The sequence below is a fragment of the Balaenoptera musculus genome, chromosome 4, assembly GCF_009873245.2.
Source record: "Balaenoptera musculus isolate JJ_BM4_2016_0621 chromosome 4, mBalMus1.pri.v3, whole genome shotgun sequence".
In the NCBI taxonomy this organism is placed as follows: Eukaryota; Metazoa; Chordata; class Mammalia; order Artiodactyla; family Balaenopteridae; genus Balaenoptera; species Balaenoptera musculus.
This window is the reverse complement of record NC_045788.1, coordinates 44386270-44458358: the sequence shown is the minus strand read 5'-3', so window position 1 is coordinate 44458358 and position 72089 is coordinate 44386270.

Genomic DNA, 72089 nt, shown 5'->3' with positions numbered 1-72089 from the left:
TGTGTACCACATCTTCTTTATCTATTCATCTGTCAATGGGCATTTAGGTTGCTTCCATTGTAAATGGCTATTTACAAAAGTAAATAGTACTGGAATGAACATTGGGGTGCATGTGTCTTTTTGAATTATGGTTTTCTCTGGGTATATGCCCAGTAGTGGGATTGTTGAATCATATGGTAATTCCGTTTATAGTTGTTTAAAAAACTTCCACACTGTTCTCCATAATGGCTGTATCAATTTACATTCCCACCAACAGTGCAAGAGGGTTCCCTTTTCTCCACGTCCTCTCCAGCATTTGTTTTTTGTAGATTTTCTGATGATGCCCATTCTTACTGGTGTGAGGTGATACCTCACTGTACTTTTGATTTGCATTTCTCTAATAATTAGTGATGTTGAGCATCTTTTCATGTGCTTCTTGGCCATCTGTATGTCTTCTTTGGAGAAATGTCTATTTAGGTCTTCTGCCTATTTTTGGATTGGTTGTTTGTTTTTTTAATATTGAGCTGCATGAGTTGTTTATATATTTTGGAGATTAATCCTTGGTCTGTTGATTCATTTGCAAATATTTTCTCCCATTCTGAGGGTTGTCTTCTTGTCTTGTTTATGGTTTCCTTTGCTGTGCAAAAGCTTTGAAGTTTCATTAGGTCCCATTTGTTTATTTTTGTTTTTATTTCCATTACTCTAGGAGGTGGATCAAAAAGATCTTGCTGTGATTTATGTCAAAGAGTGTTCTTCCTATGTTTTCCTCTAAGAGTTTTATAGTGTCCAGTCTTACATTTAGGTCTCTAATCCATTTTGAATTTATTTTTGTGTATGGTGTTAGGGAGTGTTCTAATTTCATTCTTTTACATGTAGCTGTCCAGTTTTCCCAGAACCACTTATTGAAGAGGCTGTCTTTTCTCCATTGTATATCCTTGCCTCCTTTGTCATAGACTAGTTGACCATAGGTGCGTGGGTTTATCTCTGGGCTTTCTATCTTGTTCCATTGATCTATGTTTCTGTGTTTGTGCCAGTACCATATTGTCTTGATTACTGTAGCATTGTAGTATAGTCTGAAGTCAGGAAGTCTGTTTCCTCCAGCTCCATTTTTTTCCCTCAAGACTGCTTTGGCTATTCAGGGTCTTTTGTGTCTCCATACAAATTTTAAGATTTTTTGTTCTACTTCTGTAAAAAATGCCCTTGGTAATTTGATAGGGATTGCATTGAATCTGTAGATTGCTTTGGGTAGTATAGTCATTATCACAATATTGATTCTTCCAATCCAAGAACATGGTATATCTCTCCATCTGTTGGTATCATCTTTAATTTCTTTCACCAGTGTCTTATAGTTTTCTGCATACAGGTCTTTTGTCTCCCTAGGTAGATTTATTCCTAGGTATTTTATTCTTTTTGTTGCAATGGTAAATGGGAGTGTTTCCTTAATTTCTCTTTCAGATTTTTCATCATTAGTGTATAGGAATGCAAGAGATTTCTGTGCATTAATTTTGTATCCTGCAACTTTACCAAATTCATTGATTAGCTCTAGTAGTTTTCTGGTGGCATCTTTAGGATTCTCTATGTATAGTATCATGTCATCTGCAAACACTGACAGTTTTACTCCTTCTTTTCCAATTTGTATTCCTTTTCTTTCTTTTTCTTCTCTGATTGCCATGGCTAGGACTTCCAAAACTATGTTGAATAATAGTGGTGAGAGTGGACATCCTTGTCTTGTTCCTGATCTTAGAGGAAATGCTTTCAGTTTTTCACTATTGAGAATGAGGTTTGCTATAAGTTTGGCATATATGGCCTTTATTATGTTGGGGTAGTTTCCCTCTATGTCCACTTTCTGGAGAGTTTTTATCATAAATCGGTGTTGAATGTTGTCAAAAGCTTTTTCTGCATCTATTGAGATAATCATATGGTTTTTATTCTTCAGTTTGTTAATATGGTGTATCACATTGATTGATTTGCGTATATTGAAGAATCCTTGCATCCCTGGGATAAATCCCACTTGATCATGGTGTGTGAAACTTTTAATGTGTTGTTGGATTCTGTTTGCTAGTATCTTGCTGACGATTTTTGCATCTATATTCATCAGTGATATTGGTCTGTAATTTTCTTTTTTTTTAGTATCTTTGTCTGGTTTTGGTATCAGGGTAATGGTGGCCTCATAGAATGCGTTTGGGAGTGTTCCTCCCTCCGCAATTTACTGGAAGAGTTTGAGAAGGATGGGTGTTAGTTCTTCTCTAAATGTTTGATAGAATTCACCTGTGAAGCCATCTGGTCCTGGACTTTTGTTTGTTGGAAGCTCTTTAATCGCAGTTTCAATTTCATTATTTGTTATTGGTCTGTTCATATTTTCTATTTCTTCCTGGTTCAGTCTTGGAAGGTTTACCTTTCTAAGAATTTGTCCATTTCTCCCAGGTTGTCCATTTTATTGGCATAGACTTTCTTTCAGTAGTCTCTTAGGATGCTTTTTTATTTCTGCAGTGTCTGTTGTGACTTTTCCTTTTTCATTTCTAATTTTATTGATTTGAGTCCTCTCTCTCTTTCTCTTGATGAGTTTGTCTAAAGGTTTATCAATTTTGTTTATATTCTCAAAGAACCAGCTTTTAGTTTTATTGATCTTTGCTATTGTTTTCTCTGTTTCTATTTCATTTATTCCTGCTCTGATCTTTATGATTTCTTTCCTTCTGCTAACTTTGGGTTTTGTTTTTTCTTTTTTTCTAGTTCCTTTAGGTGTAAGGTTAGATTGTTTATTAGAGATTTTTCTTGTTTCTTGAGGTAAGCTTGTATAGCTCTAAACTTCCCTCTTAGAACTGCTTTTGCTGCATCCCATAGGTTGTGGATCATCGTGTTTTCATTGTCAGTTGTCTCTAGATATTTTTTGATTTCCTCTTTGATTTCTTCAGGGATCTCTTGGTTATTTAGTAATGTATTGTTTAGCCTCCATGTGTTTGTGTTTTTTACCTTTTTTTTGCCTGTAATTCATTTCTAATCTCGTAGTGTTGTGGTTAGAAAAGATGCTTGATATGATTTCAATTTTCTTAAATTTACTGAGGCTTGACTTGTGAGCCAAAATGTGATCTATCCTGGAGAATGTTCCATGCGCACTTGAGAAGAAAGTGTATTCTAATGTTTTGGGATGGAATGTCCTATAAATATCAATTAAATCTATCTGGTCTATTGTATCTTTTAAAGCTTCTGTTTCCTTATTTTATTTCATTTTGGATGATCTGTCCATTGGTGTAAGTGAGGTGCTAAAGCCCCCCACTATTATTGTGTTGTGTTACTGTCGATTTCCTCTTTTATAGCTGTTAGCAGTTGCCTTATGTATTGAGGTGCTCCTATGTTGGATGCATATATATTTATAATTGTTATATCTTCTTGGATTGATCCCTTAATCATTATGTAATGTCCTTCCTTGTCTCTTGTAATACTCTTTATTTTAAAGTTTATTTTATCTGATACGGTATTGCTACACCAGCTCTCTTTTGATTTCCATTTGCATGGAATATCTTTTTCCATCCCCTCACTTTCAGTCTGTATGTGTCCCTAGGACTGAAGTGGGTCTCTTATAGACACCCTATATATGGATCTTGTTTTTGTATCCATTCAGCAAGCCTGTGTCTTTTGGTTGGAGCATTTAATCCATTCACGTTTAAGGTCATTATCATTATGTATGTTCCTATTACCATTTTCTTAATTGTTTTGGGTTTGTTTTTGTAGGTCCTTTTCTTCTCTTTTGTTTCCCACTTAGAGAAGTTCCTTTAGCATTTGTTGTATAGCTGGTTTGGTGGTGCTGAATTCTCTTAGCTTTTGCTTGTCTGTAAAGCTTTTGATTTCTCCATCGAATCTGAATGAGATCCTTGCTGGGTAGAGTAATCTTGGTTGTAGGTTCTTCCCTTTCATCACTTTAAGTATATCTTGCTGCTCCCTTCTGGCTTGTAGAGTTTCTGCTGAGAAATTAGCTGTTAACCTTATGGGAGTTCCCTTGTATGTTATTTGTCGTTTTTCCCTTGCTGCTTTCAATAATTTTTCTTTGTCTTTAATTTTTGCCAATTTGATTACTATGTGTCTCAACATGTTTCTCCTTGGGATTATCCTGTATGAGACTCTCTGCGCTTCCTGGAGTTAGGTGGCTATTTCCTTTCCCATGTTAGGGAATTTTTCGACTATAATCTCTTCAAATATTTTCTCGGGTACTTTCTTTCTCTCTTCGCCTTCTGGAACCCCTATAATGTGAATGTTGTTGCGTTTAATGTTGTCCCAGAGGTCTCTTAGGCTGTCTTCATTTCGTTTCATTCTTTTCTCTTTATTCTGTTTTGCAGCAGTGAATCCCACCATTCTGTCTTCCAGGTCACTTATCCATTCTTCTGCCTCAGTTATTCTGCTATTGATTCCTTCTAGTGTAGTTTTCGTTTCAGTTATTGTGTTGTTCATCTCTGTTTGTTTGTTCTTTAATTCTTCTAGGTCTTTGTTAAACATTTCTTGCATCTTCTCAATCTTTGCCTCCATTCTTTTTCTGAGGTCCTGGATCATCTTCACTATCATTTTTCTGAATTCTTTTTCTGGAAAGTTGCCTATCTCCACTTCATTTAGTTGTTATTCTGGGGTTTTATCTTGGTCCTTCATCTGGTTCATAGCCCTTTGCCTTTTCATCTTGTCTGTCTTTCTGTCAATGTGGTTTTTGTTCCACAGGCTGCAGGATTGTAATTCTTCTTGCTTCTGCTGTCTGCCCTCTGGTGGATGAGGCTATCTAAGAGGTTTGAGCAAGTTTCCTGATGGGAGGGCACTTTGTTTTCTTAAGCACTTTAAAGATGTCATTTCATTGCCTTTTGCCCTCCATTACTTCTTCTGAGAAATTAGCTGTCCTGTTTATTGTTCTCTACTTTATGCATTGCTTGCTCTCTCTCTCTTTCTCTCCCTTTTTTCTTTTTTTCTCTCTTTTTTTAACTGGTTGCTTTCAAGATGTTCTCTTTACATCTCAATTTTAGCAGTTTGACCAAACTGAGACCTGGTGTGGTTTTTACTATATTTGTCCAGCTTGGAAATTCCTTTCTTCTTGGATCTGTGGATTGATGTTTTTAAAATCTACTAAAATTTTTAGTGAGTGTTAATATTTTTTCTTTCCCATTTTTGCTCCTCCTCCTGGGACAACAATTACATGTATTTTAGACTGTTTTTATCATCCCCTTTGTGGCTCTGTTTATTTTTTCAATTTTTTTTTTTTCTATCTATGCTTCAGATTAGATTGAATAGTTTCTATTTACTGGTCTTCAAGTACAATGATTCTTTTCTCTGTATTATTATTATTCCCATCTAATAATTTTATTTCAAATATTGTATCTTTTTAGTTCTCAGATTTCTTTTTGGTACTTTTTAAAGAGATTTCATTCTGTCCTAAAATTCCTTATATCTTTACCATTCTATTCATCTTTTACTGTAAATTATCTAACATATTTCTAATAGTAATTTTGAAGTCTTTGGCTGCTAATTCCAACAAATGTGCCATCTGAGTATCTTTTTCTATTCACTTGCTTTCTCCTCTTATTATGGATTCAATTTTCCTGCCTCTTCACATGTCTAAAATTTTAACTATATATAAAACATTATAGATGATGTATTGCAGAAAATCTTAATTTTGTTATCCTTATCAGAAGAATGTTGAATTTTTTCTACCTGGCAGTTAAATTATTGGTGGATCTCCTTATCTTGTGAAGGCTTTTATTTTAGGCTTTGTTAGAGTGAATCTATATTTATTCATTTTTTCCTACAACATCAATGTCACTCTATATTTTGAGAAAGACCTTTACTCCTAAAACATTAGCCCATCTGTTTTTCACTGGCATTCTTGAAATGTTTGATATATGAGCTGTTCAGACACCTTTAAAATTGTGACATACTGTCATCATTTTTTTAGCATTTTTTACTTGCCAGTGTAACAAGAATTTCCAGCCGCATCTCTTACTTTCCTTGTCTCATATCTGTAATCAGTCAATGGGAAATTGGAAGTCAGCCATAAGGGGTTTTGTTTCATCTCAGTGATTAATAGTATTTTAAAACAAGGATCTGGATGCTGGGTATCCTTGTGTTCATGATGTATTATTATTTCTGGGCCTTTTCAGTGAAAGAAATAGAAAAAAATTTTTTTAATGATTTCAAGCATATTTCCACTTCTGCCCATAAAGCACTGCTCTAAGAATGGCTCTGCTGCTTTAAACAACTATAAAAACATATATATATCTACAGGTTTCAGACATTAGAAAACAGCCAGAACAGGACTGTGATCCTTGAGAGAAAGAAAACAAATAAGCCAGCCTTATGCTTGACATGGATTATTTTCTGAAGTCAGTTTCCAGGCTGTGGTGCAGGGAAAGAAACTAAACAAAACCAAGTAATCTCAACAAGCTGAAGAGCCAGAAGTTGGGGTGGAAGGAGGTAGAGGAGGCTCAATGTGTCTGAGAGAATATGGGAGAGTAGTTGACAGCACAGAGATAGAGCTTCAGAGGACTACAGAGAGGTTTTCTTGCATATTTACCTTATTACTGGTCTGAACATGAATAAGGTAATATTCCATGATGTGGCTGGGATAATAACAATCTAACAAATCCTAGAGCTCAAAAATACAAAAGCAGAAATGCATTTTACTTTATGGGGCATAAGAGATAGTTCACACATGGGTATCACTTTAGAAGTTGGGCCAAATCAGCTGTAAAGACTTCTCTGCACTCACCCTCACAAGGCTTAATGGCTGTCCCAAAAGGATCAAAAAAGTAGCTTACCTACATGCCAGAGAAAAATCCAAAATTTGTTAAAGAAATAAAACAAAATCCATCACCCCACAATGTAAAAATCATAATTTCTAAGATCTAATACAATAATACTAGGTATGCAAATAGTCAGGAAGAAAATATGGTTGCTAATCAGCAGAAAAATGAATCAAAAGAAAGAGATGCAGAAATGACAGAGATGAAGGAATTAGTGGACAATTTATTAAAATACCTAATATATATGTCCCAAATGCTCAGAATATAAACAAAACTATGAATATGATGAGGAGGGAACTAAGATAGCAAAAAAGACCAAAGCTTCTAAAAAATAAGTCCGTAAATCTTTTAGAGGTACAAAACAATATTTGAAATAAATAGTACACTGGTTCATGTTAACAGCAGATTAGATGCCACAGAAGAAAAGATCAATGTGCTTGAAGACAGTAATAGAATGAAGCACAAAGGGAATAAGGCCTGAAGGTGGAAGAAAAAATATTTTAAGAAATTATGGCCAAGGAATATCCTAATTTGATGAAAACTATGAACCTAAGGATAAAAGAAGTTCAATAAATCCAGTCAGCATAAATATAAAGAAAAGCACATTATAGTCAGAGTTTGAAAATCATTGAAAAAGAAAAAAAATCTTTAATTTAAAAATTCAGTACTAATAAAGATATAGTGAAAACTTTTAAGTGTAGATTAATTATGTTGAATCTTTTCTAGGTCAGTTTCCTTGCCAGAAAATAACACAAGGGTCCAGGGTGTAAAAAGGAATTACCAGATCAAAGGATAAGAAGTGAAGGGCTAAAATAAAGAGATGATAACATAGACAACTAATAAAGAGTTATTGACCAATAAATGTCCTGCCTAAGGCAATATCTGTTTTGCTCACTCTATTATTTATATTAATGAGTTTTTAATGCCTTTATATTTTCTTTGTGAGCTTAGACTTGTGAGTAGCTAGACCTTAGAAAATTCTATATACATCTATGATTTAATGACACACTATTTTTAGCATCTCCTGGAGATGCTGCAAAATTAATAATGCCACATATATAATATAAAGATTCTTGTCCTTTGAATTTACTGCTTGAGCAACTTTGCTTTAAAAAAGTATATAAATTATATGGTGACATTTAATGAGATGAGACATTTCCAATGATATTAACCCTCTAAAATCATTTATGCAGAAAAAGGGGTTTTCTAAATACGTTTTAAAGCTTCCTTAGAGCACAGTATTTTTCTAAAAAAATCTAGGTGCATATACCTTTGACTATCTATCCATCTATCCATACATTGATCCATTTACTTTTTTGAGAAGGCTACATCGATTATAAGCCTAATTACTATGCAATTATGGAAGCTAATCTGCATTAACTAAGAAAACATAAACATGAATATTTCACTTAGCAGTAGTCTAATAATAATCATAAGTCACATTTGCATTATGTTTTATGTTTTACAAAGTGTATTTATACATTTTATTTCATTAGACTTTCACAACCCCATGAGAGGGGAGAGAGCTGACGTGACCCCCACTTTAAATATGAGAAATATTACTTACAGAGAAAATGAGATTTTCGTAGGCTCAAGTGGCCAGTATTGCACTTGAAATCAGCTATTTGGTTGCTCTTCCAGTGCTTTTTCTAATATAACACAAAATCTCTTTGGAAACAGATGCAAATCTGTATACTGCCCACACATTGATTATGTTTTCACTGAAAGTAAAAATGGTGTCATATTTATAATTCATTAAATTAAACATACAATTAAATTTAATTACATGTGTGGTTTTTCTATGTGATTAAATCTCTTAACGTTGAAGTGTTGTCACGGGAACTAAAAACACAATAGCAATGAACATCGATTTAGATAGTAAATTAGATTTCTATTGCTACATAACCAGTTGCAAACATAGAAGCTTGTAACTACACTCATTTATCATCTCACAGTTTTGTTAGGTCAAAAGTCTGGCATGACATAGGTGAACTCTCAGTTCAGTGTGTTACAAGGCCAAGAGCAAAGTGTCAGCAGGGCTGCAATTCAATCTAGGGCTTGGGGTCTTTTTTCAAGATTAGTAATTATTGGCAGAATTTATTTCCTTCTCATGTTTACCACGTGGTTCCCTCCATCTTCAAGCCAACAATAAGAGGCGGAGTCTTTCTCATGCTTCACATCTCTCTGATTTACCCTTTATCCACATCTCTCTGACTTGCTTTTCTGCTTTTAAGGGCTCGTGTGATTGCATTGTGCCTACCTGGATAATCCCAAATAATCTTTCTATCTTAAACTCAACTGATTAGTAACCTTAATTACAGCTCCAGTGTCTTTTTTGCCATGTCATGTAATGTATTCTTTGATGTAACACTAGGGACAAATGTCATGCGGACAAAATTCTGCCTAATGTAGAGATATTTCCTGATAAGAAGGAGCTATTAAATAAAGTTTTGTCTGTGAATACAGCTCTATCTATTCAAACTTAAGCTTTAAATGATAAAAAGCAAAGTGAGATTAAAATTCATTCAAAAAGTATTTATTTGGTGCTTAATAACATAGTCAAGAAATGTATATTTAACACTTGCTATAGTACAGTACTACTAGAACCAAGACAAAACCATATAATATCTTTTTGTCCCTGGTCTGCAGCATAGTATTTGACAAAGAAATATGTTAGACATATATCTCATAAATAACCGTAGCATAAAAAGTTATTATCTCTGATCCCAAACAACTCACAATATATAAAGAGTAATTGACATGCAAATTCCTATGAAAGCAAAAAATTTGCTGTAGCAAGAGACCATGATATATAAAGATAAAAAGGCAAAAGATAAGCCTGGAAATGTAAGCAAGAACCAGACCTTTAAAAGAAAGGTTTGAAAAACTGACTCAAAAAAAGGACCTTGAGCGACTTCCCTGGCAGCCCAGTGGTTAAGAATCTGCACGTCCACTGTAGGGGGCATGAGTTCAATCCCTGGTCGACCTTGATAAAGCAATCTAAAGGCTTTTTATAGTCTTTTTCTCTTTAGTATAAATTGAAAACAAGTATTACCTCTTCTAAAGCCATATCGGGGTATTGGGGTGGGGAGATTGGAAGAATAAGATGATATTTTCATATGTGTGCCGTGTTGAATACATTATAGGTATCAGTAAATAAATGAAGTAATGTAATACTTTAGGTAAGTAGTTTCTATTTGTCTATGAAATTATATAATATAGGTTATCACCTGTTCTGTTTATATGTAACTTAACTCTCATTGCCCATTATCAGATTCATTATCATGAGCAAGTATGCATTTTCTCTGTGACCCATGATTAGACACCAAGAGGATTCTTCAAGATTGCAAAATTGGTGAAATTATTATTATTGAACATACTTCATAATTAAACACATCTGATCAGTTCTTTCCACTCTTTAAAACACTCTCATGCCATCCTATTGTAGTTAATGACAACTTTCTCAACAAGCCCAGAAGATTTTACATTTTCTACTCTCTGCCTATTTCTCCAGGCTTTTCTCACATCAGTTATCCATCCTTCCTGTCTTTGCTACATTAACACTGTCATTTTTTTTAAGTACACAATAACACATGCTTCCTTCACCTCAGAGCCTTTTAATGTTTTATTCCTACACACACACTTCAGCCCAACTGACTCATGATACTTGTGCCTATTGAAAATCAATGTTTTCCTTTTTAAAAAAAAAATCATTATTAGGTATAGTGTGGGTTTTTTTCATTAAAAAATTTATTTTTAAATTTCCCTTTCTATTTTGCATTGTGGAACATTTTAAATAGCATGGCCATGTTCTTACCTTAAAAGTTTGATAAAACTCCTTTTTTTTTGGTTCTGAGGATTTGGGGAGAGTAGCTGCAGAATTCTTGTATTATTTATTGAATGATGACTTCTGTTTTTTTATGTTCCTGCCTTCTGGAAATCTTAGTAGATTGATATTGGATATCAGACATCCTGGGTCAATGCTTTAATTTTTCTAACATCCTACTTTCCATCTCTTTTATTGTTGTTGTTCTACTTTACAGAAAGTCTGTTAAAATTATTTTCTCAGTCTATTAAATTTTATATTTCTGCCATGATATTGTAAATCCTGAGATCTTTCTTGTTCTCTAAATGCTTTTATTTATTTATTTTTTATTATTTATTTATTTACTGTGATTTATTGTGATATCACACTCCTTGTTTCTGTATGCAATATTTGCTCTTTTTGAGAATATAAACTATAATTTTTGAAAAATTGCCTACTTTCTCAATGCCTCTCTCTGTTTCTTTCTCTCTCTCCCCTCCTTTCTCCCTCTCTCTTTCTCATTGTCTGTATCTTTCAGTTGGAGCATTTCCGTCATGTATATTTTGAGGTTTTAGGAGTGAGTGACAGTGAATGCAAAATTAAAATTTCCAGGTTTAATGAGCATACCTAGTAAAACCAAAACTAAATGCAAAATATTTTAATCCTCTAAAGCAGCTAATACCTCTTAATTTTATAGTTATATTTTTGTCAGTTTACTTTCTAGAGTACCTTCTAAATACTGGAGAGAAATGGTATTTATAACACAATTTTCTAAATTGTATGTCTGATCCTTATACTTTATGTAATGGAAATATGTTCCACAGGTGAGCAGTTTTATTATCTTGATTAGCAAAATAGCTAAAAAGTAGACATTATATCAAGGCTCATGGATCCTCATGTTAAAATTTTGGCTCTATTGAAGTATAATGAATGAATGGCCCCAAATCTTCACCCTTGCCATGGCCACATAGTGAGTATAGTATCCTTCTCTTCTTCCCTGACTTTAGGACATGACTTATGTACATCTGATTGTTCTGGCTAATAGAATACAGATGAAAGTATCAATGAGCTAAGGCTTAAGAAAATTCTTGTTTTCTTCTGAAGAGATTCCCTGGTTATATTATTCAGGGCTCTCCAGAGAAACAGAATCAATAAGATACATGTATATTATTTATATGTATAAAGACAACATAATATTATATTTAATATATATTGTATATAACATCATTACATCTAACATATTATCATTCCTTACTATATAATATATAATGTTTATTACAAGGAATAGGCTCATATGATTATGAAGACTGAGAAATCCCAAGACCTGCAATCTGCAAGTCAACAGTTTTAAGACTCAAGAAGAATCTACGTTTCAGCTGGAGTCCAAACGCAGGAAAAGACCCATGTCCTGGCTCACGGTAGTCAGGGAGAGGCGTTCCTTCTTACCTGCAAGTGTGCCTTTCTGTTCTTGTCAGATCTCCAGCTGATTGGGTGAAGGCCACTCACATTAGGGAAGGCAATCTACTTTAGCCAGTGTATTGATTCAAATGTTAGTATCATCTGAAAACACTGTTACAGACACACTCAGAATAGTATTGACCAAATATCTGGGTACCCTAAGCCCAGTCCAGTTGACACCTAGAATTAGCCAACATATCTCAGTAGCTACCACCTCTACAGCCTGGACCCCAGATGAACATGCTTAAAGCAGAGCTGTCAGTTAAGCCTAATCAGACCAACAGCTTGAAGCAAAGCATAGTCTATATCATCAAACTCTAGAAATCCATAGGGGCATGAGAATAAGTATTTTTTGTGTTAAGCCATTGAGTTTGGGGTGGTTGGATATGCAGCAATAATTAATGTATACATCTAGCACTTCCCTATTATATAACTGGATAGCCAAACATATTTCTGAAAAGACCAAGCACGAAGTCACACTAATGTATTTAAGTTGAACATCACTACTGATATCCATATGTGCTTCTTTATTTTGAGCCATTACCACATTTGCTATATTGGAAACTACAAGTTCATGGTTTTAGGTGGGAAACTAGTACAGGTATAAATGTCGGTGTATATCCCACAGGTGACTGAAACTAGTGTCTTAAAATGATAACAAAAATAAGTTATTGAAGCAATACTGAAGCAATTTTATTTTTCATTTTGAATGTGACTTATCTTTGTAAGCATTTATTCTCCATACTTGATTTTCTGATATAGTTTCTCCCATAATTTATGTTAAGCCAACCAATTTTCTATTCCTATACTTGTCATCACTTAATGACTTTTTGATAAGTGTGTTATGACAACCACTTTCTAGGCTTCAGGAATCTGATCTGTCACAAGTGCACTTCTAAAAATATCATTTGCAACTTCCCTAATTTCTGCTGCACTTACTACAAAGTCTGTGGATGTGTATGCCATGTGTTTCCAACACAGAACATTTTATTTCCCTGAAGAACATTTGATGATATCTCAATGCTACTGGAAGATCTTTCTTAAAATGAAATAAATTTTTTCTTGTCTCAATTACACCTAACCTCAGCTATAGATAGCTCAAATTCTCCTTGAAATAAAGACAAATATAGTAAGAATTAAATCAAATGTTGAAACCAGACAGACACCTGGATTTGAATGCTGTGTCCACTGCTCTGTAACTATGTGATAGCAGATAAATGCTTTATATCTCTAGCCATTTGTTTCCTCAGCTTAATACCTCGCTTACAGGTATCTTATGATGATTAAATGAGATAACACAAATAACAGATCATTTAGAAGTGGTAAGTTGTTCCACAGTGGTATTTATTCTTTCTATTTTTATTTACAGAGAGCTCTGTTCATAGGAAGAGAGGCTCCTAATGTCGTCTTAATTGTGATCTTGCTTTAAAAATAATTTTTTAGTACTGAAAATGTCAAGTGACAGCTAACTTGTAATACTTATAATAACAATACGGAGAAGAAACCTGCAGAACTATGAGACCATAAGGGTTCATATAAAAATATACTAAGTAAATTATTCTAACAGATAGACAACCATTTTGTTATTCATTGCCATTAGAATTCTAGTCTAATTGAGAAACTGCTATTATGTTGTTAGCAAGTACAGTGTTACTATTATCTTGTCCTTTGGAGAAAGATTTACAGAAGAAATATTTATTAAAATTGGTTGTATTGAATCATACAGAATAGAGTTGTTCTGCAAAGTGCAAGGGTAAACATTTTTTTGAACTCAGGGTATTTTGTAGTATAAATATGGAGAAAAAGAAATCCATGTATTGTATATAATAAAAATAACATTTATGGAGAATTCACCATGTTCTAGGTATTTGCTACACATTTTGCATATTAATTAATTTAAAACTCACAGCAAACCTCTGAGACAGTTATTGTTGTTATCCCATTATACAGGTAGGAAATGTAAGTGCCAAGAATTTATGTCACTCATCTGAAGTCACACAACTGGAAAAAGAGCCGGTGTGAAACAACAGGTACAATTCACTTACATCCATGGTTAACACTTAAACCTTGACGTTACCCTAACATCCTCCACCCTGCAAATTTAAATCTAGTATTCCACTTTCAGACCAAAATTTCCTAATTTTCAGTTGTCTCAGCAATTTATCTGGGCTTCCCTTGTGGTGCAGTGGTTAAGAATCCGCCTGCCAATGTAGGGGACACGGGTTTGAGCCCTGATCCGGGAAGATCCCACAGGCCGCAGAGCAGCTAAGCCCGTGTACCACAACTACTGAGCCCACGTGCCACAACTACTGAAGCCTGCATGCCTAGAGCCCGTGCTCTGCAACAAGAGAAGCCACGACAATGAGAAGCCGGAGCACCACAACGAAGAGTAGTCCTTGCTCACTGAAACTAGAGAAAGCCCACACACAGCAACAAAGACCCAACACAGCCATACATACGTAAATATATAAATAAATACATACATACATACATACATAAATTTATAAAAAACAAAACAAAACAAAAACAAAAAGCAACGTATCTTCCTTTTACACTTCCAAATTTATGCTCCTGGACCAGAAGGTAGAAAAAGCCATATACCTCTCTGTTTCTTGCTATGTAAGTCCAGGATTCTCAAGTGAAATTCTCCCCACCATCCTTCAACTCATCCCCAGTAAAATTCCACTTGGTACTGAAAAAACGGGCCTTTCAAATCCTCTAATCTAAGTCATTACCAATCTCCTATTGCCTATTACTTGAGTACTACCACCATCTCACCACAAGAACCAGAAATGCTTGATAATTTCAGAGAAAATTGAATTTTCTTCTCTACACTTCTCAAAAGTAACTTCTTATCCTCTCCCAGCAAACCTGATTCTCTTTAAGTGGTACTTAATTCTGAATAGTATTAGCATATATTTACTTCCTCAAGATAGAATACTAGAAATCATTTTTTACACTTCGTATCCTCTCATCTTCCATTTCCATTAGCAGTTCTTGTGATCTCACCTTTTACAGACCTCTAGAATCCATCTCTTGACCTCCACATTCTCCTCACTAGAACAAGCTACTATAATCTATCTGGGCTACCACCATGCAATTCTATGAACGTGTCCCTCTGTATTCACTCTTGCCCATCGCTACCAAGGCAATTAGTTCACAAAGCAAGTCTAATCAGCTCAAGATCCTTAATCAAAATACTTCAAATTTTTAACAAAAAACTTTAATAGAACCTAGTATGATCTTACTTTATTATTAGTTTCTATGTTCTACCACACAGTGGTCTTCTTTCAATTGCTTAACTGAACCTCAGACTTCACCACTGGGCCTTTTACACGTTCCTTCCTCTGTCTTAAATGCACTTTCCCCTTCTCTATGTGTTCATTTCCTGTTATTTCTTGATATCACCATTTAATTTCCTCTCCCCTAGTCCCCAGTGACAGGTTTTTCCCGTACTCTATGGCACTATGTGATTTATCTTCACAGATCTTACTCTATTGTAATTGTAATGTTACATGTTTATGATCATTTTATTAATATCTACCTCATCAACTAAAGAGCTGTAAATTCCACAAGAACAGAGATAGTATCATATATTGAATCTTGAAAATAGAATGTCCTTAATAAATATTTGTTATTTAATGGATTGATTGATGTCAGTGGTAGAGGTGTTCTTTATTCTAAGCATTTCAAACTTCTGAACTTCAGAATGGTAAGATAATAAATTTGTATTGTTTCAAGCCACAGAGTCTGTGGTAATTTGTTAAAGCAGCAATAAAAAACTAATACACAGGTGTAGTATTTGTAACTTAGAACTTATTTATAGCAAGGAATTATAATTTTCTGTTTGTTATGCCTCTCACCAGATCTTACCTCCCAGAAGAGAGGAACTCTTCTTGAACAAACAGTCTGAGTAAGCTGCACAATGCTTGGCATATAGATTGATGGAGTGAAAGAATAAATTCTCTTCTAACAATCTACTAACAGGGAACAACCTTTTGTGCATTGTGGCAAAATTTTTATTACTCTTTCATTTGGTGTAATTTTTGTAACCACTGCAGATGCTGCCGGTGTGTCTCTGAAAAAAAACAATAAAACTTGCTTTTCTTGGTATTCCTTTTTCTTCTTCATGGTAATAAATGTTTACTTCAAACCTAGCCTTTAACATTTTTTTATATTCTAATGACTATATAAATTAATTATTAAGAAGGATAGGAAAACATTATTATTCATTTTTTTCTATAATGATGACTTTTAAGCCATAGTTTTGCTCCTTTTTCTGATTTTTAGAAACGATCTTTCTGAAAAAAATCAAAATTTCCAGTGGTCAGTTCATTTAAAAAAAATCTGACAGGTGAGAAGTATTAACAAAATGCAATCATACTTTAAGCAATGAGCCAGACTGTAAAGCAGATGTGGAGTTGAGTGTATTTCTTTACTGTGGGCCCAGGATTAGAGCTGCATGATTTGTAACATCCACATCTGTCTGCAATTGTATTGGAGATATTTGAAGTAGAGTAAGAATCTAATGAAAAGAAATATGAGTAAAAAATTCTTATAGTAAATACTATTTTAAATGTCTACCATATCTTTTGGCAATGTCCATCTATACCTAAATTGACAGCAAAGTATTCAGAGACTCACCTTAATCCTTTCTAAACATTCAAATAAGGTTTTATAGAAGTGACTTTTATGTTGTTCTGCTTTATCTGTTTCTGTAATATTATATTAATAATAAAATGATAATAAAAATTTAACTGACTGAGCAATTTTAAGAATAAATTCAGCATGTGATAAGCATACAATCCAACTAACAGGAGGAGAGGAGCATGGGCTCCACCAGAAAGCAGTCTCCTACCCCAAGCCTGCTTTGGGCCATGTCATAATGATTCACAGAGGGGCAGTTAACCCAATTAATTAAATGGAGGTTGCTCTGTATGATTTTCTTAATTCCACTCTCTTTTCTATCTGGAAACTTCTTATTCCGCTTTTAAAATTCAATTTACATTTTACCTCATCCGAGAGGCCTTGTCTGACATTACCAGACAGAGTTAACAGGGACAGAGTTCCTCTGTTTTCTCACAAGGCCTGGAGTACTTACACTTCGTAATAGTCAGTCTATTATTTGCCTCCTTTGGCAAAGTTTCTGTGATCTCCAAAGTACAGGGATTGTATTCTGTTCATTTTGTATCCCACTGACTTGCACAGGCCTGCTTTTAAGCTAATAGATGATTAATAATTTTTTGTAGTGAGTGAATGACATTTTAGATATAAATGTATGCTAGATAAAGATTGGGTTCATACCTTGGGGGAAAAAAATTGTTAAAATGAAGTAAATATAAAGGAAAGGCATTGTAATGGATATTTGAGTGAAAGTTTTATGCTCAGAAATGATTTAAATGAAAAAAACAGGTTTGAAGCAAAGAAGGAGTGAATTCTAAGCTTTCATTTATACACACATTGTTGTATATTAAGCAGAGTCAGTACTAGGAAAGTCATCATAAAACTGTCCAGAGACATGGGAAATAACAGTAAAACAGAATGAAGCAATGGGGGTTGTGAGGCTGGATTATTCCTACATTTAGCAAGTATTTATTGAGCTGACTCTTATAGCTCTTAATGAGGCTATGAGTTATCTGAAAGTAAGGAGGCCTTGATTGTAATATATATAATCTTTAAGAAATATACAGTGGAATACTACTCAGCCATAAAAAGAACACAAAGATAGACTCAAGAACGTATTGTACAACATGAGGAATATTGCCAATATTTTGTAATAACTGTAAATGGAAAGTAACCTTTAAAAATTGTAAAAAAAATTTTTAAAGAAAACTGCCATTGAAATTTTAATAGAGAAAAAAATTAGGTTAACGAAATGGTAATACAGAGGTATGGGATTAAGAGATACAAACCACTATGTATAAAATAAATATAGGGGATTAAGAGGTATGAACTACTATGTATAAAATAAATAAGCTAGAAGGATATATTGAACAATACAAGGAATATAGCCAATATTTTATAATTACTATAAGTGGAATATTACCTTTAAAAATTTGAATCACTATGTTGTACACCTGAAACATATAATATTGTACATCAACAATACCTCAATTAAAAAAAAAGAAATGGTGATATTGCTTAGGTTTTCAATGATAAAGGCTGAACAAATATGCAAGAAAAAGTTCAATCATATATGTAAGAGAAAACAAATGCACAAATTAACCTCCTCCTATTAATCATAAACTAGTAGATAATACTAGGTACAATATTTAAAATATTGAATAAGCAGAGAGCATGAACACTGACAAACAGAATAGACACAAACCAGTTTGTCCAATGGGAGCTTATCCACTCTTTTGTAGACCTGGATATGACACTTTCTTCCTAGAAGACAGCAATTTATTTTCACTTCTTTAGAAATGTTTGGAATAATTTCAGAGTCTGTTCTTTCAAGAATTAAATTCTTAGCACTCAGTGTCTTCTTTATTTAGCCCACTATTCTATTCTCCTAATCCAGGTGTTTAGTCACCTACTTAGATTTTGAACTTTCAGCAGTTTTTAATAATGCTGACTTTTCAGAGTTTTTCACAGTAATTTAAATTACAATGTTCACCAATATTTCTTTTCAGTATTATAATGTGCTTAGTGATATTAAGAAATATAATTGCTCTTTGGCTGAAATTCATGGTCCAATAAATGTGAAGAAATTTTTATTGTGCCCTGTCAAAAATAGCTTTCAAACTGGAGCTACAAATATCTTCTAGATTTTTTTCAAAATATTTTTATGCATCATGAAATGTCTGTGTGTATTTTCTTTTTTTATTAACGAAATCATCTGTTGATATCTTTTCAGTATGACAGTATTTTGTGAAAGTTTGTGTTTCTTTAACAAAACAGAAATCACATTATTTAGAAAATAGTAGATTTATAAGCTGTATCTTTAAAACAATGAAAGAATGATTTCAGTCAACTAATTTGCTTTCACATTTAACAGTTTTTAATTTTTAACATTGAATTAATCACTTCAATTAAAATGACAATTATTAAAGACAATGCATGTATAAATATTTCATCTTAAATTCTGTACTTTTAATAACAAAATAGTAATTGATTAATTGAAAGTTTAAAATATTTAATGGCTTTATGATTTTTTTAAATCTGTCTGCAAACCCACTCACCCATCCAGTTCCAAAATAAAATCATAGGTATGTTAAGTCACCTTAAAGAAACAGAATGGCTACAGAGCTAGCTCACTTTAGTGTAAATTGTTTTAAAATATGAACTTATTAAATGGACTATGCCAGTTAAAAATGAGATGGTCAGATACTGAATCATAAAAAAAGTAGAATTTCAGAGTAAAAAGTAAACAGTGTCCACTCCAGAGCTTTTCAGAGAAAGGAGAATTAGTCCTCCTCTTTAAGCTGTTTGGATCATGGACGAATTCCACACAACCATGGGGATGGCTGCAGCAGCCTATCTTAACCTCCTCAAATAATCAAGGGATCTAACCAGGACAAGGTCATTACAACTCACCAAATATTTGTATGCATTTCCACATTTCTCAGCCTTCTTCCAACTAAGCAATTTGGCTAATTCTGCCCAATTGTTTGTGAGCAGAAGTGATGTGCGTCAGTTTCAACTGAATTTTTAAGACTGGATGTATAACGCTCCACCTCTCCAAGAGAGACGTGAACCCTAGTTAAACTAAGCCACTGAGGTTTTAGGGTTTAATGTGTGACAGGTGTCTCCGGATTTTCTAAAATTTGCTCTAGGTCCCTTCGCTTTTACAAAAGACCTACATTAGTACCTGTTTTCACTAACCTAAAGAAATCTGGGGCTTCCCTGGTGGCGCAGTGGTTGAGAGTCTGCCTGCCAATGCAGGGGACACGGGTTCGAGCCCTGGTCTGGGAAGGTCCCACATGCCACGGAGCAACTGGGCCCGTGGGCCACAATTACTGAGCCTGCGCGTCGGGAGCCTGTGCTCTGCAACAAGAGAGGCCGCGATGGTGAGAGGCCCGCGCACCGCTATGAATGAGTGGCCCCCACTTGCCACAACTGGAGAAAGCCCTCGCGCAGAAAGGAAGACCCAACACAGCCATAAATCAATAAATTTAAAAAAAAAAAAAGATGTTCAACCTCATTAATAATCAGAGAAATGCAAATTAAAACAACAATGAGATATCACTCACTCCTGTTAGACTGATAAAAAAAAAAAAAGAAAGAAAGAAATCCGAAGAGGATTTTTGCTTTTACAGAAAAAGTGAAAATAGCATTCCTCATTTATTCTGCAGCGAGCCTTTGCAGAAGCAGAGCGTGCATCCTGAGCAGCGAGAGTGGCGCCACCCAGCTCCTTCCCCGGGAACTACACTCAGCATCTCAGCATCAGGGTGTCACGGCGTTTAACTGCGTCTGCGAGCATCTGTGATTTATCTGGATTTCTTTAGTGCACGCGTTAGCAAGATGTGTCCTAAGGTGATTGCTTCTTCGTTTTATGCCATTTCAGTTTTGAAAGGTTTCATAGGAACGCTCTACTTTCGGATAGCGGGGGAAACCTGTACCACAGTATAAACCTGTCTGCCTGGTGCACTAATTCACTTTAATTTTATATTCACGAAACAAAAAAATATAGTTTTGCTCTGCACATAACCATAATTATTGAAAAAGAATGTGTGTTCAGGCCATGAAAATTCTTATAAATGTGACAAGTACATTTCCTGTTGTCAATTCAATATATTGATAGTAGAGTTTTATGCATCAGTCTTCTTATTTTGGTTAATTTTAGTGTGTCAAAAAGATAAGTATTTCTCCTACATAAAATGTAAAGTTTTAGAGCCTAAAATACTGAGTTCCTTCATAAATGGTACCCTAACCTTATACACACAAACTCTCACCTCCATTCTGGTAAAATCTTTTGCTGTATGTTCACTCTGCCATTGCTGCATGCATTTTTCATTTAATGACTTTTTGCAAAATGCATTTAGAAAAACACATTTATTAAAATAATAGAAGGGCATATAAAAATATATAACATTTTCTTTTTATCCAAGTAACACTAAATGTAATTCAACATGCTTAGGAGTTTAGTCTCTTGCCCTCAAAATGCTATAGAAGCACAAACCTCAGAAAAGATTCAAGTGTATAGCATCAAAATTCATCCTCTGTTTAACCTTTTTTCTCGGTACAATTTAAGTACATTTTTACATGTTCTGTTTTTGGTTCAAATAGAATTTTCAGTAACCCATTCCTCAGGATTCTCTTTTATAAGCCAGCCATCTCTTTTAGCCTTCTTTATATATCTTATTTTCCAGACCATTTAGTATTATCATAACTCATGTCTGCTCTCTGGATTCTTTCCAGAGTTTTCTTTTCTTCTTTAAAATTTATACCATAAAATTCTCAGAATAAACTAAACTTGATACCAAAAAAATCCATGTTTACTGATATACTTGCTATTCAATGGCCTGAGATTATTTTTTCAAGTAGAAATAAGGCCTAAGAACTAGTATCATTTCACAAATAAGATGCCTTGCTTTTAAAAAGTAGTGCCAAAAAAAAAAAAAAAAAGTGCCAATAACAAAGTGCTGCAGTTACAGTATGACAGTGAATTTGAATATATTTATGTTTTCCCACTGACGTCAGAGTGAATTCAAAGTACTGAAATCTGGTCAGTGATTTTGCCCAGTGATTAAATTTGACATGTGTTAATGGAGATGCCAAGTAAATGCAAGATACTCAATTTTAAGTAAGATTTTCATTCTACATAGCTTGAATATTATTTTTAGTATAATCTTATGCTTTTTTTTAATTTTAAATAAGATTAGTTTACTTAATTTATATTTTTTGAAATAATCACTATTTGTGGTTTGAATTCATTGGTCTGGTTTATATTTTTTGTTCCATATTTCTTATTTTAATTTTCTATGAAAATGTATAACATAGATATTGTATTTTGAATGTTTAATACATTCTTAAAGTTATATTTTTTTATTTGTCAAAATCAAATTCTTGTTAATAACTAGGCCCCAAGTTAAAGCCCCACACAACTAACTGTTTCTTAGCCTTGGATTAATAGACCTAACAGGCTTGAAATTAGATGACAGGTCTATGTGCTTATCATTTAGTAAATTTTTTAAGAGGCAACACTCATATTACTGTTCCCCTTATATCCTAAGATTCTATTCCCAGACTCCAAAACAGTGTTTCTCAAAGTTTTCTTGCAAAACATTAACTTCTCAACATGTTTCAACAGAAATAGTCTCCAAGGTCAATTAAGTTTGGGAAACAGGGCATGAAAAATACCACGTTAGAGATTTAAAATGTCCATTAATATATTCAAGAGTCCGAGGAATACTGAAGCAAACAACCTATTTTACCTTCTTGTCAACTAATTGGGCCACGTAGTTGTTTATGTGTATGCACATGTGTAAACATGTACATGCACAAAATCTATTGATATTCTGTGGAACTTTTACAAATTGTGTTCTAAAAGCAGCTATTTGCTAAATGTTTCTCTAGACCAGTGATTCTCAACCTCAGCACTATTGACATTTGGGGATGCACAGTCCGTGGATGGGGGCAGGGACTGCTGTCCTGTGCGTTGTACGAAGCTTAGCTGCTTCCCGAGTCCTACCCACCGGATGCCAGTACCAATAAAAATATCTCCAAACATTGCCAAGTGTACTCTCAGGGGCAAAATTGCCCCCATTTTAGAACTACTGATAGCACTTTTCCACTCAGGTGTGAACTTCAGTGGAAGGTAGTTTGGAATATTACAGTAAGTATTTGGGCAGAAGGGCTGAGAATAAAAGGAAAGAAGATAGAGAATGTTAAATGCTCATAGTGTTGCTAGCCTAGTTCTGAGGCTGCTGGTTCAGAGGAATGAAGTGTGTGGTTCTTCGCTCTTAATGTTTGCACAGCTTGCTGACCTGAAACTAATTCACTTGATATTCAAAGCATGGAAATCTTTTTTGATCTCTTAAGCTTTATATTTTTACTCACCCTCTTATATTGCAAATATTTATGGACTCCTTGGACCTTTTCTTAACTCTCTTCTACAATCTACCTGGATAATCTTTAGTACTGTCATGGGTTCAAATAATACCACTGTTTGATACATTTAAAGTACTGTCACCAATCTTGACTTTTATGCAGAAATTTCCATTTGAATTGAAAAATTCAAAATATATGAATCCCCAAAGTCTGTTCTTCACCTTTAATCTGCTGAAGCATCATCATCTCTATGACAAATGAGGAATGAGAAACTGATGCAGGTGCCCATCCAACCTCACCTGTTCCAGTTTGTCCTCACTCCCCCCGCTTCACATCTGTCTTCCCAACTTCCTGCCCTGCTGACTTTGGTCTCCAGCTCCAGATGCAAAGACGGAAGACTTACATAAGCTTAATCAGCTCCCACACTGTGTGAATTCAAATCTTTATAAGAAATCCCTTATATATCCCTCCTAGTGATTCTATTTCTTCAAAAGAATGAGCAATCTTCTACCTTCTTTTCGCCATCTTCACCTTCATTTTTCATCCTGCCCTCTTTCAGGTCTTTATCAATTTCAATAATCCCCTATCTGGTCAGCCATCCACCAATCTCTTCTTGCATTCTTTGTTCACATGGACCTCAGAGCTACCTTTGTAAAAAGTATACATCTGTTCATTTTTTATTCATTCAGATATACAAAATATTTAATGAACACTTGCTGTATATCAGGCACCATAACAGACATTAGAGATGAAGTGACAAAGAGGACAGACATAACTCCTTCTCCTATAGAATATACTTAGTAATGAGGGAGACAGGCAAATAGCACGGAAGTTTAATAAAATAAGTATAAATGATGATAAGTGCTTGGAAAGAAATGAACAAGATGAGGAGATAGTGTAACTAGAGGAGTGAGGAGTAGAACATTCTGGATAATGTTGTCAGGGAAGACCTCTCAAGGAGGGATATTTAAGTTGAAGCCTGAGGATAGAACAGAAGCTAGAACTCTCAGTGAGTTTTGTTCGAAGGAACTGAATCACTGAGAGTGATATATAAGGGATTTCTTATAAGAATTTGAGCTCACAGGCTATGGGAGCTGATTAAGTCTGCGTAAAACCTCTCTTTGCATCTGGTGCTGGAGGCTGAAGTCTGCAGTGCAAGAAGTTGGGAAGACGGATGTGAAGTGGGAAGAGTGAGCACACACTGTAACAGGTGAGGATGGTCTGGAACCTGCATCAGTTTCTCACCACCTCCAAGCTATCAACCTTAAAGATTCAAGTTACTTTCAGGAGAAGCTGCAACCCTTGTCATGGGGCTAAACATGCACCTAGTATAGGAGTAGAGGAAGCCAAAGGAGGATGTGATGTTTCTGAAGGAGTTAGAGGCCCTGCAGCTGCTCCTTGCTACCAAGGTGAGCCAGCCGAGAAGCAAAAACCTGTGTGAACTCTAGCAGCACCTGCACACAGTTTCTTTGCACCAATCGAGTCTGAACAGAATATGTATGTTGCTCCTCTTCTGCCTTTCAAAGTTCATGCCAAATATCCTTGTGTTTGCTGATAATTTGGAAATATGCAGGGAAGCGAATTCAGGGAAATGTGATTCCTGCTTAGCTAAGTGTATCTAGTAAAATTCTATCGCGCTGGTCAGGTAAGGAGTGGGGAAAAGTGTATTCTAGGCATTGTGACTAATATGTGTGAAATCCCTGAGGCATTAAAGTGTTCGATATATTTGATGAACTGAGAACGAAAGTGGTTGGACAACAGTAAAGAAGCAGTAGAAGAGCATGAAATGATATTAAAGAGACAAGCAGGGTTGAGGTTCTGCCATGTTACATGGGCTACGTAGGTGGCAAATGGTCACCACTTCCTTCAAAGTCTTCTGTTTCCTCCCATCAGTAAATCCAAGTTTCTTGCCTTTCCATTCTAGTTGCTAAAATGGGGTTACAACAGCTAACTAAAGTGGGAATGCACAGAATGCTCTGAACGCACGTTATAATCACTGCAGAGATTATATTTTTAATTGGTCTGAGCTCTATTCTTGGTGCCTGCTGAACTAGAATAGTATTGAGATGGGTTCATATTAGGATACTCCTGGATATTTGAGGGTTTTCATTAGCAATTAGGCCCTGGAACATAAAAAGTTAAGATGATAAAATAATTAATTGGAAATCAAACACTGAGTCTTTTTGTAGGATAACACCTTAGAATTTTGGCAGCACCTGCTTGTAATCTTAGTAGGGATGGCTGCTTCCATTTGAGATGACTAATTGTGAGGATAGACTTGCAAGGTCATTTTCCTTATCACCTTCCTTTTGATCCTAGGTTTCGAATGATGTAACTCTTCCTCCTGCCTTCTACTCACACCCTCCACCTCCTTCTAAGGAAAATGAAATAAGACTGAATACTGCCTGTGAGGAGATTTATTAACTGTATTTTATCCTCTACTGGACTCCTCAGATATGCCTGATAATGAAATAGGAAAACTTCTTGGTAACAGATTATACTTTCCTCCTGTCCACATTAAGGCATAGCAAATGGGCGATGAAGTGAAAAGAAAAAGGATAAGGTCAAATTTCAGTTTTCAACCTCAAGTTTTCAGTTTTGGTGAGAACAAGTTGTCTCCATCACTTTCTACACTTTTCTGCTACCCAACATCAAATGATTCAATGTAACATTACTAAGCCAAAATTAGGTTTGGTTAACATTATTAATTTCATAGATACATAATAGATAGGAGGCAGATATGCAGTATGTCGATTTATGGAATAAATCTATATGGCTATATAGAAATAAGCAATGACATAACAGTAATGTCTCTGGAGTCAAAGTGCTTCCTCCATCACTTTACTGTGTGACTTGGACTAAGCAACTTCACTTCTCGATGCCTCATATTCTTCATATATAAAATAATGATAAAAAAATACCCCATAGGCTTGTTGTGAATTGTCAAGATTAAACGAGTTACTGTACAAAGTACTTAGAAAAGCACTGGACACTACATAAACTTACTATTAGTATGTGTATGTGTGTGTGTATAACACATATATATGTATGTATCACATGCTTATGCACTATATACTTGTATTTATAATCTTTTATATATTTTTAATCTGTCATGTAAACATTTTTGGAAGAAGTACATAATTAACAATTTTTCAAATTATCACATAACATCACAGTGTATTACTCCTGAAGATTTGCACAATTGAGATACCTCAGCCTGCTCAGGGGAAGGAAGATGAAACTGCAGGTATTATCACTAAGAGATTTTGAGGTCTTGTATGGAATAGAAGGGAAAGTAAGATTCTCACAATTGTAATGTAGCAGGATAGCATTTCAATTACTATGCCATTTGGAAAAGGTTATGGTCTAAAAAAGGTAATTTTTATTCAGCATTATTACAGGATATGCAATTGATTCCATTCATTTCAGTAAAGGGATTCAGAATCACAGACGATGAATCTCTTTTCAAAGAAAAACACTTGCATCTTCAGAAAGTAATTTATGAGGCCACATTCATGTCACGAACAGAATAAAGAATGGCAAGAGTAGTAGCTTCGCCCATTATTTACTGGTGGTCCTTTTTTCCTTTCTCTGGTGTCTATTACTCTATGAAGTGGTGGTGTTTATTGGTCCTTATTTTTCTCTTTCATGTGAGAAGAACAATTGCTGTGCTCCCATCACAAGGTCATGTTGGCCTTCCCCCTTCCCCTACTGCTTTTTCCTGCTGCTCTAAATTACACACGCTGCTGAATTCCAGCCAGGGATAAAGATCAAGATAAATGCTTCAACTAGGAGTTATCTTTATTGTTGTTGTTTTATCTTTATCGTTGTTATGTAATGTTGATATTTTATTTATTTATAATATTAGAAGATATTGTAAAGTCAGCAAAAAGAAGAGTTACCTCTGATGTTCTCAGTTGTTCTCATGGGATAATATACACTTGAAATCATAATTTTAGAGCTATGGCAGACTTGAGAATTTATCTACTCAAGACCCTTCATTTTACAGAGGAGGAAATAGAGGTCCAGAAAATTAACATGGACACAGCTTTCTTCCTTAATAAACCAACTACTATGATCAAAAAATAAAATCACCACAACCACAATAAGGGAAGATTGACAATTTACCTAAAAAAGCTAAGTAATTATAACAGGAAATGGAGAATATGAAAAAGGATGGGAATAAAGAAAAAAACTGGGAACAAAAGGCACTACATGAACCTTATTCTAAAGAGAGCCATCAGCAAATGTGGCCAGATAACCCAAGGTATTATTAAGCGTCTCAAATCCGCCCTTTCTGCTAGAGAAAAACATTACTGGTACCTTCATTTATCTTCCACAAAAGGTCACAGATCTAGAAACTACCATGTAGATATAGTTGAAGAAACTGTTGATGCTTAATTTTAAGAGAGGACTTTGTGAATATAATAATGGTTTTTCAAATTTTTGAAGGAGTGTCTAATGAGAAGGTATCAAATAGTCTATGAAACTATAGAGAAAACTAGGAGAAATAGGTGAGCCTAGAAGAGAGACAGTTTCTAAATATAAACATAAAAGAGGCAGAAAGTAAGCAACCCAACCCCTGGAGCATTCAGTTAGAAAGAGGGAGGAAGACCAGTATTAGGGACCAAATGCCAAGCACACCTTCTAGACAGTGAATAACAAAAAGTTCTTTCAAGTAACGCTGAAGACATTTCCCATGAAGAATGTATGACTCATGACACAAAGTAAGAGACCCACATAGCTTGGCAGGTGGGTATTCAAAATGGACTGCTGAACGTAAAACAACTGGGTTAGAGTATTAAATGATCTGTTCCTTCCCTTCTACTTAAATAATATCATTCTTTAAGATCTGTTTTAGATCCATTTCCTCCAGGATGATTTCTGTTTCCAGCTGACCTGCAACTATCTTAATATCATTTACTGTAATGGATTGGTTAGACCCCTTTCTTTTAGGGACTTAACTTTCTTCTCTGTGAACTCCTACCAAACTCGTTCCAGGTTTACATTCAATTTGTCCTAAAGATCTTTCACATTCTGTTTCATGTTTTTCCATCTCACTCTTATAATACTTATACATTTCATTTCAATTAGTTATTTACATGTCTGTCCCCTCAATAAGACTGGGAGGGTCTTGAAAGCAAGAACATTGTTTTGCTGTTATTGTAGTTTCAGTGTATCAGTGCTTAGAGTGTGCATTGCAAGTGTCCAGTAAACTTTTGTAGATTAATTGACTGAATGCATACATAAGTGAGCAAAGAAATAAGAATGTGTTACCTGTTAACTGAGAGTGGTACCCTTAAGGGCTTAGATCATGTCTTATATTTCTTGGTACCCCATAGCACTTGTTGATTTGCATAGAATATAACAAATACTAAATATTACTGCATGCTATGATTTAATTGTCTTTAGCTTATTTACACTGTCATGTTATACTACATTATGTTTTGATTTATATGCTTTACAGGTACACCTATAAAAGTGGAGCAAATTTAGAGTTTACCGTTTATAACATTACAATTTATGGTCTGCCACAGTCTTGAAGCCTAGTGTATTCTAGGCTACTATATAAAGGACTCTAGAAATACATGTCTACATGAAAAACAAATTAAAAATTATGTGATCCTCACTCGAATGAATAATTTGTATGAGTGGAAAGTCACCCCAAAACCAGAAAAAGGTCAAGAAAGAAATTACTTTCATGGTATCATTCATGGGTCATTCATTCAACAGACATTTATCAAATATCCACTCTACAAATATTTCTATAGCAGCTTCTAAGGCTTTGAAGATAAAACTTTTCCTTTTCCTTATGTAAAAATAACTATAGTAAGGACTAACATTTATTTAGTACTTTTTTTTTTTTGCCAGTCACAATGCTAAGCTCCAAATATAAATCATCTCACAATATTTTTACAGCAATGGAATGAAGAGAAACATTTCTGTATTACAGGTGAGGGAACTGAGATTCAAGGATATGAGCCTCATGCCCCATGTCCCACATCTAGTGAAGGCTGTAGTCAGGACTCACTCTGGGGTGGGTTGTCTCCACAGCTGACTTCACAGAGCACCCTAGTAAACTCAGTAGAGTTCACCTTCATTCACTGTCCAGAGCACCTGTGTTCCCTGAACAACCTGCCATCACAAAGCCTTATTTAAAAATATTTCATACAGTGTATTTTACTGGATGATATATTTGAAGTTTTATTTTTTAGACTTATAAAAAACCAAGTGTTGCAAGGACTTGCAAGGATATCCTTTTCCCCTTCCCTCCCCTTAAACCTGAGCGGTCTTCCACTTCTTCCCAAGGTTTCAACTTGGACTTAGAGTTCTTATGTCAGTTTCTGTTCAGAGACCTTTTATTCTCCAGCAGAGATGATTTAATAAGCACTGGGTCTGGCAAGATATCTTATGTGCTGAAGTTCTGCTCTGCCACTTGCTAGCTCTGTAAATTGTCACATAACTTGACTGAGCCTTTATGTTTTAATCTGTGAACAGAAAAAAGAAATGTCTACTGAAAATGAAAGGCATCAGCCTCACTGAGGACATCTGGTGACTGTGTCATGTGGTAACATCAGCATTAGCTAATTCTCTGTTGGGCAAGCTGAAGAGATCATTCATTCAATAAGGGCTAATGTTCAGCCATTATGCCATGATAAACAAATACTGATGATTAAAATATGAAAATACTTCCTGGAGAGTAAATAGTTGCTTCTCTGGGTCCTGAGTGCCTCTCCTCTTCCCAGGCTGTCTCTTCTACCTTCTTCTCTTATCCCTTAGACCGCCCTACTGTCCAGAAAATAAAAGGACCCAGCAGGACCCTCCAGAATCCTGCTGCAATTCCACAGCTTACATCGTTTCTAACTAAACAGAACTCTTGCTATCCTGGTTGTAAATTAGTTTTTAAAATGCTCTTGCTTCTAACAGATATTTCTTGAGCATACTAAGTGCCTCTCAGAATGAGACATACGTGGCACTGTTAGAGAATTTAAGGTCTCTGCTTAACCTTTCAGAAAAGAGAACCAGTTTCAAAGAAATAAGGAGCACTGCCGGCAACTGTTTTAGAATATGATTATATGTCTGACTTTAGAAAGAGCTGAGAGTAATCAGTATGCTACACAATTTTCTTAACTGTTTATACTGCTCTCTTTACCACCAAAGTGGCTTAGGCTTAATGAGAATTGGGGATTTAAGCATTCAGTTTTATTCTCTGCTATAAGGTATAAATCGTTTGTGTTCTTCTGAATAGTTTGTAAACTCACAGGAAGGCTTGGCACCTGGATTCCCATTGATATTTGATTCTTGCCGAATGTTGCATGTGCTGCAAAGCCATTTATTGCTTTACAGCAATTTTTCCTTCACCTTAGACACTAATGACTCATTACTGATCCATTATGGTCCAGCTATTCAACTTCTTTATGGCATAAGCTTGTATTTCATTTTCAAAAAATCTGTGCTTCCAGTTTAAACCAGAGGAGCTATTGATGTACAGATGCAGAATATTCATGAGTAAGCCTCACATGGGAAAGATTTTTCTGCAACATAAAACTTGTTTCATTAAAGAAAAGTGAAAATGTTGACACCCAGAAATCAACTGATCAGAATCTTAGTCGTTAACAGATTACCATATAAAGTGTAAGTGCACAGGAGAGAACAATTTGAGCTGAAGACAGAGCAAATCCAAAAAAAATCTGATATTAATAGTGAAATCTATTTTATAGTTAATGTTATATTCACTTAACAGATGGTAAATTATACATTGAGAAATTAACTCTGTTGGGAACATTGACGCCAGGTAGTTAGAACCTAGAGTTGAGTCTGCCATTCTAGACGGGTCCATAGAGGATAGGAGTGCAAATGTACTTGATAAGTTTATTGTAATCTTGTACAGAATTTGTAAAGGCAAATACGTCCCCAAGCCATCTTCCCTGCAGCTCAAAGAAGTTCCAGTTCTAATTACATTCATAAGATTTTATGCATTAAAATAGTTTTCTCCATCAAACTTGATAATTATTCTACATAATCATGAATTTAACCATAGCACAAATATGCAAGTAGATTAATTTCTGTGTGTCACCTCAGAGGGGTCTCTGTGGCTGTAAAGTTGAATGGATGCTAAAGTTAGATGAAGCAAGGGGTTTGTTTGTAAATGTAAATTAAATGTAAAACAAGTTTAAAGATGATGTCAGTCATCACTGTTCCTTCACTAAGCATTGCCTCTTTCCTGTAACTTTCCAGTGAGAAGAACACAAAATCAGAAAAATCTCAGTGATATTATAAGAGTGAGAATAACAGACTAGTGAGAACTCAGAGAAATGTTTGATAGTCAAAAAAAGAGAAGGAAGTATATAAGGGAACAGAGATTAGATTGAATTTATTCCAAAACATACTGAAACTTATCTCTACCTAACACTGATGGAACCAAAGTTTACTTTTCTGATACACACTTATTGTGTAAGCTTCCTTCCTGAGAAGAATCTTGTATAAAATTGGTAAATATTACAGATGTAAAGATTACTATTTTTTTGGACCATTTCATAGCTCTTTTCTTCCTTGAGAAGAGTTTGATTTTTTCGTTTCCCTTAAGTTGCTAAATGGCATTTAAGATGTGATTTAAACTATCTAAATGTTGTGGTTGAAAAAGGACATGTAATCCAACAGAATTCAGAGAAAAGTAGAAAGAAAACACTAACTACAAAAGACGGGAATATAACTTAAAATCAGTCACTAATAATTTGTAAAGCAGTTTGTTGAGTCCAATTACATGACTGGCTTTTGAAAAGTTTAAAATATAGTTGGTGAAAATACATTAAAAAAATAATAATATCAATACTTCAAGATAATGTAATTGATTTTGTAGTATGAACTTAATGATATTATAGGTTTTCAAAAAAGAGAGACCTGGAATTGGGATGAACTTCTGAAGTAAAAAAAAAAAAAAAGAAAAAGAAAGAAAGAGGAGGAAAAAGAGACACAGGGTAACTGGAGTATATGAAACTAGAATTAAGTACTGAAAAATGAGTACAATGTTGATAAATGGTAAGGATGGAGGAAGAATTTCAAGGGAGAAGCCTCTCCAAAATGGTTAATGACAAAGTGCACAGTTGGCTGTAAGTAGAGAAGTTGCATAGGATACAAGGAAGAGAAATCTGAAGAAACTGGTGTCTCTAAATGCGCTGTGACTAAGGAGACAGACTTTGGTGTTCACATCAACAGGACCAGCTGGAAACAGAGAAAAAAGAGGGGGGGATTACTAATGGAATGCTAAAGTGTATAGAGGCTGGACCATTTTCAAGCCACTGGATGGCTGAATGCATAACATTTGCAAAAGCAAAACAACTTCAGACATTATTTTTGAAAGTCTGTGTGGCATTAAAGAGAAACAAATCTTTCAACTTAATGTGTGTTAGGAAGTAGCAGAAGATCTCACACAGCCTGTTACCTTTAAGACAAATGCCTAGAAATACATTATCCCAAGTGATCTGTCCATTTGTGTGTGGATTCCAACCAGGGTATAAGGAAAAGTAGAATCTAACCCAACTTCAGGGAGCAATGCCAAGAACAAACCAGGAGTGTATGCCCTAGCAAGACCAGCTCTCTAATATGAGAAATATACTGGAATGTTAATAAGAAAAATCAAGTATAACTCAAGTAAATGACAGAGAACATGAAGAGAAAAGAAAGGACAAACAAATAACCCTGAGATAGATTTTGTCTAAAGATATGTTTCATTTAGCCTACTCAGAGTTTTAATCAAATATTGAATGAGTTCCAAACATTTAGAAATTAGAATATTTAATATTAGAAAAAAAAAAAAAAAAAACTCTGGAATTCTAACTTTGAAAAACCCAATCGCAAAATTGGGTTCTTATTTCTGAATGATGAAGATGCCCTATTAGGACATCTCCTCTTGAATGTACCCAAGTTCTTATTTCATCTGCTTAATACCATTATTAAGACCATGATGACTTAATGCAGCTACTTTACCTGCCTAGCTCCTATGTACACCAACACTTGGGATCCTTGGTTTAAAACAGTGGTCTTCAAGCTGAGATGTACAACCTCCACAGCTCGCAAAGATTTTCTAATATGTACCTGGTCATGAATGGTTTTAAGAGAATCAAATTTCCAACTTTGAACACTCATATTCTCTTTCTTAAAATTTGTCTTCCTGAGAAGACATTTGGTGGAGACAATCAGCTTGTTTTTCTTAGCAACTTTTTCTTTCACAACTGTCAGTCTTATTATGTTGCACTGCCACAGGGTGTCAAAGCCCATAGGTCAACTAACTATAGGGAGAATTCAAAGAATTGGTATCACCAATGTCTGATATAGACAAAGTAAGACAAACCATATATGGAGTTTCATATCTTTGGCAATCTTACTAACTTGAAAATGGCTTTAGGAATGGTGCATTTTGACTAATGAATTTAATATTTTCTGAATTTAAATATTTTATAGAGTGGAACTTAAGGAATATGAAAATTTTCATCTGTATTGCCTCCTTACTCCACACTGCCTCTCTTCAGTTATTTTTGAAAAATGCATTGTTGTTGAGGAGAGACTCATGAGATCAAAGTGAAGCATTGATAAGAAATTTTGATAAAAGCATTGCCTCTTTTCATCCAGGCAACAAGTTCATGGTAAGGTTCCATGTTTTTATTAAGCTAGTCATTCCTCCATCCATCTTAGAACTAAAATTCATAAGTCAAATGATAATCTCAGAAATTTATTTGTATTGAAACCTGAAGTCATATTTTTCTTGGTAAAAACTTACTCTGAGGGGAGACCTTCAAGAGGGCAGAGGAGTAAGATGTGGAGATCACCTTCCTCCCCATAAATACATAAAAAATACATCTACATGTGGAACAACTCCTACAGAACACCTACTGAATGCTGGCAGAAGACCTCAGACTTCCCAAAAAGGAAGAAAATCCCCATGTAAATGGGTAGGGAAAAAGAAAAAAACAGAAATGAAAGAATAGGGATGGGACCCGCACCTCTGGGAGGGAGCTGTGAAGGAAGAAAAGTTTCCACACACAAGGGAACCCCTTTACTGGCAGGGATGGAGGGTGGGCAGGGGGGGAAGCTTCGGAGCCATGAAGGAGAGCGCAGCAACAGGGGTGCAGAAGGCAAAACAGAGAGATTCCCACACAGAGGATAGGTGCCAACCAGCACTCACCAACCTGAGAGGCTTGTCGCTCACCCACCGGGGTGGGTGGGGGCTGGGAGCTGAGGCTCAGGCTTTGGAGGTCAGACCCCAGTGAGAGGACTACGGTTGGCTGCACAAAGACAGCCTGAAAGGGGCTAGTGCACCACAGCTACCCGGGAGGGAGTCCAGGAAAAAGTCTGGACCTGCCAGAAAGGCAAGAGACCTTTGTTTCAGGGTGTGCAGGGAGAGGGGGTTCCTTCCCAGTGTGCCCATGGAAGGCACAGCACCACGTAAATGAACTCCAGAGATGGGCATAAGCCATGGCTATCAGCTTGGACCCCAGAGATGGGCATGAACTGCTAACACTGCTGCTACTGCCACCAAGAATCCTGTGTGCAAACACAGGTCACTACCCACATCCACCACCCACCCCAGGAGCCTGTGCTGCACACCACTGCCAGGGTCCTGAGATCGAGGGACAACTTCCCCAGGAGAACACGGCACACCTCAGGCTGTTGAAAAGTCACATCGGTCTCTGCCGCCGTAGGCTCACCCTGCATTCTGTACCCCTCCCTCCTCCTGGCCTGAGTGAACAAGAACCACCTAATTAGCCTATGCTTTAACCCACTCCAGTCTGGGTGGGGAACAGATGCCTGAGGGTGGCCTACACACAGAGACAGGACCAAAACCAAAGCTGAACGCCAGGAGGTGTGTGAACAAAGAAGAGAAAGGGAAATTTCTCCATGCATCCTCAGGAGCAGCAGATTAAACCCCCACAATCAACTTGATAAACCCTCCATCTGAAGAATACCTGAATAGACAACAAATGTTCCCAAAATTGAGGCAGTGGACTTTGGGAGCAACTGTAGACTTGGGGTTCACTTTCTGCGTCTAATTTGTTTCTGGTTTTATGTTTATCTTAGTTTAGTATTGAGTGCTTACTATCATTTGTGGATTTGTTTATTGGTTTGGTTGATCTCTTCCTTTTTATATATATATATTTATATATTTTTCTCATTTTTCTCTTTTTTGTGAGTGTGTATGAGTATGCTCCTTTGTGTGATTTCTGTCTGTATAGGTTTGCTTTTACCATTTGTCCTAGGATGTTGTCTGTTCTTTTTTTTTCCTTTCTTCTTTTCCTCTGAACCACATGGCTGGCAGGGACTTGGTGCTCCATCTGGGTGTTGGGCCTGAGCCTCTGACATGGGTGGGCCGAGTCCGGGACATTGGACCACCAGAAACCTCCCAGACCCATGTAATATCAATCCATGAGAGCTCTGCCAGAGGTCTTCATCTCAACACTAAGACCCAGCTCCACCCAACCGGCAGCAAGCTCCAGTGCTGGATGCCCCATGCCAAACAGCTAGCAAAACAGGAACACAACCCCACCCATTAGCAGAGACACTGCCTAAAATCATACTAAGTTCACAGAAACTCCAAAACACACTACCGGACGTGGCCCTGCCACCAGAAGAACAAGATACAGTCCCACCTACCAGAACACAGGCATGAGTGCTGTCCACCAGGAAGCCAACACAAGCCACTGAACCAACCTCACACACTGGGTGCAGACACCAAAAATAATGGGAACTACGATCCTGCAAACTGCAAAAAGGAGACCCCAAACACAGTAAGTTAAAAAAAAAAAGAGAAAACAGAGAAATATGCAGTAGATGAAGAAGCAAAGTAAAAACCCACCAGACCAAACAAACGAAGAAGAAATAGGCACTTTATCTGAAAAAGAATTCAGAATAATGCTAGTAAAGATGATCCAAAATCTTGGAAATAGAATGGAGAAAATACAAGAAACCTTTAACAAAGAGCTAGAAGAACTAAAGAGCAAAAAACAATGATGAATAACACAATAAATGATTTAAAAAATTCTTTAGAGGGAGTCAATAGCAGAATAACTGAGGCAGAAGGAAGGATAAGTGACCTGGAAGAAAACATAGTGGAAATAACTACTGCAGAACAGAATAAAGAAAAAAGAACGAAAAGAACTGAGGACAGTCTCAGAGACCTCTGAGACATTTAACACACCAACATTTGAAATATAGGGGACCCAGAAGAAGAAGAGAAAAAGAAAGGGTCTGAGAAAATATTTGCAGAGAGTATAGTTGAAAACTTCCCTAACATGGGAAAGGAAATAGTCAATCAAGTTCAGAAAGCTCAGAGAGTCCCATACAGGATAAATCCAAGGAGAAACATGACAAGACACATATTAATCAAAATATCAAAATTTAAATTCAAAGAAAAAATATTAAAAGCAGCAAGGGAAAAGCAACAAATAACGTTCAAGGGAAACCCCATAAGGTTAATAGCTGATCTTTCAGCAGAAACTCTACAAGCCAGAAGGGAGTGGCAGGACATATTTAAAGTGATGAAAGGGAAGAACCTACAACCAAGATTACTCTACTCAGCAAGGATATCATTCAGATTCAATGGAAAATTAAAACCTTTACAGATAAGCAAAAGTTAGGAGAATTCAGCACCACCAAACCAGCTTTAAAACAAATGCTAAAGGAACTTCTCTGAACAGGAGAAACAAGAGAAGGAAAAGACCTACAAAAACAAACCCAAAACATTAAGAAAATGGTAATAGGAACATACATACAGATAATTACCTTAAATGTAAATTGATTAAATGCTCCAACCAAAACACACAGACCTGCTGAATGGATACAAAAAAAAAGACCCATATATATGCTGTCTACAAGATACCCACTTCAGACCTAGGGACACATACAGACTGAGAGTGAGGGGATGGAAAAAGATATTCCATGAAAATGGAAATCAAAAGAAAGCTGGACTAGCAATACTGATATCAGACAATAGACTTTAACATAAAGACTATTACAAGAGACAAAGAAGGACACTACATAATGATCAAGGGATCCATCCAAGAAGAAGATATAACAATGGTAAATCTTTATGCATCTAACATAGGAACACCTCAATACATAAGGCAAATGCTAACGGCCATAAACAGGGAAATCGATAGTAGCATAATAATAGTAGGGGACTTTAACACCCCACTTTCACCAATGGACAGATCATCCAAAATGAACGTAAATAAGGGAACAAGCTTTAAAAAACACATTAGAACAGACAGACCTAACTGACATTTATAGGACAGTCCAAACAAAAACAACAAAATACACTTTCTCCTCAAGTGCTCATGGAACATTCTCCAGGATATATCATATCTTGGGTCACAAATCAAGCCTCAGTAAATTTACGAAATTTGAAATTGTATCAAGTATCTTTTCCGACCACAATGCTATGAGACTAGATATCAATTAGAGGAAAAAAAAACTGTAAAAAATACAAACACATGGAGACTAAACAATATGCTACTAAATAACCAAGAGATCACTGAAGAAATCAAAGAGAAAATTAAAAAATACCTACATACAAATGACAATGAACACATGATAACCCCAAACCTATGGAATGCAGCAAAAGGAGTTTTAAGAGGGAAGTTTATAGCTATACAAGCCTACCTCAAGAAACAAGAAAAGTCTCAAATAAACAACCTAACTTTACACCTAGAGAAATTTGAGAAAGAAGAACAACAACAACAAAAAAAAACCAAGTCAGCAGAAGGAAAGAAATCATAAAGATCAGATCAGAATTAAATGAAAAAGAAATGAAGGAAACAATAACAATGATCAATAAAACTAAAAGCTGGTTCTTTGAGAAGATAAACAAAAATTGATAAACCATTAGCCAGACTCATCAAGAAAAAAGGGGAGAAGACTCAAATCAACAGAATTAGAAATGAAAAAGGAGAAGTAAAAACTGACACTGCAAAAATACAAAGGATCATGAGAGACTACTACAAGAAAATGTATGCCAGTAAAATGGACAACCTGGAAGAAATGGACAAATTCTTAGAAAAGTACAACTTTCCAAGACTGAACCAGGAAGAAATAGAAAATATGAACAGATAAATCACAAGCATTGAAATTGAAACTGTGATTAAAAATCTTCCAAGAAACAAAAGCTCAGGAACAGATGGCTTCACAGGTGAATTCTATCAAACATTTAGAGAAGAGCTAACACCTATACTTCTCAAACTCTTCCAAAATATAGCAGAGGGAGGAACACTCCCAAACGCATGCTACGAGGTCACTATCACCCTGATATCAAAATGAGACAAAGATGCCACAAAAAAAAGAAAACTATAGACCAATATCACTGAAGAACATAGATGCAAAATTCCTCAACAAAATACTAGCAAACAGAATCCAACAGCACATTAAAAGGATCATACATCATGATCAACTGGGGGTTATCCCAGGAATGCAAGGATTCTTCAATATACACAAATCAATCAAAGTAATAAACCATATTAACAAATTGAAGGATTAAAACCATATGATCATCTCAATAGATGGAGAAAAAACTTTCAACAAAATTAAACACCCATTTATGACAAAAACTCTCCAGAAAGTAGGCATAGAGGGAACCTACCTCAACATAATAAAGGCCATATATGACAAACCCACAGCCAACATCGTTCTCAATAGTGAAAAACTGAAACCATTTCCGCTAAGATCAGGAATAAGACAAGGTTGCCCGCTCTCACCATTATTATTCAACATAGTTTTGGAAGTTTTAGCCAATGCAATCAGAGAAGAAAAAGAAATAAAAGGAATCCAAATCAGAAAAGAAGTAAAAATGTCACTGTTTGCAGATAACATGATACTATACATAGAAAATCCTAAAGATGCCACCAGAAAACTACTAGAGTTGATCAATGAATTTTGTAAAGTAGCAGGATACAAAATTAATGCATAGAAATCTCCTGCATTCATATACACTAACGACAAAAAATCTGAAAGAAAAAATAAGGAAACAATCCCATTTACCACTGCAACAAAAAGAATAAAATACCTAGGAATAAATCTTCCTAAGGAGACAAAAGACCTATATGCAGAAAACTGTAAGACACTGATGAAAGAAAGTGAAGAAGTTACAAACAGATGGAGAGATATACTATTTTCTTGGATTGGAAGAAGAAACATTGTGAAAATGACTATACCACCCAAAGAAATCTACAGATTCAATGCAAACCCTATCAAACTACCAATGGCATTTTCCACAGAACTAGAACAAAAAATTTTACAATTTGTATGGAAACACAGAAGACCCAGAATAGCCAAAGCAATCTTGAGAAAGAAAAACGGAGCTGGAGGAATCAGGCTCCCTGACTTCAGCCTATACTACAAAGCTACAGTAATCAAGACACTATGGTACTGGCACAAAAACAGAACTATAGATCAATGGAACTGGATAGAAAGCCCAGAGATAAACCCATGCTCCTATGGTCACCTTATCTTTGACAAAGGAGGCAAGAATATACAGTGGAGAAAAGACAGCCTCTAAAAAGTGGTGCTGGGAAAATTGGACAGCTACATATAAAAGAATGAAATTAGAACATTTCCTAACACCATACACAAAAATAAACTGAAAATGGATTAAAGACCTAAGTGTAAGGCCAAACACTATAAGTCTCTTAGAGGAAAACATAGGCAGAACACTCTTTGACATAAATCACAGCAAGATCCTTTATGACCCACCTCCTAGAGTAATGGAAGTAAAAACAAAAATTAAGACATGGGACCTGATGAAAATTAAAAGTTTTTGCACAGTAAAGGAAACCATAAACAAGATGAAAAGACAACCCTCAGAATGAGAGAAAATATTTGCAAATGAAGCAACTGACAAAAGATTTATCTCCAAAATACACAAGCAGCTCATGCAGTCTCAATATCAAAAAAACAAACAACCCAATCCAAAAATGAGTGGAAGGCCTAAATAAACATTTCTCCAGAGAAGATATACAGATTACCAACAAACACATGCAAGGATGCTTAACATCACTTATCATTAGAGAAATGCAAATCAAAACTCCAGTGAGGTATCACCTCACACTGGCCAGAATGGCCATCATCAAAAAATCTACAAACAATAAATGCTGGAGAGGGTGTGGTGAAAAGGGAATCCTCTTGCACTCTTGGTGGAAATGTAAATTGATACAGCCACTATGGAGAACAGTATGAAGGTTCCTTAAAAAACTAAAAATAGAACTACCATATGACCCAGCAATCCCACTACTGGTCATATACCCTGAAAAAACCATAATTCAAAAAGAGTCATGCACCACAATGTTCATTTCAGCTCTATTTACAATAGACAGGACATGGAAGCAACCTAAGTGTCCATCGACAGATGAATGGATAAAGAAAATGTGGCACATATACACAATGGAATATTACTCAGCCATAAAAAGAAACAAAATTGAGGTTTTTGTAGTGAGGTGGATGGACCTAGAGTCTGTCATATAGAATAGTGAAGTAAGTCACAAAGAGAAAAACAAATACCATATGCTGACACATATATATGGAATCTAAAAAAAAAAAAAAAAAATGGTTCTGATGAAACTAGGGGCAGAACAGGAATAAAGACACAGATGTAGAGAATGGACTTGACACCGGGATGGGGAAGGGTAAGTTGGGACGAAGTGAAAGAGTAGAATTTACATATATACACTATCAAATGTAAAATAGATAGCTAGTGGGAAGCAGTTGCATAGGACAGGGAGATCAGCTTGGTGCTTTGTGACCACCTAGAGGGGTGGGATAGGGAGGTTGGGAGCGAGGTGCAAGAAGAGGGGATATGCGGATATATGAATACATATACGTAATTTGCTTTGTTATACAGCAGAAATTAACACAACATTGTAAAGCAATTATACTCCAATAAAAATGTTAGAAAAAAAAATCCAACTTAGTCTGATGTTATAGGTTATTTGTCAAAAAGAAATGCCTCTACAATTTAGTCATAAGACAGTCATTGTTTTAGAGATAGAATCAACCAAATCTGTAATTACAATGTTTTAATAGAAATATTTAAGAAACATATGCTAATATAAAATCTTGTAATAAAATAACTTTATTGAAATAAATTTAAATAATATATGTATTTTTGAGGCAGAGGTGTATGATAGAGTGACCAATAAAACACTTTCAAGCATAACTATACTATACAATGGGTGAATTCTGAATTCAGAAAATGGAATGGAATGGAAATGTGAGTTTAAGGAGAAAAGGGAACAATGATAAATTCATATTCTTGATTATATATATTTTATTTAAATTATATTGGTATAAAATTGATATGGTATTTCAAGTCCAATGGATAAATTTGCAAGGGTGAGGTAACAGTTTTAGTTTTAAATGGCAATATTTACATAATGTAGCACATTGCACACTTTCATACTATTTAAATTTTTGTTGAATTTACAAATTTTTGAGGATGTATATAAATTTTCAGAAAACCTTTTTGGAGGTGTACAAGGAAGTATATCAGAAGATTACTTTTTCGGAGAAAATTGAGTTTTGAAATTTTCGTTGGTTACCAAATCTCATCCTTGATAAGGTAGTTACAGTTTATTTAGATTCCTGCTCTTGTCACACAGGAGACTGTGGTGTTGATATATATTATTTCCTGATCCGGTCAAAAGTGAATTAGAAAATTAGGCAGGATTGAATTTTTGTGAGAGATCTAGCTGTTAAAGTTTGGGGACAGCAGACACTAATAGAAGTGGATAAAAGCAACATGAAAATATTGTGAGATGTGACTGTGGGGAAGTTTGAAAATCAAACAGAGAATTTTAGATTAATTATAAATAAAATGTCTCTGAGTATTCTAAATTAACCATCTCAAAGGAATGTTGAAGAGAAAAAAGAAGTAAACCTCCTTTGAGTAAAGATTATAATACTTGGAGTAAACAATAGTCTAAGCACTAGGTGAAATAAGAAGTAAACAATGCAATATTATTGAATGATGGTAATGGATAACATCATAATACTTAAGATGTTAAGATTGTATTAACAATTTACATTTATCAGTTGTTTACTATTATTGTTAATAGCTAAATTATTTTATTCTAAAGCATTAAGAGCAGACTTGCTGAATAATATGCAAAATACTATCTTTAAAAATTTTACAGAAAAATAAAAAATCTTTAAATCCTGATATTTAGTCAAAAACAGTATTAGCTCAAATTTGTTGAGTGTTTGTTGCAGACCAAGCACTATCCTAAATATTTACCTTCAGTAACATTATAATAACTCATTACCTTTTCCAATCAATCCTCTGAGAAAAGTATTATTACTATCATTATGTTAGCGATTTGAAAAACCTGAGGTACAGCCCATGAAGTCTGAATCAAGAACAAGAAATTGCTTAAATACAATAACTTATTTTTCACTCAATCCATAAGACAGAAAAGCTTAAAATCTGTAGCATTTTATAACTGAAAGATAAATTCAAGTCTTCTTGGCACAAAATCTCATTTTAAAAGCAACTGAGCATTGTGCCTAGACCAAAAGCAAGACCAAAATTGGATACAAGCTGTCCTATCTCCTCATCCATTGCCTGAACATAGCCATATATTTCACTACTAATATGAAGAAAATAATAATAATGTCAAAAGGTTGCTTCTAGGAGTAAATTATCAAAGAATTGCTTTGAGAAGTAAATTGGTTAATTCACATAAAATACCTAGAACAGTGTCTGGTATATAACTAACACTCAATCAATTTGATCTAATGCTGTTGTTAGGCTAATGATTAATTTAAGTTCACCTTTCAGAATTTCATTTCTTCTGCAATTTCAGATTTCTTTCATGTTGTTCCATCATCTTTAGGCTTTATATCTTTTTAAAGATATACTCAGTTACATAAATTTTCAAAACCTAAAATTCTTTGCTTAATGACTTAAAAATGCAATTACTCAAAATTGGTTTTGTACTGTTAAAAGTTGAAAATATGTGATGTTTGCATACACTGACCCTGTATTTCTGGCAATCAATAATTATATCTGAAAAATCTAATGATGTTTTGAACATAACCACCATGTTTCATGCCTAATAACATACACAGGATTGAAGTTAACCTTGAAGCAATAATAACAATATATAACTTCTTTTTTTTTGTGGCGTAGGATACTTTTCTAGTGCATAATTGATTTTTAGTGCAGTGCCGCTAAGGTTGGGAGGTTAGGAGACTTTGGGAAAAGGGGGTTACATACTTTCAGGAATTTATTAGCCTTGGGGTGGAATTTGTAGTTTGAAAAAGCCCTCAATATATTCTCAGAGAACACACTCCTAGTCATATCCATTATGAACCTGGGGCCTAAAGAAATGTGATTAATACTGAGGCTAAATAGGAGTCTGGGCCATGTGTGTATATTTGTCAACAAAAAACAAAACAGTTGAATTATTAACTTTTGAATTAAGTAATGAAATGTTTTAGAACAATACCCAGATGAAAATTAAAATTTTCAGAGAAACTTAAAAGTTATGGGTGTGGTGTACTCAAAAAAAGCACCCAAATATTTGTAAACATTTAGAATTTCAACTGAAAATTTCAGTTCTTATCCAGATGGTTAGCCTCATAAAGCACAGATCCTTAGCTCCTTTCAATTTGTGAGTGGGGAGAGAGTTGGAGCAGGTAGTTTACAGGAAGAAATTAGTATTATATCTATAATATCATTTTATGGTTAAGAATATTACAATTCCATTATTAACTTCTTCAGTATCATATTGTCAGTTTCTATTCCATCTGTATTTAATTATTCTCTGATGGAAAATAGTGGTTTGCACTCACGTTTATTGAGTTTTTTAGAACATTGCATGCAAGAAACAAAAAATTCCTCAAGTAATTATTTATGTGAAAATTTTCCCACTATGAGTTTATTTTGTGCTCCATAAATCTAGAGTATATCATTTTACCATTTACATAATTGACATTTACCACAGTTGTTAAATATTCAGTTAGAATGTTCACAACACAGTCTTGTCAGCTTGAAAACTACTGGACTCCAGGTGCTGCTTGTGGGAATTTATGTTTTCAATAAAATGTCCTCCAACATGAGCAGCTGTGTTTTGTCAAGAAGTTTCAAACCCATAACATTCAGCTTCTTCTTTCCTTCTTACATTCCACTTGCACTTACGTTCAGATGCCAAAATTCATGTCTGAGAAAGAAAAGATGCAGAAGGACTGAGAGAGGGAGAAGAGAGAGGGAAAGGGGCAGTGGGAGTGGGAAAGTGAAGGGGAAGGAAAAACAAAACAGATTGTGATCAACTCAGAGCATTTTCTCTTGAGATTTTCATAAACCTTGTGTAGGCAAAAGAAATAATGACACTAGTTATTTTCATCCTCATTAAGTATTATTGTATCATTTGGAAATTTTAAAGATTATGAGGGATTTTTCTTAATTTAGATCAGAACAGTTTAGACCACTTCTTTGAGCTTAATTCAACCAAACAATTAAATATTTATATGAAAATATAAATAAGACCCTAAAGAATTTAGTTTATCTTACTATGGCCATTACTAATCCAAGTCACATAATCCTCACCTTCAAGATGAGAAAACTTGCATGTCTTCATGTTAAGCAGGTTCTTTCTCTTCTCCTCTTATTATCTTGGCAGTTTGCTTATATTTAACATTTTCTCTCTTTTAAAATTTGTTTATATTTTACAAATAATAGCAACAAGTAAATACTAAATTTTAAAAAGTAGTCAACAATCTTTTTTATCACAAAATTGATTAAGAGACCATCTAGATAAAGAAGATAGAATGAAGGCACATATTTATATTTGTTCCATCCTCATAGCTATTAAAATTTCTTTTAAGTCACAAATCACCTAAAAGGACATAGCTAACAGGAGAGGAAATATCAAAACAATTTTAAGAGCTGTAGACATATTTATGAATGGTAACTTATACCCAAGGAAGTCAAATCCTAAAGCTCAATTCTAAATCCATGGTGTTAACAATAAAGCAACGCAGTTTACACTACAGAGATCTAAAGGCTCAGGGATTGTTAGCATCTGGTGTTTCTCAGAAAGGGGAGGGAGGCTGGGATGCAAGGGTGGGATGGGTGAGTCTAAACTAAATCAAGATAGTTTGAAAGTTTTTTTAAGAAGTGGTTAGAGGGCTTCCCTGGGGGCACAGTGGTTAAGAATCCACCTGCCAATTCAGGGGACTCGGGTTCCAGCCCTGATCCGGGAAGATCCCACATGCCGCAGAGCAACTAAGCCCGTGCGCCACAGCTACTGAGCCTGTGCTCTAGAGCCCATGAGCCACAACTACTGAGCCTGCGCACCATAACTACTGAAGCCCACGTGCCTAGAGCCTGTGCTCCACAACAAGAGAAGCCACCACAATGAGAAGCCCACGCACCACAACAAAGAGTAGGCCCCACTCGCTGCAACTAGAGAAAGCAACGAAGACCCGACGCAGTCAAAAATAAATAAATAAATAAATAAATAAATAAATAAATAAATAAATAAATAAATAAATAAGAAGTGGTTAGACCCCTAAAGACTCTCCCTCAGTCTGCCCTGCCAGGGAATTTATCTTTCATTATGCTCTCAGAAATCTGGAGTTTTATTCTCTACAGAGGATCAAACATTTTTCATCAGTAAAAGTATTACATCTGTAAGAAAAAACAAGATGCCATATAAAACAGCACAGATAACAACAACAACAAAAATGCTCTGAGAAATCAATACTTTTGTAGTATAAATGAAGGAAAGAAAGATAAAGTTGAAGAATCTTCTAGAAGAGAGAGTAAAGAAAATTGAAAATTAAGAAAGTAAGGATAAAAGTTTCAAAGAACTATTTCAGATATTCCAAATACAAATAACAGGAATTCCAGAAAGATAAGCTAAGAGGAGAGAAAAATATGAAGCAAGTAATGCTAAAATGTCTTAAGAACTGAGAGACATGAATTTCCAAATTGTAAATGATCACTAACTGCTGAGCAAACTAAATGAAAAAAGATCAATATCAATATTATCATCCTGAAATTTTAGAATACAAAGAAATAAATTATTCTAAAAGCTTTCAGAGAGAAATAATAGTATTATTTATTCATATAAAGAATCCAAAAACAGAAAGACAAGTCTTTTCAACAGCAATGCTAGAAGCTAAAGAAAATGGAGTAAAGACTTCCAAACTGTGGGAGAAAATAACTTCCACCCAGAATTATATATCCAGTCAAATTATCTATTAGATGAAAATGTAGAATAAGGACATTTTTAGTAAGCAAACACCTCTCTTTCCCCTCAAATTACCTGTGTCATTTTTCTCAGAACCTAAGAAAAATTTCTGAATATAAATTGTGTAGGTTTAAGTTCTGTTTACCTGACAACCTTTTTAAACTGTGGAGGAAATGAAATAAAATTACTAACATAAAACAAACTGTTCCTTTACTTGTGAGCATAAACCAACAATCAAGTATCATTTTATATTTTAGAATTACTAAAAGATTAAAAAACAACTGGCCCCAGGTTAAAGAAAATGATGGCTTTGACATATATAATGTAAACAGTGTGGGCGAAATTTGACAAAAGATTTGTGTGAATTCTCCCTGAAATTAAGGAAGAATTGGATTTTCTGAGATTGAAATCACCCACCCTAATTTAGGGAAAACTGATGTAAAAATCATCTGTACTGAGACAAACATTGAATTTCAAGAATAAAGAACTTCTCAAACATTTAGAGAGAGAAATAAGGGGAGCCATACCTCAGGGTTCTCCAGAGCCAGGATGATCTATACTAAATCCCCAGTGACAATGGAGTTATGACTGTGAGATTATGAAGGCCCAAGAAAGCTATGCTCATCCAAATGTGTTAATGTATAGAGGAAGCAGCAAGACATTTCCAAACATAAAAGCCTTTTTAGATATAACTATTAGAAAAATCCAGGCAACTCAAAATAAGTCATGATGAAAGAACAATGATCAGTATTGAAATCACTCATATATAAAACTATATAAATTGTGGTTACAGACATTAAATGCTATACACTATATATTGTATATATGTCATACTAACATATAGCATAATATCATATATCTATATATGTGTCATAATGACAAGAAACAAAAAATGGGAAGTGGAATGGAGAATAGTAGTTATGAGAATTCTATTAATTTTCTCAACTTACTTGGTGGAAAATTAACAAGTATTGAATCAACCTGAAAAAATTAAGAAATAAAATTGTAAGTAGTCATATAATGTTATAGAAGGAATGTTAGAAAAAATGTAACATAATGAAATCCAGGAGGTTAAGAAGAGAGGGAGGATAGAAGAAAGTGAAAATTAGCTACTTTTCTCAGCCTTCAGAACATATAAATAGGTACTGTATAATGCTGCTAAGATCAGGAAAAATGTGCATATGTATGTATTTATATCTACATCAATGCCTATATATGTATATAAAAATAACTAAAATAACTAACAGTCAAGATGCACTTTTATAGCTAGTTATCCATCTGTACTTATATCTTTTTATCATATGAGCAAATAAATATTTATTTGGAGGAACAAAACAAACTTTCAATAGACATTATTTTGGGGGGAGGAAATGGAGAGTGAATAGTTTTAATTTTTGTTTTATACCTTTCTGTACTGTTGGAATTTTTTTAAACATACGCATTTCTAGAAGCTTACAAAGTGTCAATGTATGTTTTTTTGCTGAAGAATTTTACTGGGCCTGTATTTGTTAGTGTTAGGTTCAGCAACATATGACAAAACAAAACTAAATCAAAATCAAAAAAACAATAATGGGTGAACAACTTGTTTATCTCTCAAGGCATTTCAATCCAGACCTTCTCTTCCAGAATCTTGGCTCATTCTAGCTTGATATTTTAAGATGATTTTCTCAAACTTGGCCATCCTGTCTAAATCCCAAATGAGGAAAAAAGTAAAAAAGGAAATGATCATTCCTGCTTAAAGATCATAACCAGAAATACCATGAGAAAAGTTCTCCTTACCTCTTATTGGTCAAAATTTAATGACCCTTAATTCCTGAGAGGCTGAGAAATACAATCGTTATCTGCATTATACTTTGCTTTCCTAAGTATATATTTTTTAACTTCCTAAGGAGAAGAGATGATATTGGGGTAGAAAACTAGTCATCTTTGCCACAGTGCCTTATAATTTGATGTGTATTTTTTTATGGATTCACAGATTTCACAGCACATATTCTGCTTAAATATACAGTAAAATGCATAGAAAAATGCTTATAAATATATTGGTCAGTGAAAAAGAAGCATTAACTATATTTATGCTTTGTCTAATAATATGTAAAAAAATATGTCTGCAAATGGACAAGGGCTGAAATGTAAACATGGAAAAGCAAAACCACTATAATGGCTGTGGTAATGAGGTTGTGAGTTTTTTTTCCCCTTTCTTTCCTTTCAATTAAAGTTAGTGTTTTTCAGCAAATATTTTTAATGTTTGATCAGGAGCATTTGAAGCAAGAAAGAAAGGACCTTGAAATTTATTTTGCAAATTAGCAAATTAGTCTTTCAAGGGCTGTGATCATTAGAACACTTAGACAACTGAGAGTCTTCCAATGAGCCAAAGAAAGACTATTACATGTTGTACATTCTATTTTATTTTGTTCTTTTACATTTTGTCCTGTAGTTATAAGCAGTTGATATTTTAGTGGGAATTTAGGAGGCACTATTCAAATCATTTTAGCTCTTAAAATCTGTTGATAAATTATTTACTTAAATCAGTAAATTGAGGGCTTTCTAACTATATAAGCCAATTACATTTCTTCTTCTTTACTGGTTTGGAAAGAAACTTCTATGATTTTAAAGCATCCCCAGAATCTGCCTTTCTCATCACCTGTGTATGAAAGATGTTATAACTGTTCACCATTATCTGACCTCCATCACCTTCCAGGACTTGTTCCTGACTTACCTGCTTAACATAATGATTTTGCAATGATCCATGTTGTTGCATTTACTTCATCCATTTTAATTGCTGAGTAATATTTCATTGTATGGATATTTCATAGTTTGTTAAACATTTTTTTCTTGTAGATGGATATCTGGGATCATTTCCATTTCCAGCTTTCAGCTATTATGAGTAACTCTGCTATAAACATTTTTCTACAAGTCTTTTGGGCAAAATATGATTTCACATATCTTGAGTACATATCTAAAGTATGAAATTGTTGGATTGTAGTGTAGAGATATATTTAACTACAATCAGTACCACAAAGTGATTGTACCATTTTCATACCTATTATGGGTTGAATTGTGTACCTCCAAGATTCATATGTTGAGTCCTAATTGCCATTACTTCAGAATGTGTTCTTCTTTAGAAATGGAGTTGCAGATGTAATTAGTTAAATTAAAATGAGATCATTGGGTGGGTCCTAATCTGATATGACTGGTATTCTTATAAAAAGGGGGAATTTAGAAACAGACATACATAAAGAGGGAGAATGCCATATGAACATGAAGATAGCCATCTACAAGCCAAGGAGAGAGGCCTGAAGGAGATCCTTTTCTCAGAGCTCTCAAAAGGAACCAACCCTGCCAACACTTTGACTTCACACTTCTGGTCTCCAGAACTGAGACAACAGATTTCTGTTGTGTAAGCCTCCACTTTGCAGTACTTAATTTTGACAGCCCTAGCAAACTGATATAACAGCCAACTGCAGTTTTTGAGAGTTCCAACTGGCCTACATGCTTGATAACATTTGATATTTTTAGTTTTCGTTTTTTGTTTTCCTTTGGTTAGCCTTTCTAGGGTGTGAATAGTATCTTGTCGTCACTTTTTTGCACATATCCTCAATGACTATTAATAAAAATGTTGACCACCTTTTTATATATTTATTGGTCATTCACTTACCTTTTGTGAAGTGTCTCTTCAAGTCTTTTGCCATTTTTTTTTTTAACTGGGTTATCCATCTTTTTATTGTTTATTTGTAGGATTATGTACATATTCTGGATATGTCCTTTTTGTAATTTATATATCTGAATATATTTCACAGTGTATGGATTATTCCTTGCCTTTTGGTGAGAAAATATTTTAAATGTTGGTGAAATATAATTTATCACTTTTTTCTTTTAGTGTTAGTGCTTTTTATATTCTGTCCAATTATTTTCCCCATTAAGTACATCAAATTCAACATATATTTGTCTAATATTATATGCCACTTTTTGCATGACTAGGAGGTAAGTCACATGGGACCTCTGCCAAGCCAAATATTGTCTCAGTAAACGTTAATATTAAGACATGCCAGAAATTTAAAATGTAGGATTTTTTTCTATCTTGAAAAGCTACTTTCTGTCCAATTTACTTGCTACTTTCTTTTCAGAGTAAATTTAGTCTTAAATTTTTAATGCCAAGATTAATTTCAAGAATGTATTTCAATATGACTGAACCTATGGATGGATTTCTATGTAAGATTTCTTTTTCTTTTTTTTTTTACTAAAAATCAGAACATTTGTTCTTTAAAGAAATTCAGCCCCATCTTTCTTATGTAAAGTTTTTAAAGAGTTTGCCATATAAAATTTTAGCAACTAGGATAATGAGAAAGATACTTTTCTATATAAGTACAAATTTATAAGGATTAAAATTGTACTATGATAAACATTTCAACTATAATATAAGAAGAAAAAACTCAGGTTTCCAAACTTGAATTATTTTTCATTACACTTCATTTAATTCTGTTTTCTCACTAACTTGTACAAGTAAGCAGTCCCAGAACATTTCAAAAAGATAGTTGTGAAAGAATAGATGTGTCTAAAATCTCAATAATATCACAGATCTCAAGCAAATAAATCAAAGATAAGTCATAATATGCAAACTTGGATAAAGATTTCTGCAAACTCATTGACAATACTAAGTGGCAATTGTTTTGTTACATAATGTCCCTTTTCTATTTTGTTGATTTATGTTCACTCATGTGATTGACAGCTTGAAAATATAAAATTTGTTCTAGGGACTTCCCTGGTCGGGAAGACTCCAGTGGGTAAGACTCCACGCTCCCAATACAGGGGGCCGGGGTTCGATCCCTGGTCGGGGAACTGGATCCTGCATCCATGCCGTGACTAAGACCTGACACAGCTAAAATATTAATTAATTAATTAATTAATTTTAAACAAAGAAAAAAGGAAAGAAAATTATTCTAAAAAGGAAATCTGGCTTTAGCTCTGTACTTTGCCACTACTTCTAGTCACTGAAAGTATCAAATTTGTTTTCTCCATATAAGGTAATGTAAATATGAGCAATTTGGTGCCTAGGAAACAAATCTTCCATAAACATTTCCTACTTTAGCCTCTCCAGTAGATTAATTCCTTTTTAACTATAGTTAATCAACATAGATACATAATTTCTATCATAAACAGCATACTTTCAAACTTTTGCTTCCTGAAACAAATTTTCCCTACCTCCTTACCTCCTATCCCCATCTTGGCCTTGGCAGTCTTCATATGATTTTGTTCTCTAAGCCCAGCTTCTTCTAAATAATCTCAGACTATTTATGAAGGAGACAGTGCAATCGTCTATATTAGCCTGGGTTGACCAGAAAGCAAAGTTTGAAGCATGGGCTTCCACTTTATTAAGGTAGTGAGTTATAAACCTATAGAAGCAAGTTAGGGGAAAAGGGAGTGAAGCAGAAATGGAGGGAGAGCCAGTACAAGAGTGTATTGCAAAATCACATGCACTTACTATATGCACAACAGCTTGCTTGATCTCATGGGACTATCTTCTAAAAAAAATAGAAAGACCACTACTTAAATGATAGTTGGGAAGGAAGTGAGAATAATCTGTTCTCCAGTCTGGTATTCTATTGTCAGGAATTTATCTGTGGGGCATTAATTTCCCCTTACTTCCAAGTTGTAGGCACTGAGCATGCCCCCTAACATCCCACACTTCAGCATCACTAGGTAAGCCCCAGGGCAGTGAATGAGAGGTGTGTGTTGTGAGGAGGTGGTGCATGTGTGACACTTTTTGAAGACCTCCTGGAGTCAGTTAATGAGCAACAATGGCAAGGCTGGGAACAGTGGCTGAAAACACCAGAAATGGGTGATGCAGAATGGATAGAAAGCAGTGTAGAAGAGGTATCTGATACAGTACCTAAGCAAATTAATCTTTTAAAAGGAAGTCAAAATATTATAGTTATTTCCAATTGGTGAAAAGCTGTGAGGTTTACCTCTTCTTGGTTATATTCCTAACAATACCCCCTGAAATTCTCATAGAATAATTTCTCTTCCAATTGGGATCGTATATTTCTCCTCAAAGAATGTATTTCATTAAAAAGTTTGAAGATACAAACACATGAATTCAATGAAGCCCTTGGTCAAAATTATCTTTAGCCAGATACGGTAAAAACTAATTTGGTTTGTGTGTTCTGATATGCATCAATCTGATTATAATAGTTTGGTTTATGTGTTCTGACATGCATGAACCTGATTATAATAAGTATATAACAATTTTATAAATAAAAAGGTTGTGGAGCAATTGACAATCTTTGGTGACACAGGCCACAAGGAAGAAAGCCAACTCCATGGTGGCAGTGACGTGATTAGAAGACAAGGTAGCCTACAGAAATAGGTAAATCTTAGAAAAGAGCCGGCTTTGGGAGACGATGGTTAGGTCTCTGGCATTTTCACTTTGAACTTGCAGGATAGAATCTGGATGTAAATATCCCAAAGGGAAATTGAAATGAAAGACTGAATCTACAGAGAGATATTTGGGTTAGAGATATAGACTTAGTACCATCCATATGGGTAATAGTAATATTATAATCAATTTTCATTGATTTTCCTCTTCCTTCTATCTCCCAAATGAAGAAAGGGTGCTTTACATAGTTTTATGTTACCCAGAATCAGAACAACATTTCTACTTTGAGGCTATCATCAATTGTGCATATCTTAATAGGAGACATTATTAAATCAGAAGAAGTCAGTTAAACCTTCTCCCAGCTTTGCAGCTGACTAGAGTGTGGAAACTAGGGCTCTGATAATTAAATACTCACACCTCCAGGTTTGAATCTTGAAAAGTGACCAAATGATATGGGTATAGGGAGACTTTTCCATGCAGCTTTGGCAATCAGTGCTGTGAGAGTTCAGGAATGGAGGCAGTGATAAGTACTCAGTGGTATTAGGGCCAACAGCAAAATTCTAACTAGATTGTCCCTGAGGCATGATGCTGGCTCTCTTTCCTGCTACCTAGATGCTCTTGGTAGTTACCCAACTTCTGAGCCTGGCTTTCCAGCCTTCTGTTAATATTATAAGCTACCATATATTCTTCCAGCAATTTTTTTTCTGCTTGAGTTTTTTTTTTTTAATGTAATATTTATTATTTATTTGTTTGTTTGTTTTTGGCTGCGTTGGGTCTTCGTTGCTGTGCGCAGGCTTTCTCTAGTTGTGGCGAGCTGGGGGTGCTCTTCATTGCGGTGTGCAGGCCTCTCCTTGAGGTGGATTCTCTTGTTGCAGAGCATGGGCTCTAGGTTCACAGGCTTCAGTAGTTGTGCCACGTGGGCTTAGTAGTTGTGGCTCATGGCCTTAGTTCTGCTGCACGTGGGATCTTCCTGGACCAGGGCTCTAACTCTTGTCCCCTGCATTGACAGGTGGATTCTTAACCACTGCACCACCAGGGATGTCCCTCTGCTTGAGTTTTAAATATATATATTGGAAACTGTTGAAGTAATTCTGTTGAGACAAGATGGATCTCCATCTAAGATTTGATTCTAAAGTCAAAACTGATGACACCACAAACACACACTCACCAAGAAGACATGAAAAGCTTTATTTACCCATTAAAAAGCTGGCTGAGGAAAACAGTGCTGGCTCCCAAGCTGGTCAAAAAATGTCTTTAGAGAGCTAGGGAAGTAGAGTGGCTTGATATTTACAGTGATTAGGGGTGGTTAGCTTGATGAAGGTTCTCAAGTGTTCTGTGACGTCAGTTGCATGGGTTGACCTTGCAGGTACCAAAGGAGGTAACATCTGGGCTTTACATCAGCTTTCCTAGATGTGGGGCAGGAGGGGGAAGGGAGTGGTGGGTCTTTAAAGCTGTTAGTAGTCAAACCTCAAAATTGGAGGTAAACTTGTTATTGGAGGAACTATTATAAGTATAAATTAACCCAGACAAATCAACTAGACCAAAGTTACAATGAATACTTTTTAAGGGAATAGAACTGTTGCCTTGTTAAGAAAAATTAACACATTTATCTAAAATGTGGTGAATGGAAAATTCAGGGGCTTTTGAATTTGATGCTTGAATTCTGATCCTTCCCTACATTAGCTAAGTCATCTTATGCTAGCTATTTAATCTCTTTAAGCCTCAGTTTCATCATCTGTAATAAAATCATCTACCATTTGTGACAGGATCATGTGAGCAGTTCTTGTTTTCAACCCCGACTCACAATGGCAGCATTGTCTAATAGTTAAGAATGTCATCTCAGGAGTCACAAGGCCTTGGTTTAAATCCCCACTCCACCATTTACCAACTCGTAAACTTGGACAAACGATGAAACCTCTCAAAGAATCAGTTTCTCCATCCAACCATTAAAAACATTGTTTGGAGGAACAAATGTGATCATATATTTGGCTCAGGATAAGAATTCACTAAATATCAACTGTTAGTATTCTACCCATCAAATGGATCTAGCTCCTTCATACATTAACAAGAGTGCTTAGTTTACTGAAGGTACTGTGGGGATATGTGACCAGGTTTCATGTTACACACCACACAGAAAAATCTTACTCAAATTGCTATTTCATGGCTTCCTTCTTCTTCACTAAGATCTTTTCTCTGCAAGTCATCGTCTCCTGTCTTTCCTTGTCCTATCTAATAATCCTATGAATTGATTATTAAAAATTAGTTCTTGCCCTCCATTCCAAACCATAATCAGTCAAATAAAAGTACAGAGGTCATCACTGTACTGAAAATTTGTTATCCTCTCACATGTTATTGGGAGAGGGTCTTATTTGCTACCACACCACTAGTGACTAATCATATTAGTAACTGAACAAAGCATATGTCTGTATAAAAGGGGATTATGTCTCCTAAGAAATTGAATATATCTAAATAGTGCTACATAGGAATTATTATACTTGCCATATGAGGTTGTGGAGAGGTTTTAACTAGGCAATTTCTATAAAAACCTTACTACAATACCTTGCTCATAATAGGTGAAAAATGTATTTTTGTAATTCATATTAGTTACTCTCATTTGTGCTATAAGAATCTCTTCCATATTTCTCAGGATAGTATTTAATCTTATGATGGATCTGACATTTTAAAATCCTACTTGTTAAAATGTATTTCTAATTTGTAAAGCTAGTTTATTTATTTAAAGTTTAAATGCCAAATCAAATTTTATGTAGTTGAAGACACAGCGAAAAATAACTCCTTTAAAAGCATAAAAGGGCAACTCTGGACTAATATACTATTTTTCTGGACTTTTAAATTCTTCATTAGTGTTTCAACTTTTCTTCTTCTCTTGAGATCTATGAAATATAAATTAACTTGGAAAAGAGTGAGAAATTCTCTGCTTTTACACCATGGAAAATATTCTGAGATTATAAAGTGTTTATTTCTTTGTCTCATATATAATGTTTTTATGCTTTCCAGAGCCTTTAAGTAAAAACTGCAAACAGCATATTTAGCTTGTTAGCCTTTAATTGTTTTGAGGGCATCTTTGCTTATTTATTGTTTAAAAAAAATGAACAATGCTCAGGAATATTTGAGCAAAATAAAAAATATTATAACCTCCTCCCCCAGCAAAACAAAAAATGTTAAGTTTGCACATTCCCTTCCTGAAGGTTTATAGATCTCTACTATTAGTGATGTTGAAACCGAAGAATTCTAAATAAAATCCCATTTCTCTCTCAAAGTACTAAGGCGGAACTGGGTTAAATGGCAAAGAAAAAGGGCAGCAAAGATCCTTGCATTGTTAATATCCAAAAATGCACTATCTCATCCACTTCAGGATGGAAAAAGAAAAGGTCCAGATTATTTTTCAAGGAAATACTGTTGATATGGGCACACAAGGCACTTGGATCAAGCCTGGAGTGCATGTGCAGAAAAGTTAAAGCTTTGACAAGAGATGGGTAAAGGACAAGATTTTCATCCCAAAACCCATTTCTTGAACATACATCCAATCCCTTTAATGCTACCTTTCTGTGTATTCAGTAAGATTTCTGCTTTTTTGTCAGAGGAAGAATACTATGTTTAGGATATTGGTGAGGAGGAAGGGTGTTTTCTAAGCCTGGTTAAATCTAGGTTGAAAGATAAAAATCTATAAATACAGGTACAACAAATAAACAGAGAAACAAAAACTATTTACTGAGCAATCAACAAGTGCAACAACAAATGCATATAAATATATTAACACAACACAAAAGGAATGTGTGAGTCATTACCAACTGCTGAAGCAAAGTATTATTCGGTAAATATTTGTTGAATTTAATTGCATGGATATCTTCCTAAATTGCTTTGATCTTGGTTTGGAAAGTGAGATCTATTTCTTTTCAAATAGCACAGGGCAGCAACTCTTGGGGTGGTTAATATGAGTCCAGAATAGCTGATGGTTTTTCAATGAGTCTGACTGAAAAATACTTATTGAATCCTAGGTCAAATGTGACTCTAGTCAAAAGAAGGAAATCTCTGAATTCTGGGATAGCTTCAAGGCTAAAAGACTTCTGAAATACAGAAAATGCTACTTTTATCAAGAAGTAACCATGCTTATAGCAAAACCAGGGGCTATGCACATCAGCCAAAATGTGCCTGCTTCATGCTGTAGGGACCCATTGTGCTTATTGAAATGGACATTCCGAGCTCCATTTCACACATCCTGCTTTATACAGCAGCAATTAAATTTTGGGAATTGACTCTGTTCTACCCAGTAGCATGACTTGATTAGTCTATTCATTCCTCTTGCCTGCATTTGGCTCAGATGTATACTAATTTAAGCCATTTTCAACCCATAAAATGTTCAGAGAATTTTGCCTATGGAGCCATGGTAGTTTGTGATCGTTACAGTTTATCTCTCTTCCTAGAGGTGAATGTGGGAGCATGTTGCTCAATAGCCATCCTGCAACCATAAAGGAAGTTACCTGATGATAAAGCCAACCTAAAAAGGAAGCTGAAGTCAATAGAAACCCTCCCAAAGAAATGGAATCAGAGCCATAATTATGTGACCCAATAAAAGTCCTGTGATTTAGGCCAGTTTGAGAGGAGATTCTGCTATTCACAGGAGAAATCACTGTGATTCAGGATGCTATAGGGTAACTCTTCCTCTGCCTGCCTCTGAGAGGTCAGTGTGTAGGAGCACATGGAAAACTGGGCAGTGTTTGGAAGCACTGAGCTGAGTCCAGCCTTCCATTTGCTGCCTGTAAGATCTGAATCAGTCACTTCATCTTCTGAACTTCAAATTTCTTGTTTGCTAAAAATGGTAAGAACACTATTTACCACAAAAGGACTTAGAGATGATTAAATAGTTTGTGCCTTATAATAGTGATTTTCCAAATTGAAAACATTAAATAGACATAAGCGCTTTTTGTCAGGCATGGCTACATTTGTAGCCTTTGAATGCTGGCTTTCTCCACATCTAAGTCCCCTTGGTACCCAGCTCTAGAACGAGCCTCTTTCCAGTCTCTGCCATCAGTAAAAACATCCCTGACCCTAAAAAGAAGCAAGATGACAATCTCTAGTTTAGAGGAAACAAAGTGGGAACTGAGTAGAAGAGAACTGAGCCTGAAAAAAATAATTTAACTGTCAAAATTAAATTGTCATAAGATGTATGAAGAAAAAACAAAGTAGATATTTTCTCTAGAAAAAAAAAAAAAAAAAAGACCTGTCTACGGGGCCTACATGCTGCCCCTTCCTGTGAGGCATGCACCCTGGGGTTCATTCAGTTCCCATCATGCCCTGTTGTCTTGTACTTCACCATTTCACTCAAATATACTGCTTTTGGTTCTACAGGCTTTCATTTTGGTATCTTGCTCCAGCCTGATAGAGACTAATGTTAAAAATCAGCAATCTATATGCTAATATAATTTTGCTCTTTATACCTCAATTCTGATTATTGGGCTTTTGTTCTATTTCTTTAATCCCATTCCCACCTTACACTCTGGTTTATTGGATACTGTTTTCTACTCCTGACAGCAAGTTTCTACCACAGTAATCTGTTATGTGCAAGTACATTTTAGGCCTTATTATTGCTAATTCTACCTTCCCCTCCACAGACTGGAGTCTTTCTCTGAATTCCAGTTATGTGTTAGTATAAATTCCTAACACTACTGTCTACATACATGCTTCTTCAAACTTTAAAATTTCCTGCTTTAGATTCCCCAGATTTATTCTCCATATGCCAGTTGAGATACCCCTCCTCTAACTTAATATCGTGACTTTACAACATAAACTACCACACAGCACATCTGCCTTTCAGAGGAAGAGCTCTGCCCACTGCAGTTCCTACTTTCTGCTTACATGAGTTACCAACATTCTTTATGCATTTACAACAGTCTCTTCAAGATTTGACTGCAGCCAAACTCTACACGACAAAGTATTTGGAATTTCAAATCGCTTGTTTGCAGTACTCCCTTACTAGAAATTCTAAAATCTGTCTCCTATTTGCATTTTTATATATCTTCATGAGACAGAAGTAATTTTCAAAGGTTATAACTATCTAGTGAAAGTGTTAAGTAGCTCTGCCATTTTGGACATGACTCATGAAGGAAGGATGAAGCAAAATACTATCACAGTATAAAGCAGAAATATCATGATGTAAATGTCTAGCTGTTTCTTCTGAAGAAGATGGAGGTCAGAATGCCAATACCTTATTCATTACATTTCTTGACTTCCTAGAGTTCAATCTAGAGTTTCCTCGTAGCATAGGACACTGCAGCATGGTATGCTTAAATTTTCTTATTTCTTTGTACTTCATTCTTTCAATTATTTAGAGTTACATTAAAATTTGATGCATAGTTCAATAATCTGAGTTTAAGAGTGAGGATATTGAAATAAAGACACTTATTATTTTGAATTTTTTTCCTATTACTATTTTTAAATATACACATCACCCTAACTATACACATATTTTTACAAATTTTACATAATTTTGAGAAGTGTGAAATGGTAATTACTTATGCTTTATTACATAACTTAGTGTGAATTCTCTTTATTTTATCTTAGGCCAAATATATAAAGCTAGAAGGATAGACTGCTATTTTGAGAATTTTGGATTTCCATGTCAAATTTATCATACTCCCACAATCATTTTAAAGCTAGTTTCTGAACTTTATTATGTAATGGTTTCATGTTTGTTAATAATTTATAATATGTATTATTAGACTATCAGCAGAATTGAAACTAATACTTTTTGTTTTTTAGAATTTAGAAAATTTTAAAGAGGTAACCTAAAAATCAGTGATTCTCAGTGAATTATATAAGGAGATATTTGAATTCGTATTTGGAAAGTCTGATGAAGGTCATCCTATTATTTGACAAAATAAACAAATATTTTGTTTCATCCATAAAAAAGATAATTTCAAGAATATTTGAAGGATTTAGATCGATATTTATATTGATATGTGGAACTTAACATTTGCAAAAAACATAGTTGATTAGATAACTGAATTATCATTCTTACTGAAATATCCAAAATTAGAATATGTAGATAGATATGTGTGTGTGTGTCTGTATGTGTGTGTACTTTTTAAAAATGAATCACTGAACATTTAAAATAATGAATCCATAGATCCCAGAAACAAAGTGAATACAGGACACTTAGAAAGCATTTAGGAGCCAAAACCATGTTTTTGCCAAAACCTGGAAGTTGTAAGCTTCTAATCTGGGGACTGCACAGGATATTAAGAGAAGGATCTAGTGTCTATTCCCGATATTAGAAATATAATAACATACTCCAATTTAAAGTGAGACTGGGTATAAAGTTGAGACCTTGAATAGTTACAGTCTCAGTGTAAAGATAAATGACAAATAAATCTCACTTTGAAGGACAATCATCTTTCATAAACATGATGTTGAGTTGATGGGAAAGATCTTCCCTGGGAACTCGCAAACACAGAATCATCATTTTCAGTGTTTAAAATCCAAATTCACGCTAACTATGCAGTCTGAAAAAATAACAGATTTTGATTTAACGTGCCACTTAGTTGATTAGCAGAAACAAGGCAGATGCTCTCTAAAGAAACTGTACTTCAATCTACTCTTCAAAAAAATTCCAAAAAGTTCTAAGGAAAATTGTGAGACAGTTCACAATTAATTTATCAAGCATTCCATGGAATGATGCTCCCATGTATCAAAGCTAACAGACAAGGTAGAGAAAAGTTCACAAGTTCATATCAAAATCAGATATAAGATTTACCAGACACAGAATATAAAGTAACCATGCATATTGTTTTGAAAACTAAAAGAGAAAAAAATGGTATGGAATAACAGGAAACAAATCAGCTTTGCCAAATAAAATAGAACTTTTGGAAATAAATAATAATTTAAGTTAAAAACTCTATGGATGGACTAAACAATAAATAAACCCAGCTAAAGAGAACTAATGAAAAGAAGATAGAGCAAAATCAACTATGCAGAATGCAATCCAAAAGACAAAGCTAAGGAAAATAAGAAAGGCATCATAAAAAATATCAGGATAGAGTTCATTTTACCACATATATTTGGAGTTGCAGAAGACTATAACAGAGAGAAAACATGAAACAATAAGTAAAAAATTCAGACAATTGCTTAAATGTTTCTGTAATTGTGAAAAAGGAAAAAAAAACCCACAAATACTTATATCTAGAAAGCTCTCCAAATTGCTTTCAAGATAAATGAAAATATTCCCCAGCTAGCAACATCATAATGTAACTGCAGAACACACACATAAAAAATAAAGTTTTCTGAGAGAGAGAGTGAGAAAGAGAGAGAGAATTTTAAAAGTAGCCAGATACAAAGAGTAAGTCCGTTAGAATAAAACAGTTAGATGGATTTCTCTTTTCTCAACAGCAACAGTAGAAGCCAGAATACAATGGAATCATGTTCTGTGATTCCAAACAAACCAAAAAATCCATCACATAGTTCTATGTAATAGTAGAAAACAACTGTTAACATAAAATTTTATGCACAATTGTGAGGGGTCACTGAAAAGAATTGTGGAGATCCCTCTGCAAGAATAAAGGATTTATCATACCAGCTCCTGAGAATGCTTCAGGAAGACAGCTTTGAACTCTTAGTCCCCTTTGGGCGTTGTCTCAGCTGATGAAAGCTGCTTTACTGAGGTCACAGCTTCTTTCTCGTGCAGAACATAGCCAAGGTTCAAAATCTTGGTATCCCATCAACTAGAAATAGCTTTAAAGGGACATTCCACCATTCTAACTTCTCTAAGGTTGACTGAAGCTTCCACTGAAGCTTGACTTCTCCCATTCCTTAATCCCATTTTCTTCCCTTTCCTCTCACAGGTGTTAACTCCAGAATTCCTAACAATACTATTGTACACTTATCTGTATATCAGAGTTTGTGTTTTGGCCAACTCAACCTGTGACAATAGTGCATTATATTTCAAGAAAGAGGATGAAATAAAAACCATTCTCAGAAGAACAAACTGTACCACCAAAATACATACAGTAAAGGAAATTCTAAGGAATGCATTTAGGAAGAAGAATGTTCTCAGATGAAAGAATGAACATTTAAGAATGACAGATGGCTATAAACATTGTAAATAATATAGTGAAACTGATCCAATATTTACAGTATAAATTAACATTAATGACTAATTGTTGGGTTGAAAACAGATTAGAACTAGATTACTGAACAACAACAGATTAAAAGTTAGAGGAGGATCATTGTAATTATTTTATCCATTGTACATTATATTAAATTTATATTTTTATTGTTCAAAAAGAAGTTAAAGATGCTGATTAAATTTAGGCTTTATTAAGATTACTGTTCAAATTGTTATTAAAGTTATAGACATGAAGAACATAATTCTCCTCTCTAAAAGAATAAAGGGGGAAAATGTAACAAAGAAAAAATACCTAGAAAATTGAAACAAAGGATGACAGGAAGAAGAAGCAACAAAGGAATAAAAAGAATTGAAAGAATACAATATATGGAACAGATAAGTCCAAATATATCTAAAATATCACAATAAATTCAATAAACTTTCCAGTTAAAGACTGTCAGACTGAATTTTAAGAAAATATAGATATTTGACATTTCAAGAAATACAAGGACCTTGAGAAGTGAAGTCAAATGAATAGTGAGCTAATGAATATCATCAAACAAGTGGGTATAGCTCAGTGACAGAACATTTGACTGCAAATATCATCAAATGAAGGGTTGTATAGAAATATTAACAGCAAATCAAATAGATTAAGTTTTGCCCAAGATAAAAAGGGTGGGATGTAAACATAAAAGATCCAACTCCACAGGAAAATAAAATAATTTTAAACATGTTTAAATAAAAACAAATTAGATAATCTCAAATAAAGTAAAATAAGCATTGAAGGACTTTATCAGTAATTAATTGATAAGGTGGACAAAAAATGGAAAGGATAGAGAAGTTTTGAACAACTTAATTAATAAGTTTCATCTAAAATAAATAGAGGTTTTTATTCAAGGCCACACTAATTTCTTTAATTGACTTTTTTTTTTTTTAACAACAGTTTTAGGTTCACAGCAAAATTTAGGGAAGAGTAAAAAGATTTCTCACATATGCCCTGCCTCCACACATTCAAAGCCTCCCCCATGATCAATATCCCCCACCAGAGCGGTACATTTACAAATGATGAATCTGCATTGATGCATCATAATCCCCCAAAGTCCATAGTTTACATTTCTTTTCACTCTTTTTGTACATTCTGTGGGTTTGGACAAATGTGTAATGACATGTATTCAAATTTATGATATCATACAGAGTATTTTCACTACCCTAAAAATTCTTTGCGGTCTGCCTATTCATCTCATCTCAACCCCAACCCTTGGCAACCATTGCTCTTTTTATTGTCTCCATAATTTTGGTTTTTCCAGAATGTCATATAGTTGTGATCACACAGTGTGTAGCCTTTTCAGATTAGCTTCTTTCACTTAGTAACATGCATTTAAGATTCCTCTATGTCTTTTCGTGGCTTGATAGTTCATTTCTTTTTAGAAATTTCCTTTTAGAAATTTTCATTTTTTTTTAGTACTGAGTAATATTCCATTGTCTACATGTACCACAATTTTTAAAAATCTATTCAGCTACTGAAGGACATCGGGGTTGCTTCCAGATTTTGGCAATTATGAATAAAGGTGCTGTAATATCCACATGTCACTTTTAAATGTAGATATAGATTTTCAACTCCTTAGAATAAATATTAAAGAGCAGGATTATTTGATTGTATAATAAGAGTATGTTTAGTTTTTTTTAACCTTTCGATATCCTTTACCTATTCTTCCCACTGGCAAGCCCCCAATTCTGGCAACCACTAATCTGTTCTCTGTATCTCGCAGCTTGTTTTTCTTGTTTGTTTCTGTTTTGTTTTTGATTTTACATATCAGAGAAATCATATGGTATCTGTCTTTGTCTGGCTTATTTTTCTTGGCTTAATGCCCTCAAGATCCATTGATGCTGTTCAAATAGCAAGGTTTCATTCTTTTCTATGACTTAACAATATTCTACTACATATATATATATATATATATATATATATATATATAACAATTTCTTTATTTGTTCATACATCAGTGGACACTTAAGTAGTTTCCATATCTTGGCTCTTGTCAAAAGTGTTGCACATATCTTTTCATCTTAGTGTTTTCGTTTTCTGTGGATAAATACCAAGAAGTAGAACTGCTGGGTCATATAGTAGTTCTATTTTTATTTTTATTTTTGAGGAATCCCCATAGTGTTTTCCATAGCAAGTGAACAAATTTACATTCCCACCAACAGTGTACAAGGGTTCTTTTTTCTTCCATCCTTGCCAATACTTGTTGCTCCTTGTCTTTTTGATAATAGCCATTTTAACAGTTGTAAGGTGATATCATATTGTAGTTCTGATTTGTATTTCCCTGATGATTAGTGATGTTGAGCACCTTTTCATGTTCCTGTTGGCCATCTGTAGGTCTTCTTTGGAAAAATGTCTATTCAGATCTTCTGTCATTTTTTAATCCACTTGTTTGTTTTTATGCTGTTGAGTTGTATGAGTTCTTTATATATTTTGGATATCAGTTACTCGTCAGATATGTGATTTGCAATTATTTTCTCCCATTCAGCAACTTGCTTTTTTATTTTTTGTTGATAGTTTCTTTAGCTGTGCAGCAGCTTTTAAGTTTGATGTAATCCCACTATTGATTTTTGATTTTGTAGCTTTTGCTTTTGGTATCAGATTCAAAAAATTATCACCAAGACCACCTATGTGAAGGAGTTTACAACCTATGTTTTCTTTTAGGAGTTTTACTATTTCAGGTCTTATGTTTAAGTCTTTAATGCATCTTGGGTTGGTCTTTGTGCATGGGGTAAGAAAGTGGTCAAGTTTCATTATTTTACATGTGGCTGTCCAGTTTGTCAGCACCATTTATTGAAGAGACTGTCCTTTCCTCATTGTATATACTTGTCTCCTGTTTATTTCTGGTCTTTCTATTCTGTTCCATTGATCTATGTGTCTGTTTTTATGCCAATACCATAGTGTTTTAGTTTCTGTAGCTTTGGAATATAGTTTGAAATCAAGGAGCATGACACCTCTAGCTTTGTTCTTCTTTTTCAAGATTGCTTTGGCTCTTTGGGGTCTTTTGTGGTCCCGTACAAATTTTAGAATCACTTATTCTATTTCTGTGAAAAATGACATTGGAATTTTTATAGGAATTGCATTGAATACAAAGATTATTTTGGGCAGTATAGACATTTTAACAGCACTGATTTTTCCAATCCATGATTACAGAATATCTTTCCATTTATTTGTGTCTTCTTTAATTTATTTTATTAATGTCTTGTAGTTTTCAATATACAGGTCTTTTACCTCCTTGGTTAAATTTTTCTGAAATATTTTATTCTTTTTGATGCAATTGTAAATGAAATTGTTTGCTTAAATTCTCTTTCTGATAATCCATTATTAGTGTATAGAAATACAACAGATTTTTGTGAATTGATTGTGTATTCTGCAAGTTTACAGAATTTATTTGTTCTAATAGTTTTTCACAGAGTGTGTAGGGTTTTCCATGTATAATATCATGCCATCTGCAAATAGTAATAGTTTTACTTCTTCCTTTCCAATTTGAATGCATTTTATTTCTTTTCTTGCCTAATTGCTATGGCTAGGACTTTCAGTATTGTGTTAAATGGAAGTGACAAGAGTGTGCACCCTCATCTTGTTCCTGATCTTAGAGGAAAAACTTTCAGCTTTTCACCACTGAGTTAGCTGAAGGTTGTCATATATGGCCTTTATTATGTTGGGGTACATTCCCTCTATACTTGCTTTGTTGAGGAGAATTTTTTCGAAAGTTGATGTTGCATTTTGTCAAATGCTTTTTCTGCATCTATTGAAATGATCATATGATTTTTATCCTTCATTTTATTAATGTGATGTATCATATTGACTGATTTGCAGATGTTGAATCATCCTTGCATTTCTGGAATAAAACCCACTTGATCATGGTGTGTGACCCTTTTACTGTACTGTTGAATTCAGTTTGTTGATAATTGTTGAGAATTTTTACATCTATGTTCAAGGATATTGGCTTGTAATTTTCTTGTCTTGTGGCATACTTGTCCGGTTTTGGTATCAGGGTAATACTGACTGCATAAAGTGAGTTTGGAAGAGTTCCCTCCTTTTCTATTTTTTTGGAAGAGTTTGAAAAGGATATGTATTAATTATTTTCTGAATGTTTGGTGGAATTCACCAGTGAAGTCATCTCGTCCTGGACTTTTTGCTTTGTTTTTATTACTGATTCAATCTCTTTACTAATATCCAGTCTGTTTAGAATATCTATTTCATCATAATTTATTCTTGATAAATTTAGTTTTGTAAGACACCAGCAGACTGTCTTCCAAGGTGGCTACATCATTTAGCATTCCAACCAGCAATGAATGAAAGTTCCTGTTGCTCCACATCCTTACCAGCATTTGAGATCATCAATACATAAATCATTATTTGGAGCATAAACTTTGTCTACCCAAGGTGCCAACACAAAAAGACAAATTTCATATTTCTACATGATGTAGTGTGGGACAAAATACCATTCTATAATGAACACCTGCTATAATTTAATAACTGATGATAGCTCATGAAATTATTTTCTCTATTTGATGGTTTAAACATACACCTTCTGTCCAAATTTTTGGCCTTATTCAATGTCTATGCTATAGGTACATTTTTATGTCTTAGATATCCCTGTTTTCTCCGTGTATTAGTTGTGTCTCTCATTAAAAAAGTTCTCCCAAGTCATGTATCATCTCCTGACACTGCCAAGGTTGAAACTGTTCTGCACTTGAACCAACAAATTCCTCAGATTATTTACTTTTTCTTAATGTTAGGTTAAATTGGTTATTTAAATGATAAAAAGTAATTAAAATTAAAAATATAAATAATGGCTTTTGGAGAGAGGGGAAAATTTTGTTACCATCAAATGCAAACTAAACATATTTCTACCAGGTACTGAACTGGACACTGATAATACAGGAGTGAATAAACACAGTCCCTACAACTGGATTTTAATACTTCAAGATTGAGAATAAATCTAAGGATAGAACTGCTTCAGTGTGAATGCCAGAAGAAAACAGTCCCAAGAATTAATCAAATTAAGAAGGATGCTTACCTAAAGAATCCTAGGATACCAGAAGTGTTTTCTAAACTTTCATAAATAATGGCATGGAAAATGGAACCAAGTTTCATAAATACAGAGTGAAGTGAAAACAAAAGCTAAATAATGAGCAGCATGTTTCATGTTAGCTAAATAATGAGCAGTATGTTTCCTGTTAGCTGTCAAAGTTAGACTCAAAGAAGGATCAGGCAACATTTCTGAACTTAAGTGAAAAACAAGCTGCTTTCAATGTGGTAATGTCCAACATGTCCCTGTGGCCAGCATGGTAAATTAAAATAATAATTCAGCTCTGAACTCTATTTCAGATATCATCAAGCATTTTGCAATTTCTTATGTATTTTTTCAACTCAAAATTTTTGAGCATTTTTGCTGTATTATGTATAAAAGAGAGAGCTTACCTCTTAGGATGAATTTACTAAGTTGAAAAGATTTATCTACCCACACACAATAGGAGTAAACAATTTTTTTTTATTCAAAGCCAGAAAGGACAAACTGTGAAGACCTAGTAAATCATCCTGAAGGAAACTCCTAAATAAGCCCTACTGATTTTAGAGTCTAGGTTCATGGAGGGAATAAAACAAGCAAGTAGTTGGAGAAAGGAAATGAGGGTTTTGATTAACAAGAGAAAGAAACTTTATTTTTTGCTAGCATTGAATCCTATAGGATAAAGATTTCAAGTCATTTATGGATCACAGGTTTATAGAATGGAGCACTTCTAAGAATTATTATTTGTTTTTTTTCTTGGCTGCACCATGTGGCAGTGAAAGCACTAAGTCCTAACCACTGGACCACCAGGAAATTCCCTTTAAGGAGTATCTTTAAGGAGATGAAGGGAGTATTTCCATGGTGAATGGTCAGCAAGATTCATAGCCTTAAAAGATACAAAAAAAGCCACTTGTAGCTCAACATGGCAAGGGGCAACAGAGAAGCCAGCATAGCCCTCTGGCTAGGTCAAGAATTAAAAACCACTTCACTGACTGGTTTATTTTACTTAGCATAATGTCCTCCACATTCATCCATATTGTTACATGTGGCAGGATTTCCTCCTTTTTTAGGCTGAATAATAGTCCATTGGATATAGATATGCCACATTTTTTTATCCATTCATCTACCGTTGAATATTTAGGTTGTTTCCATATCTTGCCTATTGTGGATAACACTACAATGAACATGGGAGTACAGATATCTTCTCAAGATCCTCATTTCAATTCTTTTACATATGTATTCAGAAGTGGGATTGCTCAGTAATATGGTAGTCCTATTTTTAATTTTTTGAGGAAACTTCATATTGTTTTCTTTAGCAGTTGCACAATTTTACAATCCCACCAATAGTTCACAATGATTTTAATTTCTCCACATCCTCACAAACACTTGTTATCTCTTATCTTTTTTTTTTTTGACACTAGCCATCCTAATAGGTGTGAGGTGTTATTTCACTGTGGTTTTGATTTGCATTTCCCTGATTAGTAGTGATATTGAGCATCTTATCATATGCCTGTTGGCCATTTGTATGTCTTTTGGAAATGTCTATTCGAGTCCTTTGGCATTTTAAAAATTGGGTTATTTGTCACAGAAATGAATACTGCATGATTCCACTCACATGAGATACCTAAAGTAGTCAAACCTATAGAAACAGAGAGTAGAATAGTGCCAGGGGCTGTGGGAAGGAGGAAATGGAGAGTTGCTATTCAATGGGTGCAAAGTTTCAGTTATACAAGATGAATAAGTTTTGGAGATCAGCTCCAAACGTACATTGTGCCTATACAACATTGTGCCTATGTTTAACAAAACGTGTCCATAGTATTGTGCATTTAAACATTCGTTAAGAGAGTAGGTCTTATGTTATGTTTTACTACAATCAAAAATAAATAAATAAATAATACTTCAGATGGAGCATGACCACCAGGAGTTTTTGATGGCAGTATGCATGACTGCAGGGGAAAAAATGCAGCTGCAGTGACATCTGGTAAACCCTAGTGTCTCCAAGGAGTCCACCTGTGTAGACCTAAAGAAGGATCAAAACAGCTGACATTAGATTTCTCTTCTGTTTTTGAAAATTGGTGCTCAAGTTGGATTTAATTTGATTTCAAAAACAGACCTTCTCAACTGAGTTTCCATGACACAATTTCCCTAATGCTTGAGGCATTCATTGTGTGTAATAAATTAACTCATCTTTTATGCATCTAGATGGCACTAGCTATGTACCTTCCTTGGGAGAACTGAGAAGAAGTTAGTAGTGCTTAGTTTTCTCAGAACCTTGGTTAAGAAAGGCTATTTAGAGTCATGAATAAATATGTGCTATACTCCAAGTGTTTTACAAAAGTTCATATATGTAGCATGTATTTGATTATGTGGAGGTAGTGAATATCAGAGACTACATCAGGAATACTACCTGTTCACTTTAACGAAATCACAACACACATTTAGAGTTATGGTGAAAGTCATACAAGACTTTTAAAGAGGGTGAAAAAATCTAGCCTTTATTCATAGATGATTATGTGTATTTTTAATTTTTTGAGAAGGAAGTCAGGATCCTCCTTTAAAGCATAAAATCTCAATTCACTGAGGCTGCTTCTGCTTTTTGGCAGACTTCTCCATGCTGCCTCACAAACTCTGTTACACAGCCACAGAGAAATGAGTTACAAAAGTCTTCTAACTTTGGGAAAATCCCATGCCTGCCTTAATGTGATATTGTAGAGACTAATACAGCTGGACACAATTGAGGGCAGCTTACTCTAAAGTTCTTGGAATCCAAAATTACTTACATAGGGTCTTTGAGGTACCTACTGAACTAATTCCCTTTGTGTGACTAATTCTCCACTTGGTCACTTCAAGCTGGTGCTAGGCTTGTCAACGACTCTAACTGTGAATTTAGGCTGATTTCATCTGGATTGATTCCCTGCCTACAGTTTATCTCTGGGGAAACGGCATGGACCTTAAACAGTACTCCGAGTTAGGTGATGGCATTTAGGTCTTCTTTATTTCACCCACAGTAGGGAAGTAATGGGATTAGAGCTCAACTTTAGGAAGATTATTTTGAGGTAAACTGGAGGAAGAATGACTACACATGGGGACAATTAGGAGACATTTATGCTTCAATCAGGGAGACAGACGGGGACTGGGATTATAAAAATATAAGAGATGTGAATGCTTTTCCATGAGAAATTTGTAATCAAGGACACAAATTAAGGACAAAAAATGTCTATACCAACCAATTCGTGAGTAAAATGTCTTAAAATGTAACAGCTCACATATTTAATAACCATTCAATAACCAATTTTAACTCCATGACTAAAAGAAATAATTTAGAATGCACTATCATGCTCTAAAACATGGTCTAAAATGTCATTTTTTTCTCTGGAAATCAAGAAACAAAACAACTCAGTGTAGGTAGCCTGGCTAAATTAATGAATTTATAGGATGTGAGTTATTTTCCTTTGTGAGAATAACATATCTTTGTTTTGCGTTCTTCTTTTTTATTTTTCTGTTTTTAAAATTTTTTTTCCAGAAATTGTTTTTCAATGTTAATTAAATGTCAGTATTATTGTAAGTTCTGGTCAAAATTGATAGGAATAAGAAAATTCCTACAAATTAGAAAATGGACTGGCTTTTCTATTTCTTTTGTTCTTTGAATTTGTCTTTATTAGGCTTGGATGGTGCTGGAAATTTGTAAGTTTCTCATATGCTGCAAGATCCCCGAAGCCCCAATATATTTTGGTTGGCATTAAAATGTCACAGTATCCCAGCACAGTGGGACTTTCCATTTGTATATTAACTTGTTATCTGCCGGCAGCATTGAAGGTGAATTTGCTCACAAACTATCTAATAGTATAATTTTAAAAAGTTTAAGGAGTTTGAAACAAAATTAAGCAATGAATAGGAAAACTTTCTAATTTGATCTATTTTACATGAATAAATGACAATTCCTCCATCTTAAATAAAATGACATTTGAAGTTAAATGAGAAATTTGGTGTAGAAATAACATTTTATGGTAAACAACTTCATACATAGTTAACTCATATATGTATGTGTCTGCAAAGGGAAACAAATGAACGAATACAGGCATTTAATTCAAAGCAAAAATAACTTCAGACAAAGATGATTTAATAGACTTTAAATAGTCATTCACTGTTTCACTTATGCTAGTGAAGTTTTAAGAATCCATTGTTGTATAAACTCTGGAATCTAGGGGTGCTACATAAACTGTAAGTACCAACTTATGTGTTTGATTGAAAGCCAAGAACCAGATTAGAGTGGGAAGAGAGACTCAGCTTGAATCTTCCTGTTGTCAAGACAAGCATTTTTCCTCAGAGGCCCTGAACATGCATAAAGACAAGAGTCCTGGAGAGGTCTTTGGCAAATTATACAAACATGTCATCCTCTACAGAAAACCCATATCGCTATCACAGTGGGTCATTTGAGCCCAGGAGACAGCTGGCCTTTGGTGAGTCATAGTATGGTCTCTCTGGTGATACTCACCATCATCACCCACAAACTTCCCCCCAACTCTAAGAAATGGGAAAACTTGAGGTTCCTAGTTAATTTTCATAAGAATACCTCACAAAGAGAATCAGATGATTTTCCATTTCGAATCCTCATATACTAATGTCTTTCTAATGAAATTAAACCCTGAGTAACGTTGAATCAATATTAAAACTTAAATATATGCTCTCTATTTCCTCTTAAAAGTACAAACTAATTAGCTTACTAAACGAAAAGATTTCCTACCAGTCAGTATTCTGTATGTGAATCTGGCAGGCTTCAGGCACAATGAGCAATTCACCATGATTATACTCTTGATTACTACTAAATACATCTGTTAAGAACAAACATATAGTTTACAATTTGCATTATATTTTCTCACTATTTGACCACGTGGAATTTTTCATCTAAATTACATGAATTCCTTAAGGTGGTTGATATTGATAGGTAAAATTTGTACGTTAATATTACTGAATCAAAATCTGTAAAACTGGTATATGTTATTTTTAAAAAATTCTCCTTTAAAAGTATGCATTTCTTTGTCTTCAAACCATAGATTTACTTGAATAGATTGGTGGTCCTTAACCAAGAGATAAATAGTCTTCTAAATGTGAATACTATTTTTAGAATAAAAATTAACGTAATGTCATGATTACCTAATTGTAGCAAGAAATAATGACAACACAAGAATTTTTTTTTTAAATTTCTTTGGACATACAAATGAGAGATAGTCATTTAATTGATTTGTAACTAACAGAACTCTAGCAAATCAGTTATTTCATTATCTGTAAGTATATTTTGC